At 45.5% G+C, this 72,089-nt stretch overlaps 1 protein-coding gene across 1 annotated transcript; it reads right to left on the bottom strand.

The window, feature by feature from the left end:
* Positions 1–11,674: 11,674 nt before the first annotated feature.
* Positions 11,675–39,289, bottom strand: LOC310800834 (CUB and sushi domain-containing protein 2-like; the record flags this gene model as incomplete). Its single annotated transcript, XM_083664739.1, has 15 exons — positions 11,675–12,004; positions 12,643–12,748; positions 13,266–13,434; positions 13,698–13,880; positions 15,403–15,516; positions 21,608–21,852; positions 23,404–23,410; positions 26,076–26,264; positions 28,951–29,160; positions 29,490–29,606; positions 33,631–33,700; positions 35,287–35,405; positions 38,085–38,208; positions 38,700–38,864; positions 39,218–39,289. 15 exons carry the CDS (start codon positions 39,287–39,289, stop codon positions 11,897–11,899), a joined length of 1,998 nt encoding a protein of 665 aa, XP_083520865.1. The 3' UTR covers positions 11,675–11,896.
* Positions 39,290–72,089: the final 32,800 nt, after the last annotated feature.

The following is a 72,089-nucleotide window of genomic DNA, read 5'->3' on the forward strand; positions in this document are numbered from 1 at the left end:
TGAGAGAGAGAGAGAGAGAGAGAGAGAGAGAGAGAGAGAGAGAGAGAGAGCAGCCATTATGAACCTGTGTGAGCAGGATTGAAGTGATTTGCATCATGTACATGACAGACAGAGACAAACTGCTGTTCCCACATGTTGATCCATTACAACCCACACGCCCCCTTCACCTCCACATAGAGCTGCCTCTCTCTCTCTCTGACCACAATGACATATACGGCTCAGGACTCACGAGGAGATATGGTCAAGCAATCTTCTTTCACACACTGGTTTTGAAATTTGAAGACAAGAACAGTCCTTCTGTTTTCATGGAGAAATGTAGCCTAAGTACATGTAGAAAAAGATGGTCACTGAATGTCATCAGTGTGTGTGTCTGTCTCTTGTGTGTGTTTGTGTGTGCCTGTCTGTCTCTTGTGCGTGTGTGTGTGTATGTGTGCATCACTGATGATGTCACAATGCCTCTGACATCACTGATGATGTCACAATTTATGACATCACTGATATATATGTGTGTGACACACACATTTCCCTGTTAAGACTATAAACCTATGATCTGAGGATTAGACCCATGAATTCTCATCTCAGAATGGACTACCACCGTTTGTTTCCTGTTTGTTTCCCATTATGGTATTCAAGCGCCATCTTGTGTCCTTTAAAGGATATGACGTTATCACAATCTTTCATTTCACAGGAGAGCATCTACCCCAAAAAAAGAAAGAAAAAGTATAATAATAAAAAAAGCTCTGTAAAGTTTGTATGTATATGGAAATATGGACATTTCTGTATTATATATACCGTATATATATATATATATATATGTGTGTATATATGTATGTGTGTATATATATATATAAAAAATTGACGAAACATCTAGAAGGGAGGGTGCCCATCTGATGACCTGCTGTAGCCACTCAACTCTTGTCCAGTGGAGGTAGGCGGCCAAGTCCAGACTTGGCTCAGGGATGAGGATGCCCCTGCCTAGCACAGTCCCGCTGGTGCCTGAAAGGAGGAGGAAGGAGAGGAAAGAGCGATGCCACTGGCTCACAGATGGTGCAGGGCAGAGTACCTGTAAAGGTGGGCCAGTTGCGATGACCCTATCGTATTTTGCATATATATATATGTATATATATATATATATATATATATGTATATATATATATGTATATAAACTACCGTAAAACTACCATGAAACTACCGTATGTACAACAAAGTGCACAGAGTCTTAGCTTAGTGCCTCTCTCGTCTCTTGTCCATGTGTGCCATCATTCCAAAGTCATGTAGCCATTAACTGGCAAAAGGCAGAACCATGAAGCAGAACAGTTCTGGCATTAAACTGTTTAACAGAAGGATACAACTACGCCAGGGGTTTGTCCCAGGGTCCACCATCTCATAAAATGTTTGCTTTAAGATGTTTTATTACAGAAAGTGTATGAAACCCATGACCAAAATAGTCATACATTCTGTCATTGTGTTATGAATGGAATTAAAGTGAAAATGTATTATTTCCCTTTTTGCTGGGGACGTAGAGAGAGAGAGAGAGAGAGAAAATAGCTTATATTTGTACCGTTGCCAATGAACACATCTTAACCCATTGATACCTGATGCAGCATTTGTGTGTGTATCCCTTTAAGACCGCGAACCGCGTTAGTCTTAAAGGGATATACACGCAAATGCTGCATCAGGTATCAATGGGTTAATGGGATACTTCAGCATTTTGAATCCTACTTGGCTTTTGGCCTCGGCTACACCTTGATGACCTGAAGGAACCACTTCTTTATGTCAAACATGAAATAAATATCTAGCAGAAGACAATAAGGCCTTTGTTTGTAAAGACGCAGGTCTTCTCCTAATCAGCCCTTACATTTCAAGAGACATTGAAGTCTATCAAAGATCAAATTAGAGACAAATATTTTAAGTAACCCAAACATTTTATGTTAAAAAAGATATATACATACAGTGTATACAGAACAAAATATATACAGAAATAATATGAATATAATATATACACAATGTATACAGAACAAAATATAACCTGGCAATTATTTTTCTACAAAAAGAAATAATATATACAGAACAAAATATATTCAGAAATAATGGGAATATAATCTAATAATATAAGAAATTATATATACGGTATACAGGTTACAGAACAAAATAACCTGGCCATTTTCTCTACAAAACGGCTGATGACCCTGCAGCTGACCCTATGGCGCTGTAGGAGGCACGTCAGGCACAAATGTCTAGCAGGCAATAATTGCAAACACCAATTACATTTTCTCACTTGGACATATATACATGATATATATATATATATACAGTACATACACTCAAATTAAATACTGTAAGTACAGTCTGCAATCTGTAAAATGTTTAAGCATTGGAATGTGTGTCATCTGTATTCCTGCAAGAGTGACTCAACAAAAGCTGAAGTTAGGAGGGAAATAAAGAAAAAGACAAAAGAATATAATCCTATAAGTACAGCAGAGGTCACTGTATGCAGAGCATCTTAATAACTCTTCAAATCCTTCTATCTGTAATGTTTTTTCCATTGCCCAACAATTTTTTTAGTAACATTTAGAGCTTATAGAGACAAGTTTAGAGATTCAAGCTAAATCACCAACACCAGAAAACTCCACAACACCCTGCTCTTCTGGTTATGTTAGCAGTACAGCTTGTATCAACTTGGCTCATTCACCCGTCATTCATCCAGGTCCAAATGGAAAGTGAAACAGTTATTTGTTGGTAGGTTGACAGATTGATAGAGCATTCTTTCGCAATATTTGATTTGATTCAAGATAAGCTATATAAACCATTTTTGGGGGGAAGGGGGGGGGGGATTGAGAAACGTCACAATTCAATGAGTTGAGATCGACCCTGTCATTTTACAGTAGTTTTGCACCATGCTGAAATAATCTAGTAACAATATTGTACAAACATCTTGTAGCCAAACTGTAATAATCCCTTGGTCAAAGTAGTCACCATGCAAACTCTCAAACATTTGGCTGCATATACTCAGTAATAACTCTGTATGATTTGTTGCTACAACAAACCAGGAAACTGAATGCAACATTTTGTTGTACACTGTAACACCTCTGTGTGTCTGTGTGTGTGTGTGTAAAATTATACAGTATTATGAGTAGAGTATCCGAAAGCAGCAGTAGTGCATTTTTCAATCTTAACAAAAAGGTAGCTTCAGACAGTCCAGCAGTCAGACTGGTCAATGTGCATTCCAATTGATAACTCCTATAGAGTAGGAACAGGAGTATATAATGGGAGTATGAGTCCTACAGAGGAGGAGCTAGTTAGTAACCCTCCCTTACTTTATATTTTCCATCCTTAAAGTATGAGGTTCCAGACCGTACACATGCATTGATAACTGTTGTATAAAACCAATCCTACCCTGGAGGGTAGACTTGATTGAGACTGGTACTCTGTTTATGGCTCATTATCACAGTCAAGAAGGCCCTTTCCGGTAGCACTGCTATAACTCAAACATGCACAGGCATATCAGTATTACACTATTCTCAACCGCTAAAATACAATAATATCAATGATTCAACAGGTGGTTCCAGCAGTGGTCCTGGAGGAAGACAACTATATTGGCTCATGAGGGGGGGGGTCATAACCTGACGCTGCCAGATGGGGCGGTATTGAGTTCGCAACACCACTGTGAGCACAATAGACCCTTTTCACAGGGGCCAAGGCAGGGTAAACACAGGTGCAACCAAAACACTAATGAGGGTTTCCTACTTCCATGATTGGAATTAGGAAATCCTCATTAGTGTGTTGCTTGCAGTTGCACCTGTGTTATACATCCATGGTGTTTACCCTGCCTTTTTGGCACAAAATGGCCCCCGTGAAAAGGGTCCATACTGCCCCCGTCTGGCAGAGTCAGGCTGGGAAAGTCGTAGACGTGCTCATTGCTCAGCTCTCAACAGCAGTAGGTGTACAGCGCAGTGAGTCGCGGTGTACGGCACCAGTGTAAACACTCCCCCTTTCTGCTTCCTTAGTTAAATAAAAGCTTATATAGATTTTGTGTGAGTGTGTGTTACTTCATCATAGACTGGAAAAGAAGAATGTGGAGGTATAAGTTGCACCTACACACTACGGGTTAAAAACAGTTACAAATCCAGCGACAGTCTGCTGCGACTGGCATGTAGGGTGGCACAGTGGTCCACAGGGTGGGTTTGGTTGGGTTGAAGAGGCGGGGTAGCGGGCACACACAGGCGTTCGTACGCTGTGTCTGAAAGCTCCTTTTGCAAACTACCTACCAAAAAGTGCACAACAATCAGCCTCAACCCCATAATGCAGCGTACACCTCATTCATTCAAGCCGGTGTAGAAAATCAAATCAAATCTTGAATTGAAGGTAGAGTAGCATGAGCCTTCACACACAGCCACACACTCACACCTACAGCAGGCAGCAGGCTTGGAACATGGTAATTCCCGATGGGGAGGTGATGTGCAGGGAGACGCTCTCATTGGCCGAGACGAAGAGGACGCTGCCCCGCCTCAGGGTGATGTCAGAGAGGGCGGCGGCCTTCGATGGCCGTCGATGACCAGGAGGATATGCCGGCGCAGTCGACCGGAGACAAGGTGTACTGCTTGACTGAGGGCGGCACCTGGGATGGAGGCAGGAGAGACACATTCGCTTTTTTAACAGTTGCAATGTGCAACGTTTTGGGCATTAAAGGGATACGCCAACTTTTTGGGGAGTTTCGCCCATTTGCCATATCGCCCATACATAACTAAGATACACAATGCCTTTACCGTCACTCTCCGTGCAGTATACAGTGAGCTACAGTCATCCAGTTAGTTAGTATCGCCAATGAATTTGAGGAAATGGTACAACCGTTCAAAGTCACCAAAAACACACATTTCTAACAGCGCCAAAAAGCTCTATGTACATGTTGTGACTCGGGTACTCTATATTGATGTCTGAGGAAGGGCCTTGCCCGAAACGTCACTTTTTTGTGGTCGAATAAATATTTGGGAGCAGCTGCCAGTGTGCGGACTCTATTTTTATTACTTATCTGCACTTCGGTCCTGCACCTGGTTTTAACCCCTCACTGGATGTGCGTGCCTTTTTGTACTTTTTGTGACTCGGGTACTCACCACGAGATGACGAGATCACATTATGCCTAAGATCGGAATATTTCACGTCTTAAATCGACTATTTTACTTAACTCCGACTGTGACCTCATTCCAGGTAAGGTAATAATAGAAAATGCTGTTTACATGGCAGTGTCTTAATCAGAGTATTGACTTAATCGGGTTAAGATCGAATCATCAGCGTGAATGTAAACATATTCAATGATGTTCTCATCTCTAACCTTAACTCATTCAGGGCCAATGACGTCTTTGACGTGTTATCAGGAATAGCCCAGAGGGCCAATGACGTGTTTGACGTGTTTTTGTTTTTATTACTGCAGGGCGTAGTTCAAACACTTCCTCAGCCTGTGACATAGTATCAGGTCCCTAGCATCTAAGACAACACGTGAACAAACACATACCGCAGCTGTTGTTTTGAAATTGAGCAGGAGGAAAAGCAGAAAACGGATAAGGAGCTTGCCTTGTGCAGACAGGAGAAACGCCATTGAAACGCCCCTCGCGCGCTGCAGGAGCTGGTCGCTTTCCTGTGTGCCAGCCGGAGAAAACGGTAATCCAGAGATGCGTTTGATCATCGGAGGAATGAGGAAATGATCGATCAGAGGGGCGGTGAGGACGTGTTGAATAGCCAAGGGGAAAACGGGAACGATCAGGCAGGGAGGATACTAGGACAGGGAGACATGGACGACGACGGGTGGACCAGAACAAAACAAAATAAACACACAAGGCAGAAGCGGCAGTCACAGCAGCCCGCTGTCTGTTCTCAAGAGCTATTCAGTTGGTTCATGAAATCGCTGGGCTGCGTGCCCTCCAGTGTTGCTCCTGGCCAATCCCGGCGCCACAGGGCGTGGTTATTGCTTATCCTATGTGGGGTTAGAAATCACGCAACGAAGGGGGATCGTGTGTGTGTGTGTGTGTGTGTGTGTGTGTGTGTGTGTGTGTGTGTGTCTGTCGGTGTGTCTGTCTGTCTGTCTGTCTGTCTGTCTGTCTGTCTGTGTGTCTGTCTGTCTGCACACTCACTCACACTGCTGTATTGTTGAATGTAAAAAAAAAAGCACTTCATGTGTATATATATATATATATATATATATTTTTTTTCATTTGTGTCATAACGAATAGTATTTACCGTAAATTCCGGACTATAAGCCGCGGCTTTTTTCCCGTTTTTTGGCCCCTGCGGCTTATATAACGGTGCGTCTTATCTATGGATTTTTTCAGAAAAAAAAAAAAAAAAAAAAAAAAATCTCTCTTTTTTAGCACTCTTTCTAACTATAAATCCACTTCTGTTTTAATTTCCTCTCTTGCCCTCTTTTCACCACACCGCGGACACTGTGTGCACTGTAAAAATAAACAACGGTGGTGTTGTGTTATGTTGTTTTGTTGAAATGTTACGGTAATACGGTAAATGGGAGCTTCCTCAAACAGCCATCTCTTTCCCGACAATCCCCTCTGTGCGTGACCACTTACATATGGTAATTACGGTAAGCAAACGGCCACAAGCCCATCAACTCCCTCCCCCGACTACCAGGAGAAAATCACAAACTTCGGCGAATTCACACAAAGGAAGATCAAGGAATATTCCATCGAACCGGAGCAGATCATAAATATGGATGAAGTGCCTTTGACGTTCGACCTGCCACTCACTCGGACTGTTAACAAGAAGCGCCCTGGAGGATTCTTTCACCAAAAAAAAGCTTTGCTCGTTCTCGACAGCATGAGAACGAGCAGTAGATGATCATGAGGTGGTTTTTCAGACGTGTCGATATAGCAGTTTATCGCAAAAGTGTAATGGAAACACATTTTTCGCATTTGCACGTCATGTGACCCATATTATCCCTTGGAAAAGGAGCGGAAAATAAGTTTGGTAAGTAAGGTTCGATAGCCGTGTCAAAACCTCCGCAGCAAGTGGAAAACTTTGAAGCAACGCTACCTAGCAGAAAGACGAGTGTTGTGCAAAAGCGTAGCCGGGCAAATTAGATAATGTTTAATGGCAGAAATCGGTCCATGGTGACAGCAGGCTGCCTGTGTGCGCGCATTTGGCACAGCGGCGAGATGAGAGGATGAAAAGCACACACTGGTGCGGTGGTGCTGTCTGAAGTGAATACAGTGACTGTGAGTAGGCTAATACATTGCACACGTTTCAGGTGCAATTATAGAACCAAATCAGCCTTTTCCCCCCTCCATCTCTAAATCGGACCAGTTGTAGGCTATTAGGCTACCTTTTTTCCTCTGCCTGTCGCGCTGACTGCATTCACGCAGCCAGCAACATTTTGCGACTCATTTTCTTTTGAATTGATAATCAGGCTCGTTTATATGCATTGTAACTTCATGTTGGGATTTCCATTGACCATTGGTTGGATTTGAGCATGCAGGGGACGGGATATGGGGCAGATCCCCGTGCGTAATCACTGTGGCAGCTGCTGCAACGGGGAATCACTCAAACGCAACTTCAATGGAAACGCCTACAAGTCGCAATTGTACATTGTCGAAGTTGTAGAAATATCGCAATTCTTTTGCGAAAAACTGTAATGGAAACACAGCTATAGATGAAGAGGAGTTCGTTGGTTTTGAGTGACAATGAAGGAGAGAGGAGAGTGGTTGACGAAGCCACCCTGAACCTGTTCGTTTCCGACACTGAAGATGAGGACTTTGGTGGTTTCAGTACGCAGGAAGAAGAGGAAGACGAGCATTAGTGACTTGACTTCTCTGGTTACAGGTTTGCTGCACATATAGCCTATTGTTGTGTGATTTTGTCTGGGGATTAGTGACCTGACTTTTGTTTTGTTTTGTTGAAATGTTAATAAATGGGAGCTTCCCCAAACAGCCATCGCTTTCCCGACATTCCTCTCTGTGCACGAACCCTTTCATATGGTAATTAAACATCAAAACACCCGCGGCTTATAGACCGGTGCGGCTTATAGAAGAAAAAAATAGTCAATTTTGGTCCCGCGGCTTATACACCGGTGCGTCTTATAGTCCGGAATTTACGGTACATGTCTGATGTCAATACAGTTCAAAATAAAAGAATTGAGAGCGAGTTCTGCTTGAGAATGTGTATTTTACAGAAATTGCATTTTCTCCTGTTTGTCATCTCAGAGAGACCTATTGGGTGAAAACAGGGTGTATATAAATGGATATAAGTAGAGTACAGAACATGCTAAAAGCTCACTTTTTTTTTCCTGGTGAACCCAGAGACGTACATCTTCATTTTGAGGTATTGCAAATCACTCTGGTGCTAATAGATAATTTACTGTGGGTCTTGAAAGATGACCAACAATTATGAAAATCTTTGGCCTGTGCTAAATATTGGCAGTCCTAAACTGGCCATGAATGAGTTAAAGTTGTTTCATGAGCTCAAATCTCAAAACTTGGTGGTGCTGGTATTTCCCTTATTTTGTAAGAGTAAATGTTTATTTGAGTCAGAATAAGGATGAGACAAAGTCTCAATCTTCAGTTCTGAAAAATGAGGCCAATGTGGAAGTACAGTACAAACAACTGCAGTTCCTCGAATGGCCACTTGAGGCAGGCTAATTGTTACCGGCGTATGCCGAATCTGGCCCTGGCAGGCGGAGTCAGCAGTTGGCAAAAGAGTTGACAACACTGCAAGCCAGCTATATACTAACTAGGTTTTACCTAGTCTTGTTTTGGAATGACACTCGTACAGTGTCAAACTGCTGTTGTAATTGAGTGAGCTGACATGTATTACCTGTATCCTCATGACAGTGAAGTCTGGCACGGGGGGGTCGTATAGGGAGACACAGGGGTCCGAGGCGTCCTGGACGGACGGGAAGATCTTGGAGGCAGCGGGGGCGGGGCTGTAGTTCAGCATCTCACACAGCGTGTTCACATCCAGGTACTTGGGTGTCAGGCCGGCCCTCACCGTGTTGTCCGAGCACGCCATGCACTCGATACAGTCTAGGATGAGAGAGGGATGGATGGAGGGAAAAGGACGAGTGGCCACCCTCAAATGCTCAATGTGATGTTGAGTGAATTCCACTCGTTATTTCTGATGAAATGTTTTATCTACCTACTTTCCGTCAAGCTGCCCCATCTACTTCTACTTCAGTTAGTGATTTCCTACACTTCCCAACATGTCTTCTCACAACCTCCAGAGAACATTGAGAGAGCAGAAGACAACATGTTTGTTGAAAATCAGTGCTCTAGAAAGAAGTAGGGCTGTCAAAATTGGCCCAAAATCATATTTGAATATTCCCTCTAAACCAAACATATTTGTTCGAATAGATTTGAATACAAAAAATAAAAAATAAAAATAAATGTGTTCATGGCAAGGCAAACCAATACAACCAGAGAGCTATGGAAGGAAAGGAGGGCTTCGGCGTTCCTTAAAGTGAAAAAATGCTTACAGAAGGTGCTCTTTGGATGTTGGGTGTCACGGAAAAATAGAACTCTCCACTGAACTGAATAAAAGAAATGTCCAAAGACGAGAAAATATCTTTGTTGGTTTTTATTTATCACACAGAGTATAAAAGGTTGTCGCTGTTATGGTCGGGCCTGGCCTAAACCCAATATAATTTGCCTACTCTGCTTTCCTCCTTCTGAGATAATAACTAGGGCACTGCTAACCATTACCCTGATTGAGCTTGCATACTGCTAACCATTACCCTGATTGAGCTTGCATATTGTTTAATAGATAGCCCCACTACATTGGGGAAGGCATAGAGTTCATCAAAAAGGTTCCAAGGCACTCTTCTTCATTAAAAAGTTTTAATATAAGGCTAGTTCTTCATAGAACAGAATAAAACAGCCAACATGTTTCGGCCAAAAGGCCTTCTTCAGGGCTAGTTGCAAACAGGAAACAAGTCAGTAAAGGAAGCCTTAATAAGTTCAGCAAGCCTTAATGGCAATACTTAACAGCTGTTAGCTGGAAAAAAGTACATAATATTAACCACAAGAGGTCAACATGTCACATAAATACACTTACTGACCTTTGTTCTATATACAAAGAGACTCCTAGGCTAGAAAAGTACATACACCACAAAACAACAAACATCTATAATCATAATACGTTGTGAGACCAATAGAATAAGAAAATACATATATAATAATCATGATGCATAACCCTTGTAAACAAAAGGGGGGGGGGCTAGGGGGAAATAAAGCAGAGGAGAGGGCTACCAAATTCCTGAGGGGAGGATGTCTATAGGAAAGAAACCATATCTATAGCATCGTTCAGCCCTGGGGAACGTAAAGCCTGTAGTCTATGGATCCAGCGGCTTTCTAGCTGATTAAGGGCTTTCTCTCGATTTCCTCTTCTAGATGTGGACGGGACGTGATCTATAGCGACATGGACACAACATGGACTATGCTTTGGTTAAACATTTCAAAGCTAGCCATGCTGACTACTCTGTTTCCTTCACAGCCATCGCTATAGATCACGTCCCGGAGCTTGAATTTTTAATTTTTTGCCATGTTCTAACTGATTTTACTCTGATACAGTACATTTGTAATTGATTCTGACAGTTCTACAGCAATCTCACAGGTGTTGGCTAGCTTTTGAAAAAAATAATTTTCAGAAAATACCCTGTAGTTGTGGAGATATACTCAATTCAGTTCAGGCATGTCATTTTCGGCAGGTGAGCTGAAAAATAGGCTTAGGGGTTAACAGGTTAACTTTCTATCTCTACTGCCGTTTTGCCCCTGTTGAAGCTTGTTGCAATCTTCTCGGGAAGACGGATGGCAAAGGGGCTGCTTCTGACAGCTTAAAAGTACCCATCAGCTGCCTGCGAGACATCGCCCTGCACATCCAGCCAAACAAACAGCCTCCACTTCAAATGCATAGCAGGACTATTAGGTCATGGTGTCCTTTGTTCACTCTCCCTGAGCTTTGGTGACTAACCTAGCCAGGTGGTTTTCTGGGGGGGACTCATGGCACTGTGGACCAGTCTGTCTTTCAGTGAACGAGATTTTCTAAAAGAGATGAGGGGGGAGTTCCACACATATTTGTCTTAAAGCAGGGTCGCTTTGAAGGACATGCCAGTGTTTATTAACAATGTTTTTGATTTCCCCTCCAATAGAAGAGAACTCAGTGGAGAGGCAGAGGCGTGGGGCGGAGCAGCGCTTCGATTTAATGAGGAGGCTGGCTCTGTCGGTGCGCACAGCTCTCTGATACGCTGTGGTGATGTCTCTCTCCGTATAGCCTCTGTCACGGAAGCGTGTGGTCATGTCGCCTGCCTTCAGTTCGAATTGCTCCTTGGTACTGCAATTCCTTCTCAGTCGCAGAAACTGTCCTGTGGGAATGTTACTGATCAATTGTTTTGGGTGATGACTGTCCGCTCTGAGGAGAGTGTTTCTGCTGAGTGGTAGGCTGATTGAATGATCACCTCCCACTCTCCTCTATCCAATGAGAAATTAACATCTCATACTGGAGGCTTTTTAACTGCTGAATGTTTCTGCCTGTACTGTTTGACTCTGAAGAAGACGCTGTGTGCGTCAAAACGTCAGTGCTTTGTACCTATTAAATAATTTCTAGTGATTTCGTGTGCTCCAGTCCTCTCTTTGGGTTCAGTCTTTACTGAAGTGGCCCATTGAACCTTTTCCAGTGTTTTGTCCTCTTCTGAGAGCACCGACCTCCCTATGTGGAGGGGTTGAAGCGCAAGAGAGTCCCTCTACTCAAGTAAATAATCATCTTTATTTATTGAGCACATCAAAATAGTCTTACAAAGTGCTCCTTGAGGAAGTCAGGGTTGGGGATGTCGGGTACGGAGCAGTCGGGTCCAGAGTAGCCGGGGTCACACACACAGTGGGTGCCGCCCACACAGGCCCCGTGGCCGTTACACATGTCTTGACACTGAGGGCCGATGTAGATGTTGTCCAGGGCCCAGGTGGGAGGAGCAGAACCGGTAGCGTAGAAACTCTGGTACCAACGGAACCTCACTGACCTGGATGGAGAGAGAGAGAAACAAAGGAAGAAAGAAAGAAAGAAGATGAATAGAGAGACAGATAGAATAGAAAGGATGTAAGACAATAGAGTACCACAGGGATGATGTATTTTTGTAGTGGGAAGGCAGACGTCCAGGACATGTTGGATCCTCAGGGGAAAAGTGAATGGGGTTTTAGAATGGGGATTTCACTTAAATGCATAAAATAAGGTCTGTGGTTAACAAAGATGTATGGGAGTGGTAATTTGTGTTCAGCAGGATCATTTTCACAACGTGGATCACTTGTATGACTTTTGAAGTTTTCTGAAAATCGTTTCATAAAAGTGATTCATGTTTGTGAAGATTATCATGCTGAACACAAATTACCAATCCCATAAACCTTTGTTAACCACAGACCTTATTTTATGCACTGAAGTGAAATCCCCGTTCTAAAACCACACCTGAAGATCCAACATGCTACTTCCAGACTCATTCCTGCAGTGCTCTATACATTTGACTGTAACACAACATGTGTTTTTAACATCATCATATTCTTTTCTTTTTATCATAATAATTGATCTTTTACATAAGTAGGAAATCATGCATGTTCCTTGTGACTTCTATAAAAAGAAAAGTCACTGGAGGCTGTGTTTGTCTACCTCAAATTGGATGATGGTGTTCTCATTGACGTCAATGTCCCTGGTGGTAATGGAGTGTTCTCCAAGCTCGCTGGAGACAAACACCATGGCTGACTCATCCTCCTCCCTGCACACATACACACAAACGCACGCACACATACACACAAACGCATGTACACATACACACAAACACACGCACGTACACATACACACAAACGCACGCACACATACACACAAACGCATGTACACATACACACAAACGCACGCACGTACACATACACGCACGCACGTACACATACACGCATGCACGCACACATACACACAAACGCACGCACACATACACACAAACGCACGCACGTACACATACACGCACGCACGTACACATACACACAAACGCACGCACACATACACACGCACACATAGACACGCACACATAGACACAAACGCACGCATGTACACATACACACAAACGCACGCACACATAGACACAAACGCACGCACACACACACACACACACACACACACACACCCAAAAGGGACTGTCAAGGGAAAGCTCATCTAGTTGCATTTTTCAGCACCATCATGCATCAATGAAGACAGAAGAAGACATTCAAAATGAACCGAGCCTTTGTTGTTTTACTCACAGGCCAGTCTTCTGGTAGGGGCAGTAGAGGCCAGTGTTGCCCCCCGGGTAGAAGAGCCAGTTGGACTCGTTGGGGCCTTCTTCAAAGCCATCTGTTACCACTGGTGGGTTGTGCAAGGAGCTGCCATCAATGATGAGATCATCTATTACCCAAACCTCCTCCTTCTTACCTAGAGGGCACAAGGAAAGAGAGAGAGAGAGAGAGAGAGAGACTCACACATCTACACTGGGAACATGGCCTGAGGATGGCGACTATACGCTGTGACCTCGTGGAGTGGAGATGTGTGATGTGATCAGATGAGTGTTACGTGAGAGAGAGAGAGGGAGAGAGAGACAGGGGTAGGGTGGGGCAGACAAGAGGGAGTGGAAAAGGACAGATGATCTGAGCTTCTGTGTTGTTGTGCGTGTGCTTCCACGGCATGTGTCCACTCACCTCCGTTGTATGGCTGCCAGAGTCTGAAGCGGGTGGCGTTGGTCTGGGCGCTGGCGGGCAGCGGCAGGTGGAGGAACAGAGTGTCGGTGGAGGTGGGGAAGTAAAACTCATCCAACAGCAGCCAGCTGATCCCTCCATTCACAGAGTACTGCAGCAGCACTGAGTGGGAGCGCTCTGGAACACCTAGAAAAATCCATACAATCAACTGTTACAACACAATTGAGACGTACACAATTTTGATTTATGCCATACAAACACCTACTGTATACCAAAACTAATCTATATTCTTAAAGTCGAGGTGAACCCGTTCGTCACGTGCATCTGAGTCCGTTTCAGACTGAAAACAAATTGAGAGGTGGACTGATAGAGAAAAGTTACATCACATTAGCCTTTATTTGGACAATCACTAGTTATTAATATATTCATATACATTTCCATTTTAGTTACATATAGTTATGACACAGACATACTTCAAATTTAGATGACCTGTGTACATACACAGATAGACATCATATTTGGATAACCTGTGTACATACACAGACAGACGTATTTAGATAACTTGTACCTTACATTTGCAGCTCCTCTCTATCGCACACTGTGCCCTGTCACCGTGCCACGGTGCTCTCTACAGGGCCAGAATAACAGATAGGTTGAGTCTACAGAGTAGCCTTCAAGTGTGCGTCAAGACATGTAATCTGATGTGTGTCCTATAATTATCTTTGAGTTTCTGTTCAATGTATGTAAGCCTGTGTATCCATCCGTGAATATACAAGAGTGCATCTCTTGGCCAAGATCTATGTTCAATACATCATATCAGACGACTTCTTCTGACTCCTGGTTCCATCATTTCATTTCAACTAGTTTCCTTCAAGTGGTTCACTGTTTACCTTTTGGCTGTGAAATTTCATTCTCTATCACGGACCATATACGGTGTCGATGATTTGATTTGACAATTCTGTCGACTGGCTTTGGCATCGGCCAATCCTGCCATGTTCCACCCCCAAATCTGGTGGGATTCAGCGTGTTGTCGTGCTACGTGAGTGGGATCCGCGGAGTACCAGGCAGCCACCGGCTTCGTGCGGAGCGAGTGGACAATCCGATGCACCGGTGCTGCCCGCCCGCCTGGAATCTCCGAGAGACGACCCCTGACAGCCAGGGAGGCTGTCAGGCTCGGAGGCGCGCGCCATTATCGTTATAAATGTAAATAATATTCCTGGAATGCGTGTTTTAACTGTATGCCTAGAGTAGAATACAGTAAGTGACATATTATTTCTGAGCTAGATTTTCAGCCATGGAGATGATACAGATACACAGGCGTGTTGGCAGGGCTGTCGTCAAAACCACCGTAGTCCAAGTCTATTCCAAGACACAATCCAGTCGAGTTGGATTTAGTTCCAATGGAGGTCGAAGTCAAATCAAGACAGAGGCCAGATCGAGTGCTATTCAAGAGTAAAATAAGCAATAAACTGTCTTTCCAAATGTAAAAAAAAATAAAAAAAATGCTAGATTTTTTTTTCATAGGACGGAAAAAGTCGACACAATGTCCAATAGTGTCCGACAAGTCAGAGTCAAATTAGGCACAAGACAAAATCCAAGATGTCAGGAAAGTGGCCTTGAGATTGGATTCAAGTACCACAGTCCTGATATAGCATTGGTTGTGTATGCTGTAGAGGCACTTCCTGTAGTCTGTTTGGAGCCCACTCACCATCACATGAGGGCGGAGGCCCCACAAACTCCAGGTAGGTGGCCAGCCGGCAGGTGAGGATGTTGTTCCCACTCAACTGGTAGCCGGGAATACATCGGTAGCGCACAATGTCACCTGAAGAGAGAGAGAGAGATGGAGGAGAGAGAGAGAGAGAGAGAGAATCAGAGTTACAGACAAAACAATGGCAGTGACCCAGATGATTGATGCAAGCGTGTGACAATCAGATCTGTCAAGGCAATTATGAGCTGTGATTGGTCAGATTAACTGTCTTAAACAGTCCCATTGTTTTCGTATGCACGTTTTTCAATCCGTCATCTGAAAACACAGACGGCTCCCAGCTCGCAAAAATCTATTGACTGATGCGAAAAACGCCGAAAATCGAACCTCGTCCGAAAACTTAAATGACGGACGTAATTGTCGGACTCGGTGTGTCACTAGTCGTGTTTCCATTACCCTCACAAATGCGCAAAATCTAAATATCGCAATAGAAATTGGGTAATGGAAACACGTAAATTTCGAAAAACCTCCCAAATATCGAAAAACGTTTTTGCGCTCTCATGAGGTGGTTTTTCAGACGTGTCGATATAGCAGTTTATCGCAAAAGTGTAATGGAAACAGTTTTTTCGCATTAGCACGTCATGTGACCCATCTTCTCCTTTGGAAAATGAAAGGAAATTAGGGAGAAAGGGTTTGATAAGTCGTGGCAAAACCTTCGCAGCAAGTGGAAAACTTTGAAGCAACGCTACCTAGCAGAAAGACGACTGTTGTGCAAAAGCGGAGCCGGAAAATAGATCATGTTTAATGGGAGAAATCGATCCATGCCTGTGTGCGCGCATTTGGCACAGCGGCGAGATGATCGGCGGGATGAAAAGCACACCGGTGCGGTGCTGTTGACTGAAGTGATTAATACATTACACACGTTTCAGGTGCAATGTTATAATTATAATACACGATATTCTGCCTATTGCACCATATCAGCCTTCCCCCCCTCCTCCATCTCTAAAATGGGACAAGTTGTAGGCTATCTTTTTTCCTCTGCCTGTCGCGCTCACTGCATTCACCGCAGCCCGCAACATGTTCTTTTGAATTGATAATCAGGCTCGTTTATATGCGTTGTAACTTCATGTGGTGATTTGCATTGACCATTGGTTGGATTTGAGCATGCAGGGGACGGGATATGGGGCAGATCCGCGTGCGTAATCACTGTGGCAGCTGCTGGTAACGGGAATTGCGAAACTCAACTTCAATGGAAACGCCTACAAGTCGCAATTGTACATTGTCGAAGTTGTAGAAATATCGCAATTATTTTGCGAAAAACTGTAATGGAAACACAGCTAATGATAATTGACACAAATGAGGTTGTATTCTTTTTTCCGCCGTGCGTCAATTTCGGACGAAAACACGGACTTGGTGTGCAAAAGCTATTATGGTGATATTCTTTCCATTTGATTGCACCAGTAAGAGTCCAACAGATGTCAAATGAAAGATGAGAATCCACAAATTCCAATGGTATCAGTCTGATCACGCTACGCCCAAAACTCACTGAACTAGCAGCCGAAGAATAACACTTACTGGCGTGACAGGTGGCGGCAATATGGTACTTTGAAACAGGTAACACCTGCAGTTTAACTGTCAGTCATAGCCACCATTTTGACTGAAATACTGCAACAAAACAGTGCCCACCGCTTTCATAGAATTGAACACACCCCAGCTGATCCCTGTAACGTTAGTAAGCCACTCGCAACAATAAACACACTCCGATACCGAGAAAAACAACAACGAAGGTGCAAAGCCACATATAGTTCTAAGCCAAATAACCTAGCTTACTACTTTGATTACCAAATACATTTAGAAAAAGCAAATATGTAGAAATTAGTGAATCAGACACGAGATGGGAATAGCAGCTCAAGTCTCAAACGATGTCATCCGGTGATAGTTACGTCAACGCGTCGACATGTCGACTACTTCATGCGACCCCCTAGTACTGAAGCCAAAGAACTTTGAGAACCACTGGCCGAGACTAAAGCGAAGCCAAAGTGGTTTGATAAGATAAGAGAAACACATTAAAGCCCACCCTGTAACACAAGCCATAACGTGTTGATACACACCCCTCAGCAGGCCTTGGCCTGTACACTGGAACTGACACAGGGCCACACTGGCCTGACACAGGGGAAACCCACGTGTGTGTCGGTGAGAGACAAAGTTAGAGTTAACAGCGGGGGAACAGAGCCATACTGAATCCACATTGGGGCCCCCTGGAGATGAAACGCTATACGTCAGTGTCTCTGCCTTGGTGTTGCTGAATAATCACAAGCCAAGGAGGTATGCAAATAAACAGATAGGTAGAATTAATCTCCACTGTCTTGCAGGGAGAATGAGAGCACCTGCTCACAATCCCTCTGGCTCTCTGATAACTTTGTCATCATCATTCATTTATATTGTTGCCCTGGAGCTCCCTGGGTAATGTAGTTTGGCTGTGAGTCAGCATTCTATACCGTTGTCTTTTGGGATGTGTAGTCAGTGTAACAGGGGCAATGTGTCCCCTGAGAGGGAAGGGTGTGTGTGTGTGTGTGTGTGTGTGTGTGTGTGTGTGTGTGTGTGTGTGTGTGTGTGTGCGTGTGTGTGTGTGTGTGTGTGTGTGGTTATTTATGTGTGTTTGTGTTTGTGTGTGTGTGTGTGTGTGTGTGTGTGTGCGCGGATGTGTTTATGTGTTTATGTGTGTGTGTGTGTGTGTGTGTGTGTGTGTGTGTGTGTGTGTGTGTGTGTGGTTGTGTGTGTGTGCATGTGTTTGTTTGTGTGTGTGTGTGTGTGTGTGTGTGCGTGTGTGTGTGTGTGTGTACTATGCGTAGAGCTTCCTGGACTATTCTGAGACGTGTTATTAACGAGAGCTGCCTGAGTCTGAAACTGAACTGGCAGTAGGATGCACTGCTTAAAATATTATGCGTCCTCCAGACAGACTTGGACCACCATCTAACACAAAACAGTCACCATTATCTTTGTTTTTGTGTGTGTAGCCTATTTGTAAATTATTGCATTTCTACTTACCAATTTTAAATTCCTTGCTGGCCATCAGGATCTCTGCGTTAGGAATGATTGGAGGAGGCAGGCAAAACTGCAATCTGTAGGCTTTATTGAAAAGAATCCAAAATGTGAACAGAGTCAAATTATATGTAGAGCATGACATTTGGAAGTAAGATCAAGTAATCTACTTTACATACCTTGGTAGTTGATATGAAACAGTCCGCCCTTTTCTGTGTTACTACGGAAACGTATCAGCACCTGATTGGATGTACTGCTGGGCGGGTCATTGGGCTCTCCGTCGGCGAAGACGCCCAGTTTCCTGGCCGTCTCCTGTGGGCCGTCCCTAAACGGAGAAAAAGGGTAACGCATCAACTAGATGCAACTTTGATTGGACAGTGACGATAATTCACCCTGGGGATTTTCTGTCCGCAGCCACTAGCCTACAGTAGTACTCACCCTAAATCCACCATGGAAGCACCTAGAGGCTCTGCGACGTGTATCTGTCAGAAGCCCAAACCATGCCACATGCCAGATTATATTCAAGCATCTTGCAACAGCAGAATAGCACCAAGCTGCTCTCACTTCATCATACCCAAAACAATTACCCCGGGCTGCTCTGGGTGATTATGTGGAAATCAGGTAGAGATGACAGATACACGTGGAAAGACGATGCTGGATGGTGCTCTTTCCGCTAAGTGGCGGCCAACGGGAGTGTATCTGGAAGCTGTGGCCCAGCCTTGGCACTCCCCCGGCGCGGGCACGCCAGCCAGATTCCTGCCACCACCATTCAGCTTAAAAACCATGTGTCTTTGGCTGTCAGACTGGGCCTGGGAGATTACAAGCAGCTCTGGAAACGGCTGGCTAGGGACCGCCGCCTCACAGCACACTCTGGCCAAGCCGCCATTACGGGGCCCATTTCCTTGGCTCAGTAGTTCAATGGATAGACACACAGCGGTGGTAACTGGAAACTGGGGAACACAATACCCTCCATGTTGGCTCTGGATGAGCTTATTGGGAAGGATCAACACAGTTGGGGCTGTTTGGAGGGAAAGAGGGACAGACGTGTACAAAAGAGCCACAATAGGACAGAAAGTGGACATGTTGGACGACTTGGTGACGTAAACTCTGGGATGAGAATCATTGCAACACTATCTTACAAGCAGCTCCATCAGCATGTGGTTGTGCATTTTATTATACCATCTGCAAAAGATAGATGGCGCCCCACACCATGTGGACCTGTGGTGTGGACCGTGTCAGGTTGCCAGGTTGCCCCACATCATGTGGACCTGTGGTGTGGACCGTGTCAGGTTGCCAGGTTGCCCCACACCATGTGGACCTGTGGTGTGGACCGTGTCAGGTTGCCAGGTTGCCCCACACCATGTGGACCTGTGGTGTGGACCGTGTCAGGTTGCCAGGTTGCCCCACATCATGTGGACCTGTGGTGTGGACCGTGTCAGGTTGCCAGGTTGCCCCACACCATGTGGACCTGTGGTGTGGACCGTGTCAGGTTGCCAGGTTGCCCCACACCATGTGGACCTGTGGTGTGGACCGTGGCAGGTTGCCAGGTTGGCTGACAGTCAGCTCACTGAGAGCGGGGACCTTTGGAGGGTGTCTCGGGGAGAGGGGATCAACTGGGACTGGCAGCCATCATGCATATGGCCGTGCATTACGGAGGTGATGAAAGGAAGCTTTGGCTCTCGACAGTCGGTCAGGCACGAAGAAATACACCTACCAAGCAAACCCCCTGATAGCAACAGAAACACATCAACACACAGCACAAACACACACACACACACACAGGTCCACTGACCCACACACACAGCAGGAGAAGGAAACCTATCCCACTGTACTCCTAAGCACTGATTGGCCCTTAGACCATGACTAAAATACAACGTTATGGTAAAGTACAGGTGCCTAATTTTGCTGCTTATTATGACCTTAAGCATTTCTTCATGACTGTACATGTTACTGTTACTGTATGTATGCAATGTCATTACATGTTAGCGTTCTCTGCACTGATGTGTCCTAGTTGCAAATTCTCATGCAAACTTAAGGCAATATCGCTTAACTCATTTCCTTGAAGTTACACATGTATGCACATTTTCTGATTCTGTCTGATCATTATGCATCCAATTATGGAGGGTAGTGAATGTGAGGCGTAGAAAAATAATATGAGAAAGCAGACATAAATTGGACAAAGGGGATGGTGGTGAGCACATGGCATATGTGATTGAATGCACGTATGTCACTCTGTGGCATTCGTGCAGTCAAAAGCTAAAAGCAGCGTGTACCCACATGTGCAGCATCTATTGAAAGGAACACGAGATGCAAAGCCACATACAGAATCCTGGGAATGGAGAGAAAGGAGGGAGCAGGGAAACTATGATGAGAGGCACATAGCGGATTAGCTAAATGGACCTTGACTCTCGCGCTTTCAAGTGATAGAGAACTGGCCCCAGAGACGGGTCAAAAAGAAAGATGGAGGCTTGAAGAGAAGGAGTGGGAAGCGATTGGAAAGGACACAATGTGGAGGTGATGATAAAGAGAAGAATGGAAATCCAGAGGAGTAGCAAACATTTCTATGGCACTGAAAAACAGCATTGAGAGGAGCCAGTTCAGCATCTCGCTAAGCTGGCCTTGACATTTTGGCTTGGCTATTGCTGGCAAACAGATTGAGATATCAGTTCAGTTTGCCCACAAATGAAATGGAACATTTTCTCTCTTATTTCCCCCCTTCTACACAAGGGCAGACAGAAATGGATTAAATAAAGGCCTGTTATAGTGCGCATGTTTATGTGCATGATTGTGTCTATGGGAGAATAAATAAATAAACAAACAAACAATGCTAACAACAATAAAACATACATTGAAGAATGAATAATAAATAGGTAATAATAAAGGAAAATGAAAAGTAAATAACTAAATAACTAAACTAACTAAATAAATAAATAAATGGTTTGTATGTGATATTTAGACGTGTCAGCTATTGTAGTATGGAGAGTCCGAGCAGTGCATCAGGGCTGCCTATTCCACAGTTCAAGTATGTAGATCAAGTTTTCCTCCCAGAGGCAGAGTGGTCAAATTTGAGATTTAGACCAGTTTATGGAATAATGTGTGTGTGTGTGCGTGTGCGTGTGTGTGTGTGTGCGTGCGTGCGTGCGTGTGTGACAAGAAAGGTGACTACCGTGAGAGAGAGAGATGTGGTTTTCTTTTTTAAATGATCTGAGGTCCACCAAACAGCCAGCTCTTGCCAGAGGGTGATGAAGTCGTGTGGCCCATGGACCTGGAGCAGGGTGAAGTTGATTTTTACCCCCAGGCCAGGAGCCACAGTGATCAGCCAGGAGCAGTCGGCTGAGCTGGGGTACTGCTCGGGATACCCAGGGGAGAAGATAGTCCCATTGTCTGACGTGATGTTCCCACCACAAGGAACTGAGAGGGAGAGAGAGACAGAGAGAGAGAGAGAGAGACGGACATAGAGAGAAATCAGAGAGAAGGAGGAGGGAGAGAGAGAGAGAGAAATCATATGCATATCAGTGGGTCAGGAATACAGCAGGACACGTATGCATATTTCCAGTAGAGTGTCTTTTTCTGCTTCCCCTCTCCATCTCTCTCTCTCTCTCTGCTCTCCTTCTCTCTTCCTCTAGTGGCCCAGTGCTTGTCTGAGCTAAAGATTAGCCAATAAAGCCTGTTAGTAAGCGGGGAGTTGGACGGAGTGTTTTGCCAAGATAAGACCTCAAGCCCCTCCCACTGGGGCGAAGAGAAGGAGTGCGGAGACGGTGGATGAGGCGGCGAGAGGTTAGCGTGAAGTCGTGGACTTTTGAGGAGTGTGTGTGTGTGTGTGTGTGTGTGTGACAAGAAAGGTGACGAGAGCATGTCTAAATCTACCAAGACTGGAACAAACTCTAAACTCTCCCCCCACACATACCTGATGCCCTGAGATGCAAAACACGCGCACGCACGCACACGGTACACACACATGCACATGCGCACACACACACACACACACTCTCTCTCCATCCACTGCACCTACAGCCCCAAGTCTGCATGAAGAGAAATTGCAACTATTTCATATATTCCTGGGGAACTCAGGAGGCTCAGACCAACTTAATGACATGAAGCCTCTCCTGACATTCCCGCTGGTGCCAGAGGAGAAAGCCCATATTCCCCGTGGTGGGCCAGTGGGAGGAGCCAGGGAGCGGAGGAAATCTCATGAAACCCAGATGGGACATTCAGCTTAACGGCACACCCCGAGATGCCTATGGGTATAGGATCATTCCCATAGCATAGATTGCATTTTTTAGCCCTTGCGTTCTGTGTGTGTGTGTGTGTGTGTGTGCGTTTTATACAGCAACCTGCCCTGAGGTAGACTGGCCTCTCTGCTGCTGCCTCACCTGTTAAATGAGCTATCGATCAGACCCATTGATTAAGCCCTGGACGCTCTGTGGAGGTGCACCTCTTGCTGACGTCACTGACTGGCAAGCACAGGCATATGTGTGTGTGTATGAAATAATGTATGTGTGTGCAGCATTGGTAGTAACAGAATTGTACAGTAACGGCGTTAGATATTCTAAATACAAAAAATATCACATGCATTCATGTGTGCTAGTTTCATCCGCTCCACAAACAACAACAAAAACATTTCTATTGGTTCTTGTTCGCTTTGCGCTTGCCTCCCTTTCATTCCCTTATGTGATTGGCTGAGTGGCTTGACTGTCTAAAGGGAGACACTGCAAGTGAGAGAAGCTGTACAGGCAGACTGTACAGTGTTGTTACATTGCGGGAAATGTGATTGAAAAAAAGGTTTTATAGCTCAGATATAGCAACATAATCTAACAATAACTAAAAGCAATCAGAATACATTGCTGAGTTTGGTCATCGCAGAGTGACTGATTATCCATTGCACTAAGCAATATTATTTTATGCATTCTATAACGATCATCACATTGTGGACAAGAGGTTAGCATTTAGCTAGTTACGTACCATAAAACTGAAAATACCACACACACCAAACTGCCAAATCACCAGAAACAGTATATCTGAATGTAAAGCAATATTAAGATTCATGTAGGCTTGATGCTATTCTATTTCCCATTCACAAAACGGAATGCGTGGTAATGCCTGCCATCGGGAATTGGATCTAGACGAATCTTGCTTGCTGCCATTGGACACAGCGCAGCCAGGGTCAATTGGCTTTAAAAGGAGCATTCACTTCATGGCTGAAGACTGATGGCGATACCGGTGTAGTTTGGCCCTATGTGTGACGTGAGAGAGAGGGAACGCCATGGAGGAAATGCATCAGGGTGAAGATAAAGTGAGGAGAGCAGTGGAAACAAACATCAGCCTGCAGAGAAGGAGGAGGAGGAGTACAGAGCAGACTGCTTTACTAGCTGTGTTTCCATTACAGTTTTTCGCAAAATAATTGCGATATTTCTACAACTTCGACAATGTACAATTGCGACTTGTAGGCGTTTCCATTGAAGTTGAGTTTCGCAATTCCCGTTACCAGCAGCTGCCACAGTGGATCTGCCCCATATCCCGTCCCCTGCATGCTCAAATCCAACCAATGGTCAATGCAAATCACAACATGAAGTTACAACGCATATAAACGAGCCTGATTATCAATTCAAAAGAACATGTTGCGGGCTGCGGTGAATGCAGTGAGCGCGACAGGCAGAGGAAAAAAGGTAGCCTACAACTTGTCCCATTTTAGAGATGGAGGAGGGGGGGGAAGGCTGATATGGTGCAATAGTCAGAATATATCGTGTATTATAATTATAACATTGCACCTGAAACGTGTGTAATGTATTAATCACTTCAGTCAACAGCACCGCACCGGTGTGCTTTTCATCCCGCCGATCATCTCGCCGCTGTGCCAAATGCGCGCACACAGGCATGGATCGATTTCTCCCATTAAACATGATCTATTTTCCGGCTCCGCTTTTGCACAACACGTCTTTCTGCTAGGTAGCGTTGCTTCAAAGTTTTCCACTTGCTGCGAAGGTTTTGCCACGGTTTATCAAACCCTTTCTCCCTCATTTCCTTTCATTTTCCAAAGGAGAAGATGGGTCACATGACGTGCAAATGCGGAAAATCTGTTTCCATTACACTTTTGCGATATACTGCTATATCGACACGTCTGAAAAACCACCTCATGAGAGCGCAAAAACGTTTTGCGATATTTGGGAGCTTTTTCGAAATTTACGTGTTTCCATTACCCAATTTCTATTGCGATATTTAGATTTTGCGCATTTCTGACGGTAATGGAAACACGACACCACATGGCAGAGGTGATCGAGTGGGGGGACGCCTTGGTAATGTGGAGGCAGGTAGGTGAGTGCCAACGAGGGAACGAGAATCAATCGACTAGTCTCTCATGCACCCCGAGGGGAAATCTATGCAAAAACTAGACAGAGAGAGAGAGGTGGGGAGAGAGAGAGAGAGGAAGAGAGAGAGAGGTGGGGAGAGAGAGAGAGAGGAAGAGAGAGAGGTGGGGAGAGAGAGAAAAGGGGGGCAGGGGATATAGTAAAAGTGTTCAAATGTAATTTGCTTCCTTGGCATATTAGAGTAGTAGATGAGAATATAGAAACAACATTAATAATCATATTAATCATATTAATAATAATAATAATAACAGTGAAGGTTATACTTCCCAAAATGCAGGCAATAGCAGGTTTTTGTTTGTATGTGTGCATTACGTACTGTAATCAACGTTCACTCTTCTGTACTATAAACCCAGATGATGACTGTCCTTGTGAAAGGAAGATGGAGTGAGAACTCCATACAAGTAGGAATGTAGGAAGCATTAGGAAACACGTGAAGAAGAAAATGATCATGTGACACTTTTTTCCCCTTGCAAAAGACAGTAATGTAAAAGAGGAAGAAGAAAGTGAGTGTGGCAGCAGTGAGTTAGGCAGTCAGGTGTGCAGTCATTCAGGTGTGTTTATCCCATTAAGAGTGAGCTGTATCCTCTCTTCATCGCCTGCTGTATCATTTCCTCACACCAGGCCACTGCATTAAAGCCAATTCAATTACACTCACAGTCAGAAGCATCAGGCTGCCTTCGCCTCCTCATTTTGGACAGCGAATAGACTCACATGTATGCACGCACACACACACACACACACACACACACACACACACACACACCGCACGCACACACAGCAGGACACATTACATGGAGGCATCCACACTCAGGCACATACACACATAAAACCCACGCACACAAACATGTTGTGACTCCCTACTATGATCCTGGCAATGCTCTTTTAGCCTCCAGCTTCACACAAATATTAAAACAGCTACTCCCTAACAAACTTAAATAGCTGTGAGATAGTAATCCCCTCTAGCTCCTGTTATCTCTCTGTTATCTCTCTCTCTATTTCTCACTCTCTCTCTCCTCTCATCGATCTCCCTGCTCACCCATTCAGTGTCCACAGTGTCACGGCCGTCACCCCCGTGCTGGAAATGTACCTAAATTCTAACCAGGAAGTGATTTTTACGTGACATGGTTTTGTCTTTGGGTGCACGAGGCAGTGAGGGAGAGAATACGTCTTTATCTTTGGAATGAAATGTGTTATGTGTGCATATTAATTGGACAAGATATGAGCAAAAAAATAAACGAAATAAAAAAATCAACAACTCCTATCTCGTACCTTCGCAGCGAGGGAAAGGGTGGTCCCAGTTGCGGGTGGTGCCATGCTCACAGGTGAGGATGGAATGTCCCATTAGCCGATACCCCGGGAGACACTCGAAGGAGATGGACTGGCCCACGTTGAAGCCGGCCCCCACCACCACGCCGTAACGGAAAGGCTCCGGGTCCGGGCACTCCTGCAGCTCATAGGCTGAGGGGGAGAGAGGAAAACAGTTCAGTGAGTTGCCTCAGCCAAACACATTGCAGAACACAGCCTTAAAAGGGCTCCCTCCGTGCACAAACACATGCATGAACTGGCCATCACACCAAGAGGCCTTTGTTTGACGAGAACAAAGATGACATCAAACTAGAGCAGAGAAGCGATTGCCTCCGAATGCATTCAGGTTCAATGAACAGAGCTGCGGGTACGGATGAACAGAGCTGCGGGTACGGATGAACAGAGCTGCGGGTACGTATGAACAGAGCTGCGGGTACGGATGAACAGAGCTGCGGGTACGGATGAACAGAGCTGCGGGTACGGATGAACAGAGCTGCGGGTACGGATGAACAGAGCTGCGGGTACGGATGAACAGAGCTGCGGGTACGTATGAACAGAGCTGCGGGTACGGATGAACAGAGCTGCGGGTACGGATGAACAGAGCTGCGGGTACGGATGAACAGAGCTGCGGGTACGGATGAACAGAGCTGCGGGTACGGATGAACAGAGCTGCGGGTACGGATGAACAGAGCTGCGGGTACGGATGAACAGAGCTGCGGGTACGGATGAACAGAGCTGCGGGTACGGATGAACAGAGCTGCGGGTACGGATGAACAGAGCTGCGGGTACGGATGAACAGAGCTGCGGGTACGGATGAACAGAGCTGCGGGTACGGATGAACAGAGCTGCGGGTACGTACGGTACGGACGAGCCACCTGCTGCTCTCATCGCTGTTGGAGACAGCCGACTGCACGGCACGGCTCCCGCTCATTTGTGTGGATGTGTGAATCCTCCACTGCAGCGTGAAACTGCGGCATCCCTCCCGCTCTATTTTCGTCTGTGATATTCTCTTTCTTTTTGATTTCCCTCTGTACGTCCTTTTCCCCCACACCCCCCCCCTCCTCCTCCATCCTTCTCGGGCTCTCCTCCTACTCATCCTCCCCCTCACTCCTCGTTCTCTCTCCCTCCCTTTCAGCTTCTGAGATGGTCTCGGAGAGAAGTTTTCTCTCAGCAAAAAAAAAGAAAGAAAATAAATAAATAAAAAAAGAAAAACTTGCCAAGGGCGGGTTTGCTGTTGCTGGAGGACTTTGATGCAGTCATCAGAAGTGTGGGTACATTACCCCAAACCAACCCCCCCACCCCCTTTTTTTCCCACTGGATACAAAAGCTGAGCATGCAGTGAGCCTTGAAGAGCCGGGATATAAATATGACTAAAGAAATTGATTTCTATGGATTATAGCGTCGCTTTGTAAGAGATAAGTCATGCAAACACTGCAAAAGGGGGGCATTTCCGAAGAGAATGCTTGATTTATATGCTAATGTACACATAATTATGTAAATGCACAACGCCACCGCTGGATTTGTCGGTGCGTTTGTTGAATCACAAAACACAAACTTTCGGTGCCTGTTGCTTTAACAGACAGGGGACGGAGTGTATCCCCTGCAGCCGTGCCTTTATACAGTGAAGCCTTTCATTGGCCCATGGCGGAGAAACCTCTGAAGTGATTGACTCGTGTTATATACAGAGATTTATAGATCTTTGGGATTTACTGGCTCTGCAGGTTGATTAGTTTGATACATGGAGTTCTATGGCTAATTCAGTACTGTTAGGGGTTTACATGCATACGGGGGCCAACCCACAGTGAAGTGACACCAATAGTTCCTAAATGAACTGGCAGACAATAAAAGAAACGGTCCCAGGGATGATGAATTATCATTCTGCTTTGGTGAGTCATGATTCATCCCTATAACCTTCATTCTTAGTTTGATTGTCTCAATTCAGGCAAATGGCTTTGCTCATTATAATTAGATTCAATGGCCCTCTGCTGAACCAAATGTAATCACTTTGTTTACTGGAAAGCCACATTTCAACGACTGCACACAACAAATATTGCTTGAAGTGGCCAGGAAGCTCCAGTCATACACCACTGAGTGCTACACGGTTGGATCAAGTTGCAGAAGAAAAAAAACAACCACAGAACTGATTATATATACAGAAGTAGGCATCGAGCGTACATAGGCTCGGCTGCTGCGTGGCCTCACCTGCCCTATTGGCACGTGCGGGCATGTGTGTGTGTGTGTGTGTTGCTCACTAAATGTTATTGCATCAGTGATGTCACAATGTCTCCTTTTGTGTGTGTGTCGTGATATCACTAATGACATCATCAGTGTGTGTGTGTGTGTGTGTGTGTGTGTGTGTGTGCCCCCCTATGACATCACTGATCAGTCTTGTCACAATGCCTCCTTGTGTGTGTGACCTCACTGATCAATATTGTCACAATGTGTGTGTGTGTGTGTGTGTGTGTGTGTGTGTGTGTGTGTGTGTGTGTGTGTGTGTGTGTGCCCTAATGACATCACTGATGACATCATCACTGATGACATCACATCATTAGCTAATTAGCCTAATTAAAAAATCTGGCATAGCTGTGGTCGAACACAGAACTTGAAACAAACAGCCCACATACTCAATTTTATAAATAGATAGATAGTAGATGCATATGCATGCATGCATGCATGTACTGTATGTATGTATGTATGTATGTATGTATGTATGTACTGTATGTCTAGAGCAGGCGCAGGTTGGCTGGTCTGAGCCCAAGTTTACTCCCATGCTTCCAGAATGTCTTTAATATGATCTACTGATACCATCTTGGTGCACCCTGCCTGCTTGGTCTCTTACCCTGGTACTCAAACCTGAAGCCCGGCTTGTTCTGCGAATGGTCACTATGGAAATAAACTGTGGTCTCATGGGAGGTGGTGAGCAGGGAGGAGGGGACATCTTGGCCACTGAATCGGCCAATCACAGTGCTGGTATCCAGGGGGCCGTTGCGAATCTCCAGGAAGTCATGGTTGGCCTCGGTGGAGAAGTTGAGGAACTGAAGGTGGGCTCCTGGAAAGGGAAGAAATAACATCACGTCTTTTAGATATTTGATCCTGAAGTCTATTATTTGATGGCCTTTACAAGAAAATGGCATTATGAAAGTGAATGAGAAATGCCCTTCTTCTGCAACAGCTAATGCCGAGGTGCAATTGAGCAATGGACACAACATCTGGAGCTACTCAGTAGCCATGAATAGACATAACGTCTGGAGCTACTCAGTAGCCATCAAGAGGTGAAATAGTTGCACTGGGCAGCTCTCAGGTGACAATGAGTGTAACCATAATGAGTGTGAAGCAGAATAAGAGCAGCATGTTGGAAGAGGCTCTCCTGATGCTCACCATAACCAACTGGCAGGTAGATTCTCCAGGTGCAGTCACTGTTGCTAGGGTAGTTGCCGGGGAAACCAGGGCTGAGGATCATGCCCTCCATCTCCTCCCGGATTCCACCACATTGAGCTAGCAGAGGGGCAGACGGAGTGTACCATGAGCATACGGAAACAGAGGGGTGCTTCATCAAAATAAAGTTAATATTGCACCAGGAGGCAGCTTTAGTTAAATACAGCAGCTATTCGTTTAGTTGGAGAGGGGAAGGGAGGAGAAACAAAAATCATGAAAAATAGTGTGTTATAACATAGTTATAACAATATAGACTACAGTCATATGGGGTTTTATTAAAGACCATTAACTCATTGAGTGCCAGCCACTTTTGGAGAACGGACGCTCCCAGTGCCAGAGTTTCAGAGCGTTTTCAGTGATTTCTCGAGGCCCACAGAATATTGTGTGATATTACTATGTAAACACTGAACACGCACAAAGAACGATGAGACTCTATTCTATCATCTGCAAAAAAAAGTTTATTGATCCCATTTTCCGTTCTTTAGTTATGAGCCGGAGAAGATAGCTTGATTCATCCAAAAATAGCAATTTTTTTCTAGAAGCTGAGATAATTGGCCTTTTGTGAAATTAATCATTTCAAGCACATCACTGACTCTGAAGCTAATCTTTTCTAATGTAGTCACACCTCAAAAATAATTTCCTTCAATAAAACAGTTTAGGCCAGGGAATTTTGTTTGGCAGAATAATATTTTTAGCTACAACCAGCAGCGCTGGCCCCTGCGTGCGCTGCTGGTTGCAGCTTCTTGCTGGTTTTGATTTGCTGCTGGTGGGTATCGGATATTCTGGCTTGCGTTTGTCAATCCTGTCCTGCTGCCTGGGTCTGTCTGGGTGTTGCGCGCTGCTCTGCGTGCCCCCCCCCCCCCCCGCCCCGCCCCGCCCCGCCCCGCCTCGCCTCAACTGCACACTCCTCCTCCTGTCTGTGGTGGCTCTCTGCTGAGTTTGCTGTGCGCACAGTGAAGGGTGCGGAACAGCCAGGCTTTTTTACAGCGTTCCGCGTGTGTTTGTCACCGGCAACGATGCTTCCAGTTGAGAATAATAACAACTCCACGGTGTGGATGTGCAGATGTGCTGTCGCAACCGACACGGAGCGGCTCAATTGTGGGAGCAGATTGGCTGCTGCAGGCACAGCTGCAGTAACGTGCTTCAGCATATCGATGCATACGGATGCGATGCGATTTCCGTTTCCATAACGACTTCTTCTTTGTTTTTTCCTTGCCTTTCTGTTATGTGGAGAGCACTGTCGCCACCTAAGGGTTCTGTAAAATAGGTTATAGACCTCCAATAGCTACAATAGTTGTACCAGAGATGTATCAGGGATTGATCCACGTCCCACCGTCAAAAAACGCAATTGACGACAACCGTCGTCATTGGCACTCTACGTCAGTATTTGAATTGACGACAGCTGTCGTCATTGGCATTCAATGAGTTAACGACACCAATATTTTCCGAATGAAGCTGCAGATAGTCTAGAATCTAGACTGATGGTCTACAGGTCTACTTGACAGGATTAAAAGCCTCTGAAACAGAATAAAGACTGCCATATGACACTAAAAAACTCCTAAAGAAATAAAAATCGGTGGGTTAGCAGCGCTTTGAGGTAGGGTGAGACCAGTTTTATTGCACACACACTGCGATCCCTGAAGCTACTGACCAAAACACATCAACCACACCAGTCTGGTTTCTCTTTCCATTTGAAATACAAGATAACAAAAAATCACTAGCTGTGGTCAGGGAGAAACCATACTGGAGGGGAGGCGGACAGCAATGATTGGCCGATATCTTATGGCCAATATTGGCTAAACCTTATCACCCACTATTGAAGTAAATTGTAACTGAAGAATTGCATAGTCTGGGTTTAAATTGACACACCATGGAGCCAGAAAAAAACTAGAACGACCGCAACGCGGACTTATGCCTCCGCCATTAGTTCATTCTGGAGTCCAAATCGCCATTTGAGGCAAATTGGAAGAGATTCCGTCAAGGCGCTCCTGTGATGTTGCGTTACAGAGCTTGGAAATTGGGTGTGTGAGAGGTCACAGTGACCTTGAACTTTGACCACCAAAATGTAATCAGTTCATCCTTGAGTCCAAGTCGATGTTTGAGACAAGTTTGATTAAATTCCGTCAAGGCATTCCTGAGATATCGCGTTAACAAGCTTGAAAATGGCGTTGGAGAGCTCACCTTGACCTTTGACCTTTGACCACCAAAATCTAATCAGTTCATCCTTGACTCCAAGTCGATGTTTGAGACAAGTTTGATTAAATTCCGTCAAGGCATTCCTGAGATATCGCGTTAACAAGCTTGAAAATGGCGTTCGAGAGGTCACAGTGACCTTGACCTTTGACCTTTGACCACCAAAATCTAATCAGATCATCCTTGAGTCTAAGTCGATGTTTGAGGCAAATTTGATGAAATTCCGTCCAGGCGTTCCTCAGATATCGCGTTAACAAGCTTGAAAATGGCGTTCGAGAGGTCAAAGTGACCTTGACCTTTGACCTCCAAAATCTAATCAGATCATCCTTGAGTCTAAGTCGTTTTTTGAGGCAAATTTGATGAAATTCCGTCCAGGCGTTCCTCAGATATCGCGTTAACAAGCTTGAAAATGGCGTTCGAGAGGTCACAGTGACCTTGACCTTTGACCTTTGACCACCAAAATCTAATCAGATCATCCTTGAGTCTAAGTCGATGTTTGAGGCAAATTTGATGAAATTCCGTCCAGGCGTTCCTCAGATATCGCGTTAACAAACATCGTACGGACGGACGGACAGCCGTACGGATGGACGTACGTACGTACGGACGGACGGACAACCCGGATCCATAATGCCTCCGGCCTGGCTATCGCCGGCGGAGGCATAAAAAGACAATTTACCTTGCAACTATTGCAGAGCGTGGAGCACTTGGCTCTCCACTAGCTATATCAAGGTGGCGAGGCAGAGGCCTCAGTCTGCCAACTTCTCCTCTTTCTCCCTCTCCATTCATCTTTAACCACTGATGGATTCACTGTGTCCCTGACTGAAATTAATACTGATTAAAAGAGAGGAAGGGATCGAGAAAGATGACAAGAGAGAGAGAGAGATCCAGATGTCGAAATAAAAAAGATGAAAGGACGCTTAAACTAAGAGTAAAAGGAATTAGCTGACTCAAGAGAAAAAACTAAATAAGAGGTGCTGAGAAAAAGGGAAAAAGTCTAACACAGGGAAGGAGATTAAGAAATACAAGAGACAAACACCCTACATAAGTCAAAGGAGGGGGAAAGTACAAAGAGAAAATCAGTGTGCTGTACCATTGTGTTTCTATAAGGAGCAAGGGGTTAAATGTTATACTGTGCCAGCAGAAAAAGCCCGGGGTAATCAAGAAACTGCTCATGCCTGTAAACGCAATGAATCTCCCCTCGACTTCAACCAATCATGGTCTGAGATGGAACTAATTAGGCAATAGTAGGTCGTTCCAATAAGTGCAACCCGTTTGTCAAGGCGCTCGCTCTCACAGAGTCTTGGGCAGAGAGACTCGAGGCGGCGCGATGGAGAAGGCGCCTAATGCGCTTTCATGCACCGCGTGGCCTCGAAAGCGGAGCGCGGAGACACACCGAATCCATATTCAAACGGGCAATAGCTCAAGGATGCGGTCAAACGCACACAAATCCAGGCAAAAACACAAACGAAACGCGCACCGGCGCCTTCTCTCCACCGGAGTCTAACCTTTACCGCTTTGTTTATACGTCTCCGGGTTTCCTCGTTCTCGCGCGGATTCGAGGGGCTCGGCTACGCCTTGCATAGTAAGCCGGTGCGTCTTTCAGAGCGGTGAGAGGGTAGCGTTGTCACCTATGTGGTTATATGCTAATCACATGCTGCTGGAATTCAAAGGCTGGAGGATGAGATGGGCGGCGAGCAGCGTAAGCCCTTTCCACATGGGACCTTGGCCCGAGACTCTTTGCATAATGCGTGGCATAATGAGCTGTCAGCGCGCCGGGCCTGTTACCTTGGGCAGTGGGTGGAAAGGCGAAGGATCCCCGAAGAAAAGCAGAGGTAGAGCGGGGAAGGGAGAGGAAGAGGAGGAGAGGTAGGATGGTCTTTTTTTTTGTTACCTATGCAGAGAGGAGGCGGGTAGTTCCATCGTCTGACGGTTCCTGGCATACAGGAGATGTGCGAGTTGCCCTACAGGGGGTGGGCGCACGCACACACACACACACACACACACACACACACACACAGACAGACACACAAACACACGCACACAAACAAAGAGAGAGAAAAGAAAAGAACAGGCAATCAATTCATTTGCACTCCCCCATTGTCACTCATGCGTCACTCCAACTCTTTGAACCTGCAATCTATCTCTCCACGTGAGTCCTCTGTCTGCTGGGTTTCTAATGCTGAATGCATCTGAAGTGACAGAACAAGAGAGTGACGCATCACAGGCTTATCCAAGGATCATACAGAGAGCAAAGCAGAGAGGCCAGATTACAAGGAGCCGCAGACTGATCATGTGCTGCTAAAACAAGAAGCAGGAGAAAAGCCTTTTTTGTTGCTTTCAAAAGCTCTCCAGCTCTCACAGGCTAATTGTGCACACGGATTAAAAAAGACATATTTGTGATGTCAGAACATAGGATTGGACCGACTCAGTTGACCTTTCTGGAGATGCATGGAGATCCACAGTTGGAGGAATATGTTAGCTGCCACTGTACTGAGCCGTAGGAGGTTGGATCTCAAAGCCAACAGCAGGACATCTTGTCTGAGAGTGAAGTCATCTCGACTGTAAAAATGTGCTCCTTGCTCACATGTCCCAGTGGTCAAGTATTGCTACTGCAGCGGGTAATGATGACATCACGCGCTTGTGAGCTGGTGGGATGACTCTGCGTTTTTCATTTCCTATTTTCCCTATCTAATTATCCCCATCTATAAAAATAGATTTGTACATAGTTGACAGCTTCGTGGATACTTCCATGCCCGTCCTGTGCAAAGCACTCAAAGGTCAGGTGCATTAAAACATGAACTGATACTACTCGATAACTGATAGAGGACACATTAAATGCCACAAAGGGCAACCTTCATAAACGCCCTACCTCGTTAATGTGATTTTAATGGATTTTGGACTGTGGTCAGTAAATGATCATGGACACTTGAGATTAATTACAATGCTAGCCTGACCCCGAATGTAAGGTTTCTTCCAGGTCACACAAGGCAAGGGTTAACAAAGTAATGAAATGAAATGAGGTTGTATGAGACTGGATTAGCTGAACTAATGCGCACTATAGGTTTTCTGAATGTTCAAAATTATATTATCAATTGCTCAACAGCCTCAAATTTAGCTACTCATGGAGTCCATCCATCCAGTTGTCAGTCAATTTGCAAGGTCACGATCAGGATATAAACAGGAAAGCAATTGTGTCATCTCTCAATCTGCCTTTGGAAACATCAAAATTAACTAAGAACTGTATCTGAAATGTCTGTAAACATGCTAGTTCATCCAGTCTAACCTGGTTTGTCAACCGCTGTGAAACAAGATCATCGCTCGAGGAGACAACTGAAGAAAATCAAAGCTGACAGGGACACAGAGTGGCGGAGATGGATTGACAAAGGAAGACGATAAAGGTTTTGGAGAAAAGGTAAGCAAGCCTATACAGTTTAACCTGGCCTGCAATGCTACCCCGTGACCTGAGGGGCGAGCCGGGAGCCGGGGGTAGATGTTGGAGGGCTTGTGTGCAGGGACTGAAGCATAGTGAAGCCAGGGGCCCTGTTACCTGCAGAGTATATCCAGGTTGACACTGGAAAGACACCACGTTGTTCATCTGAAGACGCTCCCCAACCTTGATGCCGTTCATGGGCACCACAGGCTCTGGGCAGTTGGTTAGAGACACCGCTGAGAGAATGAAGGGGGAGGGGGAGGCGGAGGGCGGAGCACAGCAATGTAAACATGATCAAGAAAAATCAGCAACAAGGTTTAAAAGATGACAAGTCTATGCAGAATTTGACTGAAGAAGTGGTTCTCAAAGTGGGGTCTGGGGACCCCCAGGGGTCCTTAACTCATTCTCTGCCAAAGACGTACCCGGACGTACTTTTAACAATGGCGTTCTGTGCCAAAGACGTACTCGGACGTACTTTCATGTTTTGGCTGTTTACATTACATCAGACACTTTCCCAGCCTGTGACATTGTTTCAGGTCAAATTGATAAAGGAACCCGCTAGTTTAGTATTTATGGGTGGAGCCTGTGGTCGAAACAGAGTCCGATCCAGAGTTCTCGGCTGGCGACGATGGCGAGGAAGACGCCAGCGTTTTTGTTATTGCTCCACGACGGAGCGCCATGGCGACGAAGGCTCCCCTTCACAGCGTTCTGTGACACAGATGAATCGGAGGAGGAGAAATGGGTGCCACTTGGAGAGAGCAATGACGATGGTAAAAAGTAGCCTATTTTTTGTATCGCGTTTGAGATGAAATGATCACACACACACAACATTCGAGTATAATTGTCACGCATTGTTTATAACTTATGCCGCCGGCATGACTCGCTTCACGTTTCCTCTTGCCAGCTCTCAAGGGAGAGCTCCCTTCACACTCAAGGGAGGGGGAATCACATGGATACGTCAAACGCGTCAAACCGCGTCACACACCCGTCCCCAGCAACCAAGGCAAAACATGTGTCACATAAACATTTCAAAGTTTACAGCACTAACGTAGCTATTGTGTGATCTTCTGTGCTAACGTTAGTTATGAGAGGTAACGTGACAGCAGGTAATGTTACAGCACTCGTTATTCCTGTGTGTGTGTGTGTGTGTGTGTGTGTGTGTGTGTGTGTGAGAGTGTGAGAGAGAGAGTGTGTGAGTGTGACCACATAAGGGTTCGTTCCATTTGTTTATGCTTTTATCAAGCTAAGACCGACACAGCTCCCTCAAATACATTCTCTTATTTTTTATTTATTTATTTGGGAAAACAAATACTGTATATGTCTGATGTGTCACTGAGGCAAAAAATAAAAGGCTCAAAAGAGAGTTCTGCTTGAAACGGTGCCCTTCACTAAAAACCTCTTTTTCTCCCATTTATGTCCCAAGGAGGGCATTTTTCGTGAAAACAAGCTAACTTCCACTGCTTGTAACTAAACAAGGAAACATGGTCGAGTTTCAGTTTTTTACAAGGGGTAAGAAGAGAGTCTCTGCTTTATTGTGAGATATGTTGTGTAATTTTATTCCTAGCACAGAATATTCTGTGGGTCCTGGAAGATCAGGAAATATGCTCAAAATCCTGGCACTGGGAGCACACAGACCGAAATGACCCTGGCAGAGAATGAGTTAATAATAATCTGTTTGAGACAAGTCCTATATAAATCATTAATTATAGAAGCCTTATCTGAAATCAGAGCTTATAAAGTGTTTCACATTAAAACAAAGAAAGTTATAGTCCAATGGAAATTTGATTACAACAATTACATTAAAACTAGTCTACAAAAATGCTAAGGTTTAAAATACTGTATGCCACTGAATTAACTGCCCCCCCCCCCCTGTATATGGTACATAACTAACTGAAGTGAAATTGTGACTTAAAACAAACTACTATTTATTGTAATGATTTAGAGATGTGAAACCATTTTCAATTGCATAGTAGTGCAGGGTGAAAACACACACCCGAAAGACAAACTGTTAACTCAGAATCTTACAGCCTCAGAGTTGTTCTTCAGCATGACGTAGTTCCCATCCAGGTGGACCTCGGCTACGCTCACAGCATCGTGCTCTGTTGAGTGTGAGGACATCTTGCAGGCAGGCGAGCTGAGAGGGGCTGGGCCACAGGTGCAATCTGGAAAACAACATGAGCAGAGATGGATTATTACAAGCACTTATAGGCCCGGACTGTCTGCCACACTGACCTGCTTTCAGCTTGCATGAACCTGCATCCAAACAGACAAAGAAGAAGAAGAAGATCCACCCAAAGCACCTCCGGGCTGGACGTGGTCAGAAACACACTTGGGAGGGGGTATGGTGGTGCAGTGGTAAGCACTGTCGCCTCACAGCTCGAAGGTCCTGGGTTCGATTCCCACCTGGGACGCTGTGAACGCTGAAGGAATGCGTGCCCGTCCGCATGTCCTCGAGTGCCCACCGCCCGGGTGGGGTCGTCAAAAGGGCCTTTCTGTGGGGAGTTTGCATGTTCTCCCCGTGCCTCCCGGGAGTTTCCTTCATATAGGAACTCCCTTCACCAAAACATGCAATATCCTGGTTGCTGATGTGGTGCCTCCTCTGGTCGTTAGGGGCGCCTGTTCGGAGGGAGGGGAACTCGTTGGAATAGCGTGATCCTCCCACGTGCTATGTCCTACCGGTGAAGCTTCCCCTGTCAGATGAAAAGAAGCGGCTGGCTAACTGCCCATGTCTCGGAGGAAGCATGGAGCCAGTTTCGGCTCTCCCCAGATCGGCAGAGGGTGGAGCAGCAACCAGGATAAATAAATTAAATTAGCACTAATGGGGGATAAAAATGGGATAGAAAATCGGGGGGGTGGGGGGCATTTCGCATTTATTTAGGACAGTAGTCTTCAGTCTGCCTCCCCCTCTCTGGTACTGCTGGAGCTGGGAGCTGAGGCTGAAGCACTAAGCTCCGTCTGGAGCTTAGTGCTTCCCAGTTTGTCTCTGGTGGCCGATGCAGCGTCACTCTTGTCCAACGCAGCCTGCTGGGCATTCTCGAGCTGGAGTACGGAGAGCATGCAATGCAAACAGACACCTTTAGGACATTTAAAAGCATTCTAGTCTGCTATTTCCGGACAAACATTGATTGGGGGTTAGGGGTGTCAAACATAATCGATTATAAGATGCATCGCGATGCGGACGTGCATGATTCTGCATCGATTCACAAATGTCAAAAATCGATTTAATTATTATTATTATTATTTATTTATTTTAATAATCAAATAAAATATAATGGAAGTACATGCAGTTGTTTATTTTAATTATGGATCATAATACAATGCAATTCCAAATGCAATTTTATTTTAAAAGTAGCCACAAAAAAGAAAGTGAGAAAAAATCATGTATTGGGGAACTAAAGTGATGCATCGATTTAAGATGCCTCAAGATGCATCGATAATCGAATCGAATCGTAGCCCTCTGAATCGTAATCAAATCGAATCGTGAGGCCAGTGAAGATTCACAGCCCTATTGGGGGTGTACCTTGACTGACAGTGTAGGTCCTCTCTAGCTCGTCTTTGTACTGTAGGATCTGTCTCTCGTGCTCGTGGTGGAGTTGTGGCATTGCCTCAGACAGTTTGCTCTCAAACTCTCGTCGTCTTCCCAAGTCCACCTCCACGAGACGGCTGTCGTGACGGCTCCGGAGCTCCAGGATCTCCTACAAGAGCACACACACACACGATACTGGTTGGTCATATCTAACCGTCAAGCCTGTGGCGTCCGGGTAGTGTAGCGGTAGATTCCCTGCCTACCAACACGAGGGTCGCAGGTACGCAGCCCCGTGTTACCTCGGCTTGGTCGGTTGGTTTTTTTATGACAATTTTTCCCCCCGTATATTTCAATAACATAACATCACAGACATTACAAAGACAATACATAAAGTAAAACAAGCATTTACTGATGCACAGTACTAAAAATAGAAAAAAATTAGAAATTAAAAAACACATGACAAGAAAAGCAAAAACAAAAAATAAACAAAAAATTGAAATAAAAAGATTGTGTACAGTGTACATGTGACGTTTCGAGCGACTGCTCTTCCTCAGACATGATGTCCTCCTCAGACATGATGTCCTCCTCAGACATGTTTGTCCACAATGTCACAATGACGTCTGTTGGATGGCTTAATAAAAGGTAAATGGGAGCTTCAGTGTGTGGACCTGTACTGCTTTTTGGTTCCTGCTTCAATTACATGTTTGAATCAAGCATGAACATAATAAAATATAAGCTTCTCCATCCAACACGAGAAAATATCAGAACGCCCGAATCCTGTCAACCTGATGAGTAAAAAAGCGCCACTAGATGGCAGTCCTGTCATAGCAAAAGCTCATTTGACAACACAGAGTAGTAGACTGTAGAGCAGGGATACTCAACTTGCTTTGCCCGGGGGCCACTTTCGTGAAATGATAGAAGGCTAGGGGCCAGTTAATAAACAAACAATAGACATTTTTCTGTAGCGGATTGTAGGTTTTTGGGGTGTCAGCCGGAGTTTAGTCTGACAATGTTGTGCACACCGGATAGTTAGTTAGGTTAAGTCAGTGCCTGGGTAGCAAGCAGACGGCGGTATTTGACTAATTTTAGCAGCTAAATCATAGATTATTGAAAGATATTCCATATTCCAGACTGAAATGCTATAACAGAAGTGGAGTATTGGCCAGAATGACAGACATTTGGACACTTATTCAGCGGGTATCTTGCATGTTGCGTTCAGGTGCACTGTAAAAAAAAAAAAAGCAAAAATAAATAATAATAAAAATAAATAAAGTTCAGGTGCACTGTAAAAAAAAAAAAAGCAAAAATAAATAATAATAAAAATAAATAAAATGTGCAATTCCATCACAGGCCGCATGTGGCCCGCGGGCTGCAAGTTGAGTATCACTGCTGTAGACTAAAATGTAAGACAATTTATGCGATTTCTAGTGCAGGTGTATTTTAAGATGCTTTGATGTTAGACTGTTTGTGTGTGTTGGGTGGAGCTTAGGGGTGCACCGATCGATCGGCACGCAATCTGTATCGGCCGATTTTGACCTCAAATATGTGATCTGCTGATTGCAGATATTACTTTATTGTCGCCGATTGCATAGCCGATCATGCTGCACGTGAGAAACATGAGGCAGCCCATTTTCATGTCTTCAATGTCTATCGTTTAACTTTCGTATTGTGCTCTAACGTTCATATCATTGTGTTGCAAAGCACACGCTTTGCTTTCGTCAGTGTACTCACCTCCACACACCACACCAGACTGTCAACACACCCCTTGCGTCTTTGAATCACACACATCAGCTGGTGATTAGAGCAGACTCAGCAGAGAGAAGTTACCTCCAGTCCTCCCGCCTACCGAGGCATTTGCATGCTGTTAAGTCCGTGTTTGATCCATATTTGCGTGTATCCTCCTAACGTTAATAGCTCCGGTTAGCTTTAGCCGTTTTAGCTTAATCGATAAAATAGTTTCCTTGGGTCAAAGTTATTTTTCTTGTGTAACAGGGAAATCCCGGAAAATTGAGTATTTTTGTTGAGTGAACTGAACTGCATTGAACTGGTAACATGGAAATCCCGAAGCGGAACGATTTTTGTTCTTTTATAAACTGAACTGAGGGAACTGGACTGAACTACTAGCCATTTAGTTCAACACAGTCTTGTGCTCCAATTATCTCACACACAAACAATCATGTTGGCGGTTTCCTTTAGCCTACACAGTATAAAATATTGATGTAGAAAAAAAAGAAAATGTGCTGCACTTTCAATTTGATGCATGAAATGTAGGCCTATATGTAAAATGGAAACTGTTCTATAATACACTGCTATAGCTGCTTACAAAATAAAGAAATAAATATATATATATATATATATATATATATCGGTGATCGGTAATCGGTAATCGGTGATCGGTCGATGATCGGTTGGGCAGATATTTCTCATAGGGGATCGGCAATCGGTGATCGGTGCACCCCTAGTGGAGCTTGTTACCCTCTTGGGCAGGTGCTCCCATCTGCAGTAGGAGTTGCGGATCATTTCGTCAGCGCAGCACTGGAGCTCTCCGTCGTAGAAGAGCTCGTTTGGAATCTTTAGAATGGCAGGATGAGACCTGAGAGGACAAGGGGGAAAATGAAAAGCACATTTAGTTTAGACGATGAGTCCATTTCTGTCAAGGAGTGACAATAATAAACCGTAGCCGTAAGTACGACACACAAAGCGGTTGTTGAACGTCTCCTCATCCTTCAGGTACAGAGTGAAATCCTCCATCAGACGCTGCAACAGGGACACACCTGCAGACAGCAAAGCCTTTTAAGATCACCAGTATGCAACTGTTTGACCAGATCCTGGTTCAACACAAGTAGTAGGACTATATTATATATATTTTAAAGCAGCTACGAGCAACTTTTTCGATTGTTATTAAACAGTATAAATTTTATATCAATGCATCACATCTTACCTCTAATAGTCGACGAGACCAACGCAGAGTAGTCTCGCTTGAGCCCCGAGTGAATCGGCCAGTGTAGTCTGTCTGTGGCCAGGGAAGATCAGGAAGTGAAATGAAACGGTTTGCAGCAGCCACTTCGGCCATAACCACAAAATAACTTCCAAAAAACCTGTTAGAATATAACGAGAGATGTTCGCGAGAGTATGCGTGGCGTTCACATTGTTTATATTATGTTGCTAGGCAGCGCAAACGGCGAGGCAGGCAGCTGCGTTTCACTTCCGGGTTTCACTTCCGCGTTTCACTTCCGGGTAGCCGGGCCGGCGGTAAGGAGAGAGAGAGAGAGAGCCCCCTGTTGACGCGAGTTTAGACAGACACAGACTTAATAATCATCCAAGGGAGCAATCTCCAATTGACACGGCTTTGGTCTCAGCTACTATAATAGGTAAGATGTGATGCATCAATATTGTAATTATACTGTTTTACTTCGTTTCGAACTCAAGCTCTCACTAGTGCCTTAAACGCTGCAACGCAGCCCTATGGAAGACTATTATTTTGCTCCAAAATTACTTTTCATTAAAACCTGACCACCCACCCGTAGGTGGCGTGGTACCCCCTGGGACTGACACGGATCCACGTGACTACGTCACGTCCTGCCAGCCCAGGGAAATCACTTCCGCTTTCTTCCAACCCGCTGTGAATACGTGTTTTTGAAAGCTCCGACGGTTAACAAGGAGTTATATTATATAGCTTTAGATATTAGGCTCGTCCCGGCTAACTTGCCCACCTCAAGAGGGTCGTGTGGACGGGATAAAGCAGGCTTCGGAGACCGACCCTGTACCCTTCACCCTGCGGCGTCGGAACAAGTCATCTAAAGCTAAGAGTATCTTCCTTAGTTAACTGTTTATTGCTATCGCCGTGTAGCTCTACTGCTATCGCCGTATAGTGGTTATTGCTGCGCTGTGTAACTTTGCTTCGCTCCCCTGGCTGGGGCAGCGTTTTCGTTTGAGGGCCGATTTAGGTCCGCGCTCAAACTGTTAAGCTTTGCATACGTGCAAATAGCTTGTACCACGTAGCACAGGAACAAAGAGGCTAAGTAGCCCAGTTGTTGCAGATAGCTACCTTGGCACCCGTGCGGGTAGTTTTCGTGTGCTAGGTACTTTAGGCGCCGGCTTTAAAGCGCGCGCGTTAGATAGTTAGCTAGTTTGCTCAGTGCAGCTAGCCTGGACTACCTTGTAAACAGCTAGGTGCTGTATTAGCTGTGAGGGCTGTGACCTACATAAATGTAGTGTAGCTTTACTGGCGTCTGGGATTTTAGCTGGGCGATTCGCTAGCTAGGTGAGCCCGCCCCGCACCTTGTGTGGGCCGCTTCTCTCAGTACTTACGTCCGTAACTAAGAGCGTCCGTTTCAAACGGTGTAATCGTCACTGTCCACATGCTTCCATGCGTCTTTCACGTTGGTATCATGTTAAGTAATACATCCACCACAGTAGAGAGTCAAATGCATGAGTGTGTGTGTGATTTCCTCCGTTTCATGCGTATCTGTAAGCTTTCAGATGACGGACAGAAAACGGACGAAATGAACGCAGAGTACGGACACTGTCCGTCTCCGTCTTTAACGTTGAGTATAATTGGGCCTTTAGCCAGCTTGCTTGTCTGCTAAGTGTTGCTTGCCTCGTGCAATTAGCATCTACTAGATGGCAACTCCCTTTGAGGAGTTTCTTCTGATTGACTAGCTTCACGGGCCGCTGGCCTTTGCTTGCGGTCACGCTCGCTTCCCCGTGTTACTCAGGGTAGAGACGAGCTACACCGGCCTGTACGCAGGCTTGTGTTAGCGCACGCTTGTTTCAGTGCTTATGCTAGCTTAGCTAGTGGCTTGCACGTCTGTTCTCTCGGGTTAACAGGTTGTGGGTATTGGTGCCCCCCCTTCGGGATGGGCTATTGCCGCTTACGTTACCATTGCACGCGCACGTTCGCTAGCCTCCGGGTTGCTTACTGTCTAGCCTGTGCTTCTCGCTAGCTTGCTTAAGCAGTACTCCCGCTAATAGGGTGCGCCCTGCGGGAGCTTGCTATTAGTGGTTAGCTTCCTGCTTCCTCTTGCTACTGAGCAGGGAAGGTCAGGGAGGGGATGGGCCGTGTGTAAAACTACTTGGCCGAGTATGAATCGGCACGTTAAGTGCGTGTTCGGCCACGAGCACGCTGCACAGGCGCCTTGAACCTTCGGTTTTGTCCGCAGCTAAGCTCTTTAGAGCTGACCAAGGTCCGCTCTCAAAGAAGTGTTAAAGCTAGCGTGCCTTGCATAGGTGCAGATAGCAATATTAGTACTGTTTAGCACAGAACGATAGCATTTTGCAGATAACTGGCGTGCACCCGTGCAGTTAGTACCTGTGTGCTAAGTACATTGGGCGCGAGATACCTCCGCTACAATAGACATACTGCTCCTTGCTGGCGCTACGCGTCCAGCAGGGCGTACAGCTCGCCAAGGTCTGGGCTCAGTGCCAGCCTTTGGCTTGTAGCTCTAAGGACAAGCCCACCGCCCTTGGTGCCCAAGGCCCGGGGTGGTTGGGAGCTCTCCATGGGTCGCACTCCCTTGTTGGGGCGCCCCCTGCAAGTGCAGGGAGCCTGGCTGGGGGCACAGCGCACCTTGGTCCATGGCCACGGCCTGGCCTCGGTTGGCAGCAGGCAAGCCCACCGGTTGGCTCACCAAGGCTGGGCTTGGGTCCAGCCTGCGGCTTGTAGCTTTGGACCCACCGTCCTCGGTGCCCATGGCCCGAGTTCGGTCGGGAGCTCGCCCAGGGTCTCATACCCAGCATCAAGGCTCGCCTTGGTCCATGGCTACGGCCTGGCCTCGGCTAGAGGCTCCTAGGACAGCCCACCATCAATGGCGCCAACAGCTCATTGCTGGTCGGGAGCTCGCCTGGGGGCCGCACTGTCGGACAAGTCCACGTGCGTCTCGAGAGAGAACGTTACCTCCGCAGTCCCCCCAGCCTGCGAAAGGCGCACGGCAGGGGGGGGGGGGGGGTTACTTCGGTACAACAGCGCGTCAGTAGGCGGAGCTTGCGTAAGAAGTTCTCCCCCAGCATGCACAGCTTCTACGGAACTGTCCATGCGGCGGGGGGGCGTAGCATCTCACGTCCCGCCCCCCCATCAGGGCACCGGATCGAAAGGTCCCGGGGCCCAGCAATATGCTCATGACTATTTCAGGGATCATTTCTATAGTTCTAACTTGAGAAATGTGTTTCTAAAAATGTTCAGTCTCGCTATCCACGATGATGAGACGGTGATACTTTTTTCTGAGCGCGAAGCGGGCAGAGAGACTTGATTCAGTTCATATGCTCTCTGCTTTTGATGACCGTTCACTGTCTCCTATGGGGACATTGAGGGAGAGAGTATGATCCGAGTGGTGGAACGGGTTCCGCTCCGTTGGCCACAAGAGACCATCTTGTCCAACAGGCTCGATGCCTGGGAGCATCTATGTTCCCCCGTCCCCATTACGGCGCACCCTCCAGAGGGGATACGCGCTACAGTTTGCCCACCCACGTTCGACGGGACCCCCGATCTGGCCGTGGAGGAGGAGGCCATGGACGGCTCCATGCGTCCAAAATTGGACCTTCGGCGTCTCAAAAACAAGACGCTGAGGAAGTCCCGTCCCGAATGCTCTCTTCCCCGCCTGTTCAAGTTGAGACAGGGGGATGTCTTACTTCCAGGGATCTGGAAGGTGCGGTCTTCCATGTCCACATGGTCAGGAGACACAGGAAATACCTGAGGTTCTCCTTCCTGGGGAAGGCTTACGAGTTCTGTGGCTTGCCATTCGGCATGTCTTTGAGCCCGCGAACCCTCACGGTGTGCGTGGGGGATCCGCGTCTTCCTATATCTCAACGTCGTTCTCTTAGCGGCCGACTCGAGGGTCGGTGCCGCGAAACATACCAAGGTGGTGACCGATCACCGGCAAACCTTAGGGTTTTTTGGTGAACCGGCAGAAGAGTTGCCTCGCCAGAGCGACAGGCTCGCACGGTTCGGACAGCAAGCCAAGGACGTTAGGTCTGTGCCCTCGGTGTCAGTGCATCAGTGCACAGTGATGTTGGGCCTGATGGCCTCAGCACTGCATGTGCTCCCGCTAGGGAGGCTACACATGCCCTCGTGGTCCAAATATGGTTCTCAGGCTTCGCCTGGACTCGGCCGGGGACCGTCATCGCAGGGTTCCTCTGACAGGTCAGGCCTGGCGGGCGGTGGCTATATGGGCGGACCCCCGTTACCTCTCGAGAGGTACTTGGTGGGGCCCTGTCCCGCTCAGGATGGTGATTCGCACAGACGCCTCCCTCTGGGGAGGGGGTGCGATTTGCGGGCATTTTTCGGCGAACGGCCGGTGGGAGGCTCAGGAGCTTCGCCACATAAACGTGCTAGAGCTGAAGGCGATTCGCCGGGCTCTGCCTCAGGACAAGCCCACCATCAATGGCGCCATGGGCCCATCGTTGGTTGGGAGCTCTCTTGGGGACCGCACTGCCGGACAAGTCCGCGTGCGGCCAGACTCGAAAGAGAACGTTGCCTCCGCAGTCCCCCCGGCATGCGGAGGTAACACTTCCAGCGGCTCACACATGGGCACCATGTGCTGATTCGCTCGGACAATAGGGCAGCGATCGCCCACCTGAACAAACAGGGCGGTGTGCGGTCGGGGGCGCTGAACCATAGCGGGGATTCACCTGTGGGTGTATCCCCGTCTCCTTTCAGTGTCAGCGGTCTATCTGCCGGGACGGCGGAGTTACGACCGGCCTGCTGTCTCGAGGCAATCCCCGTTATACGGAGTGGTGCCTCCACCCTCGGGTGATGGAACAGGTTTGGGCCAGGGTTGGTCGCGCCTGCGTCGATCTCTCGCATCGCGGCGCGCGACACACTGCCCACTGTGGTTCTCGATCCAGGAGGACAGCCCCCGTTAGGTCATGACGCGCTAAAAGCGCACGCGTGGCCGAGGGAGGGGCTCTATGCGTTTCCCCCGACCCCCCCTGATCCGTCATGTGTTGGACAGGGTGAGGGAACAGCGCCTCCGGCTCGTTTTAGTCTGTTTGGCACAGGCAGACATGGTTTGCGGACCTGGTCTCCCTGGCGCAAGATCCGCCCCGGGGCATTGCCGGTACGGGCCGATCTCCTATCCCAGGCGGAGGGGGAGGTGTTCCACCCCTCCCCAGGCAGGTGGAAGCTAGCGGTCTGGCTCCTGAACCGGACCAGTTGCTAGCCCAGGGTTTGCCTGATAATGTGGGATGCACTATGCAGCAAGTAAGGGCGTGGATCCAGTGAACTGCAGTGTGCGACCAGTTCTCCGTCTCCTTCAGAGCCTGCTTGACGCGGGTCAGTCCCCGCAGTCGTTTAAGGTGTACGTAGCCGCGATTCTGCTTGCCATAGGGGAATTGAAGGGAGCCCCGTGGGTGCGTACCCTTTGGTCTTGCACCTCATGAAGGGGGCGCGTAAACTGCGCCTGCCGTCGCGGTGCGTTTTTCCCCCCAAATCGGACCTGGTTACGGTGCTGGACGGGCTAACGGGTCATCCGTTTGAGCCCTTGGACTCCGCCGATTTAAGGGTTCTGTCTTTAGAGACCGCGCTGCTGCTGGCCTTGTCGTCAGGAAAGAGAGTTGGTGACCTGATTGCCCTCTCGGGGCAGCAGGCCTGTGTGGTAATGATGGGCGCAGGGTTACGTTGCGACCTAACCTGGCTTACCAACCTAAGATTATTGATGTCAGCTTTAGGTCTATGGTCATAGACTTATCAGCATTCTGTCCCCCGCCGTTCAGTTAGAGACGGGCGAGGAGAGACGTTTGCTCATGCTGTGCCCCGTAAGGGCGCTCTCGGCCTATGTGGCCAGGACGCGTTCTTTACGCATTACAGATCAGCTTTTGGTTTGCTTTGGGCAAAGGGCCCAGGGCGGGCCCCTTTCCAAGGATCGCTTATCACACTGGATAGTGGAGGCGATCGCGTTGGCATACTCTGCCGTGGGCAAGGTTCCCCAGGAGGGTATCAAGGCGCTTTCTACGCAAGGTGTTGCGACATCCTCTGCGTTGTTGCGCGGTGTGTCGGTGGAGGACATGTGTGCCGCGGCCTCATGGTCCTCTCATCACACTTTTGTCAGGTACTACAGTCTCGACGTGTCCGGTGCGCAGTTCGCGCACGCGGTGCTGTCGGTGGCAAGAAAGTAGTATCGTTGCCACTCTAATATGTCAGACGGTTAGGCATAAATGTTGCCATATGGCCGTGGTTCACCGGTGCCGTTCGGGTCGCCCTGTGGGGTGCTCCCGGCAGCAAGGTCGGTTGAATGGAGGCACTAGTGAGAGCTTGAGTTCGAAACGAAGTAAAACGTTAGGGTTGTGCTACAACCCAGGTTTTACGAGTGAGAACGAGAGCTCTCACTACCCAGCCTTGCTGTGTCGATGCGTCACGGGGTGCGTCGGATCTCAGCGGGCTGGAAGAAATTAGAGTGATTTCCCTGGGCTGGCAGGACGTGACGTAGTCACGTGGATCCGTGTCAGTCCCAGGGGGTACCACGCCACCTACGGGTGGGTGGTCAGGTTTTAATGAAAAGTAATTTTGGAGCAAAATAACAGTCTTCCATAGGGCTGCGTTGCAGCGTTTAAGGCACTAGTGAGAGCTCTCGTTCTCACTCGTAAAACCTGGGTTGTAGCACAACCCTAACGTTTAATAACAATCGAAAAAGTTGCTCGTAGCTGCTTTAAGTTATGATTAATTCATGTGTGTTAACTAAAACAAATAACTGTATGTAATAAAAAAATAATAATGATTGCATAATTATGTTAGTGTATCTGAACTGCAACGGAGATGTGCAGAAGGAACAGTGTGTGTGTGTGTGTGTGTGTGTGTGTGTGTGTGTGTGTGTGCGTGTGTGCGCGCGTGCATGTGTGTGTGTGTGTGTGTGTTTCACAAAACAAAAGGCAAAGCATTTATTTTTATGGTTTTGGTGGAATGACACATAACAGATTAAAGTACTCGTAACTTTTGAGAGAACTATCTTAGTCATTCAAAAAGTTATATACATGTATACAGTAGGTGAGAGTGTCTAGTTCATGGAAATATTAAAAACAAAATGTAAATGTTTTTTGCAGGCCAACACACAAATGCACTGTAAGCGTAATTTGCTACCTTCCAGCGGTCACCAGGGTGGTGACCATGATCTTATACTTCATCAGCTCCTCTTTAGCAGGAAACACGTACGTGTCCCCGACCAGGTTAGAGCATGCCTGTGAAAATACATGCAGCAGATTTGAATAAAGGAGTTATAAAGCAAATAGTTCCGGTCCTTGATTATGATTGGCTGAGCTGCATTTGAAAGCCGTGGTAAGATACTCTCTTGACACACACCTGTGACCGCATCACAGTATTACTGCGTCTATGGCATGGGGCCTTTGTATTGATGCATCTGTTTGTTGCTTGGCAACCATTCCGCTAAATGCCGCGGCTGAAGGACTACATTGCTTGGCGCAATAATGATTATTTGTCATGATCAATATTGCATTTTTTCTGTAGTTGTGCATTTATTTTATGAAACCTTGCCTGTAGGCAATATGTAAGCAATATGTAGGCAATATGTAGGCAATATGTTCCGTCCTGAGGAGGAGCATGGACAGTCTGGACCAGACGTCCTGACGAGGAGCAGGGACAGTCTGGACCAGACGTCCTGAAGAGGAGCAGGGACAGTCTGGACCAGACGTCCTGAGGAGGAGCAGGGACAGTCTGGACCAGATGTAATGTCAAATGCTAATTTACGATTTAAAACGTGGGCCGGCCTTAAACAGTGCTATAAAATGGATGAAATGACAGCTGATAAATGACAGAAAATGGAGGTATTCTTTTAAAAGATGAGACGTGTAAGAACCCTGGCAAGGACCAAGAGGAAGTAGTACGCTCTTAGTGAAGCCTTTACTTGCAACGCATCGACTTCAAACTACTCCTCCTCACCTTCACAGCCCTCCACAGCCTAGCCCCCCCTTACCTGACTGACCTCCTCATCCCCCATCCCCCCTCACGTACACTCCGATCCTCTTCTACTGCCACCCTCATCATCCCCCCATCCAGACTCAAAACCTTTGGTGACCGTGCTTTCTCCCGCGCCGCACCCCGACTTTGGAACTCCCTCCCCCAGACCGTCCGAGACTCTCCCTCACTCCCCACTTTCAAAACCCGACTTAAAACCTATCTGTTCTCCCAAGCTTACAACCTCCCCTACCCCTGACCACCTCCTCCAAACCATCACCCTCCGCCCCCCCACCTGCCCCTCCCTCCTGTTCTCTTCCTCTCCTCTGCTTCTCCATACAACCTTGCCCTGAACCGTCACTGTTATCTGTACCTGTCCCCTGTACCTGTCCCCTGTATCTGTTGCCTGTATCTGTTGCCTGTGTCTGCTGCTTGTTTCTTGTTTTACTGTTAAGCGTCTTTGAGTCTTGAAAAGCGCTATATAAAATAAATGCATTATTATTATTATTACTTGTTCAGGGGGCCACATTGTCAGAAAGCTAAGGGCCCGGGAGCCGGACATTTCCCAGAGCTATTATTATCATTATGTAGGCTTTTTACTATTATTATTATTTTATTTACTATTTACTACATTACAAAAGTCGCTGTTGGATTCATAGCATCATGGTCCATGTAGCCCCCCAGTTCCCCCCCCAATTCTATTTTCTATTCAGAAAGAGACAAAAATGCCACTGCCTGATTTACATACACAGCCACACCCACATGCAGTACCTGTGCCAGGTGGGTCAAACACCAGGTAAGGTGCCGGTTTGGAGGAGCCAGCGACAATGTTTTGAACGGCCTCATACTGCTCGGAGTTCTCCTCCAGGTGTCGATCAAACAGCCTAGAAAGACCAGAGGCTGAATGAGACTGTGGCTTCATCTCCACATTGATATGCAGTTACTGTAAGATACAGATACCTGGCTTACTCATGCACTCACACACATTGATATGCAGTTACCCAGCAAACATTTTCACGTATAACGACCGTCTGCTGCACATCAAACCACTACATCTAGTCAGGGTCTAATTATATATTCTGAATGGAAATCTTAGCGACGTAAAGATCGCACCTCATGCGGGATTCGATCCTGCGGCGCCCGCTTCGCAGTCATGTGTCTTATCCATTAGGCCACCAAATTAGTTACAAATACTACGGAGTTGGTCATATATAGAGATACTTAACATTGAGCACTTAGCATTTTGACGGTCCCGACTGGAAGTTGCGTTGATAGGCTAGCTGCCTCGCTAATTCTGTTTCATGATTTCAACCAGCGATGAGACAGGTATATTTATATCATTTACGATAATATAACCAACGTGACTTTAGCAGACAGCATAGCACATCCAAAACCCACAACACTGCGTTTAGTTACGGCAAGAGAAATGGGACAATACCACAGGATTCAGGAAGTTTGTGATAAATACAAGCCCATAGCAAGAGACACTTGCACTTATATGACATAAACGTGTTTTCATATTAAAAAAAGAAAAGGGCGTTCAATAAAAGTCGTCATTGCAGGTGGAGTGCATGTCACACTGTGAGTATCTGATCACACAACAGGTAAATTGTCAATCAAATGTCATTTTATTCAACAAAAACACAAAAGACACCTACATGTGGTGTTTTCAAAGCAATATGAGGTCAATATTTTTTGTTTTGAAGTGACAGTCTAAACGTTACTTTGGAGGAATGTGGAGAGAACGTCAGACTTAGATGGTAGATGCCAAACCACAATTCTATCGTCTGGTGATGTCGCGGTCAAGACGATGTTTGCTGGGTACTGTAAGATACAGATACCTGGCTTACGCATGCACTCACACACATTGATATGCAGTTACTGTAAGATACAGATACCTGGCTTACTCATGCACTCACACACATTGATATACAGTTACTGTAAGATACAGATACCTGGCTTACTCATGCACTCACACAGCATTAGGGTTACACTTTGATGTCAATAAACAAAACAAGGTCGCGAGAAATCTTGTTGTTACTACTGGGGTCATCATTTCTTTCTCTCTTTTCCCCATGTATTATAAATAACCTACTGCTCAGTCAAAGAGGGTAGCTGGTGGCTAACACTTTTCCATATTTCTATTTTGTTTTAACTGTCCACTACAGGTAAACAGCGATATGCAATCATGTGCCAACTTTAACTAGAGGGCGTGCAGCTCCTTTATCATCTTATAATGACGTTATATGACTTCATCCGTAGAGAGAAGAACTCTACAGGGATCTCTGCTGTGAAATAAATAGTCCACACAGTCCAGAGTACAACCCATGGGAAAGGGGCCTCCCTACAGTAGTAGATCCACCTGTTGTTGCTATTCATAGCTTTCAAGGGGCGTTACGTGCTGCCGGGAACGCCCACCTGACGGTCCAAAAAAAAATTGTTCATTCCGCAGCAAACAGCATTTTTTATGTTGCCAGTAGGTGGCGCTATGCCGAATTGCACGGAAACAGGGCACCGCACTGCACAATTGGGCACACTTCCAAAGTTTGAAGTCGATCCGACCAATGGTTCTCGATGGCATGCAGCAGATGATGCTCATCCATAAGCAGGTTTTACTCTGGGAACCCTACTTACACAGGATGGGGGTTCCTGGAAGTGGTGATGCCCTGGAGCAGAGGTTCTCAAATGTCCCCCCTCCCCCTCCCCCTCCCCGCCTTCTATTCAATCTCAAGGACTCAATGTTGATTTAGTTAACGACAGGGTCGTTCCTCTGTTTACTTTTTCAGTAGGTGTCAAACAGCCCTAATTAAAGCTGCGGCTTGGGCTGAAGGAGCAGAACTGAAGACAAATATTCAAATATCGAACGTGTTTCGCGTCCGAATCGCACAAAAACAGGGCACCGCCCTCCGTCGGGTCGCCATCAGCGCACCCCCCGAGTTTCAAGTCGAGCATGGATCTGCATGGAGCCTGCAGGCTCGTGGCCACAGACTCACAAGGCAAAATATTTTTTGGGTCCTGCCAGCAGAGGGTGCTGGCACACCTGCAGCACCCATACTTCCCGCGGTTATGGCTACAGCAATTTGATGGGGTACATCACCCAAATATGTGATATTAATCAGATTAGTAATGTTGCATGTGCAATGTGCATCCTGGATATAGTTTGTTACAATAGCATTAGCTCAAATGCTAACGTTAAACAGTATGTGGATGGGCAATGCTAACACCATTAGCGCCATGTTCTGGGATGTACAGTAAAATAAAAACACAGATTTTGGTTTTCTAACCTAACCAAAAACGTCTGCATTGAAAAAAAAAAGGCTAGGTGGAAACCTAGCATAGGGCCAGTGCAGAAAAGCGTTGACAAGCCTGTTTGCTGTAGCTGTTAGTGGAAAAAGTATGAAGGATACTTGTCAAACATATTTCATTGCAGGATGATGTTGTGTGTTGGTGTAGGCTACACCTTAAAATCAAATAGCCTATGTGTTTGATTTTAAGATATTTTTTACCCCCCCCCCCCAAAATAGGCTATTTACCCCTGTTTAGCCCAATATTTTTGCGTCTTTCAATCAATCACCTAAATATCATATTATATTATCAATCATATAGGCTATTCTCTTAATTGTATTATATGATCTAATTTGATATATTATAATAATATATCATCTATATATAGATAGATTTATAGATAGCCTATATACAATTGGATCTGATCAGTGTTGTAGCTCCATTACTGATGTAAAATGTTATTTTAGGGGTAAAAAAAATCAAAGAAAATATTGAATACTAGAAAATGTGGCTCTCACAAACACAACAAAAGAAAACATCATCATGCAATCAAATGTGTTTGAAAAGTGTGTAGGTGATTGATGTCATTATGTAGGCTATTAGAAAACATTCACTTTCACAATCACAAGGCTAAGAGGATTCTCTCTGACCGCAGCCACCCAAGCCACACAGACTGTTCACGCTCCTGCCGTCTGGCAGGTGCTACAGGAGCATACAGACCTGAACCAGTAGGTTCAGAGACAGCCTGTATCCCCAAGCCATAAGGATGCTCAACTCGGCCTCTAAATGGTGTCTGGCCGTGAGATTCCAGGCCGACGTGCTGCACTCTCCGCTGGGCAACACGAAGGCAGCTGGCTTCGCTGAGCTCCACTCCTCCCGTCAAAAGGCTCTTCCCGAGGGGAGCGCCACAACACACTGAATCCCACTCGATTTGGAGGCGGAACACGCCAGGATTGGCCAAAGCCCAATCCAGTCCCCAGAATTGTCAAATAAAATCATCGACATGATACTATGACCCGCCTCTCAACCTGTCATCTTATGCCTGGTTCAGACTACACGAATTCAGCCCGATATTAGACTGATTTGGTCGTGGGCGACAGATTTTCAGCGTCGGGCCCGAATATGACCGTCGGGGACGACGATCGGCCGTCTTCACCTCTTGTAGTGTGACATAATCAAAGACCAGCGTCGGGACCAGTCGGGACGTCTAGGACGCCTCACGACGCCCTGACGAAAAGACTGGCATGTCAGTCTTTTGGACATGGTTTCGCCTAGTGTGACACCCCGGAAGACAGGTATCAGGTCCTGGGGAGACCGCTCCCCGCTCGATACAGATTTCACCCGCTCGCACTCACCGCTCGGCTCCGCTCAAAAGAATAAAAGAGATAAAAAGGCCAGGGTGTTTTAATTTGCGTTTAAACGCCTGGGCAGTGGGCATTGCTCACTACAAATAACATGAGCTCAGCAGAGTCGGCTGCATGTTCGTTTCTCTTCCTTCTCGTCTCGCAGCAGCTGGCAAGAAAATAGTGGGCGTGCACATGAAGTAAGTTGGAGGTTGGAGCGGACATCACAGTGCATCACAGTAGAGCCTGTCACTCATCCAAATAACGTTAATTCTGCAAGGGATATATATAGCACCTGGATTACATACATGTTTCACATAGGGTTGTGTTTGGACTTCAATGTTTTATTTTGCCCAATATTGAAATGTTTTACAATTGCATGTTGTGCTAACATAAACATTATTTATATCTACCACTTTAGCCTATTTAGGCTGATTTGGTTGCTATTTCTGGTCAATGTAGTGGCCTCAATGCATGCTGGGAGATTTCGTTCACAGGTCCGCCTCCCCGACGACCTGTGAACTCGCTGACGACAGCAGACGACGTGATGACGGTGGCATACGATGCTCTGTCGGTGTTAAGCGAGAATACACTTGTAGTGTGGCCAGTCTCCCGACCAAGACATGTCACGAATTTATGGCAGTATGATGGCCTCGTCTGACATGGTGACATCGTGAACGACAAAAAATATCGTGTAGTCTGATCCTGGCATTAGTGTGGACCAGTGATGTCACTGGTCCACACTTTAACACTCAATAACTGTCAAACTAAATGACAGACTTCAAAACCGTTTAGTTTTCTGATATACTACTGATGTTCTAATGATACAAAGCTGGTTGAAAATGGGCGGAGTGTTCCTTTAAGGCAACAGTCACGATGAAAACTTTTGGAGACACCAGGATTGATCTATAGCTGGACGAACAGAGACGGAATGAAACGATAACGCACAACGAAAAAGTAAAACAAAATCATGACATTTTGAAACACCTGATACACACTGTGGTTTTCCTTGGGAAGCAGGAGTTAGCCTTCCATGACGAGAGTAGTAAATCAGCAAATCGTGGTCATTACCTGGAGCTCCTATCATTTTTAGCGGAATATGACCCAGATTTACACTATCATTTGTCCACTTCTAAAGTCTTTATTGGAACCTCAAGTCAAATACAGAACGACTTGATAAGTGCTGTCGCCGCTCTGATGGGTGACACTATCAAGCAAGAAATAAAGGACGCGCATTTTGTATCTGTGATGCTGGATGAGACATCAGATGTCAGCAATGCGGCACAGCTGTCACTTGTTCTACGTTTTGTAACAGACAAGGGCGTAAAAGAGAGGTTCATCAAATATGAGGACGTGACAGGTGGTAAACGAGCTGAGGACATAGCAGCCCTTGCCCTTGCGTTGTTGGAGGAATATGGATGCACCGACAAACTTGTAGCGCAGTGCTATGACGGTGCTGCGGTTATGGCCTCGGGGCTGAACGGAGTCCAAGCCAAGGTTAAAGAGAAGATCCCGCAGGCACTTTTCATACACTGTTACGCACATGCCCTCAACTTGGTTTTTATCGCAAGGTGTATCGAAAATTAAAGAATGCAACATTTTCTTCTCAACCCTTTCTGTCCTGGCTGCGTTCTTTTCTAGATCGCCAAAACGTACAAAGCTGCTTGATGAAATGTGTCAAAGGCGACTTCCCCGTGTGGCACCAACCAGGTGGAATTATGCATCAAGATTGGTGTGCACTGTATTTGAGCAGAAGGATGCTCTTAAGGATCTGTGTGAACACATAATTGAGCACCATGGGGAATTTGAAGATGTTGCCATACACAGTGCTGATGGATACATAACAAACCTGGGCAGCTTTGAATTTTCCTTTTTGCTTTCAACTTTTAACAGAGTGTTTGCGCGTGCAGATGTGCTCTTTGACATCTTACAGAACCAGTCATTTGACATGCAGTTTTGTATGAACAGGGTGGAGGAGTTTTGCATCTTCATGGAGGAGCAGAGGGGATATTTTGATGAAATATATGATGAGACTATGCAAGACACCGGCGTGCCAACTGCCAATATTTTAAACCAAGTGCGAAATCGGTTTCAAGATCACAACAAGCTTTTATTCCTCTCCCTTCTGGACCCCGAACAGTTCACTGGCTTTAAGAGTACATTTCCAGAAACGGCCTTCGCAAACCTGACAGCCAGCTACGGGCCACACTTTGATTTTCCACGGCTGAAAACCGAGCTGTCTGTGATGTATAGTATGGCAGACTTTATGGGAAAGAGCCCATCTGACCTCCTCCTTTTTCTGCAACACAAACGACTCTGTGACAGCATGCATCAGCTATACAAACTGACATGACTCTGTGACAGCATGCATCAGCTATACAAAGTGACATGTTTAGTTTCAACTATTCCTGTCACCACTGCATCTGTGGAAAGGACATTCTCCGCCCTCAAATGGATAAAAACATAATTATGCCAGGAACACTACAGATATTTTTGATAGGTAAATAAATACATTATTTCGATGTTTGAAGTGACGAGAAATTAATTGGAGCCACCAAAAGCCGACACAATAGCTTGGGGTTGCATCTCGTAATAATAATAATAATAATAATAATAACAATAATAATAATAATAATAATAAAATAATAATAATAATAATGATTATAAATAGAAATACGTTTATTATAATCAAGATTATTTAATAAAATAATGGTAATTATACCAATTACAATATTACATTAATTATATTATTGCCATTATGGTTATTATTATTTTAATAAAATGATAATAATTATATAACAATAACTGTGTAACGAATGCAGTGCCAGTGAGCCTGTGTGAATGCATCAATAGCCTGGTGCTGCGTTGTGCTGTTCTGTTCCAGTGTGCTTTGTTTTGGATCTAAACGGTCTGGAAATACAGTACTATCCTGGCAATGTTTAAAATCAAACAAAGCGACTGCCCTACTGTGTGTGTGTGTGTGTGTGTGTGTGTGTGTGTGTGTGTGTGTGTGTGTGTGTGTGTGTGTGTGTGTGTGTGTGTGTGTTTTGCACAACATGCCATACCACAATATGCGCATTTTTGCGTGCGTGCAAAAATATTCAATTAAGGCACCGCACCAAACACAGCCTAGCTCAATAACCTGTCTCCAACAGCAGTCAACACAGCACAGCTATTTCCCAAGTCAACATCATCCGATCTCTCCTATGCACCCACCCTCGTGCGTAAAGCAAGCGCGCGTGCGTACACACACACACACACACACACACACACACACACACACACACACACACACACACACACACACACAAGGTGCGCACGGCGACGCAAGTTAGTTAACGCTTCACAACACAGCTTCACAATAGCACATAACTTTCTCATGTGCGTAAAGCGCGCACCGTGTGTGTGCGCACACACACACACACACACACACACACGCAATGTGCGCATGGCAGCGCAAGCAGCAAGCATGATATTAAGTTATATAAACAGCAGATTTCTGTATTACAACTACAGAGAGCGAATAGCCTAATATTCTTACCTTTCAGAAGTGTACACGCCACGGCGTGCCGTGCCTTCATAGCAGGAAAGGTCCTAACTGCCTCCTTCCTCCATGTCGAGTTTCTTTGCCAAATCATGTTCAATGGAGATGGTGGCCAGTCCATTCAGTCTATCTTGTTTCATTGTGCTCCGAAGGTCATTCTTGGAAAAACTGCGTTCTCCCGACGAGGCAACTGAAGCGGGGAGTCTCTCTTGTCCCTTTGACAAGTTTGGCCACCGGCGTCGTCCTGTCTGTCCAAGAGTAGAGTAGCCTACCTGGCTGCAGACAAGTGGGCGCATAGATATAAACACGTTGATGCCTCGTTCCGTTCGTGACTGTGGCCGCCACATTGGGGAGGTCAGCCCCCAAGCCTGCCACCAGCCCCCTGCAGTGAAGGGCTTCGATTTGTTTTTACATTTTCACTTCCGGTTTAGTAATTTTACCTTCAAAATAAAAGCGGGATAAAGTTCGGTTTTTACAATAAAGATTAAAGTAGTAATCTAAATATGAAACCCAACATAATGAACATAAGGACACTAAGAGGAACCTATTATGTTTGAATTAAAGACGTGTTATTTCTTCAAATGCATTCAACAAGTGTAAACAAGTGTAAAAAAAAGGTGAATGGCTTAAATGGTAGATTCATAGGATAGTGCTTTATTGAATGGGAAACCTTTATTTCCTTAAGCGGAAACTGTTGTTTTATAAGGCATAAGACAAGAGATGTAGGATGTGTGCAGAAGACATTTGAGCCCTACACTAGCCTTGGAAGATGTCAACACAATATAGGTGATGCACATTATGCAAAATGGAAAGTTTTGGTCTTGTGAAAAGTATGTATTTCTGCAGATATGGGGCTTGTGAATGATGATGGGCTCTAGGAAGTAGGTGATTCCCAGTATGCAAAAGCTGATTTGTCCATACATGCAAATCTAATCAATAATCAGTGTTAAGCCTCCTCTATCATATCCCTTTTGTTTTTCCAGCCTTGATTATGGCCTCTTGGAACACATCAACAGAATGAAGTACAGGTGATACACATGATGCAAAGTGGAAGGTTTTGGTCACACACAAAATTAAGTGAATGAATGGTGGGGAGCTTTTTTCTCTCACAGTGCCCGAGGGCCAACTTCATCTCAGTCGTCACCTTTCCAGTTCAAAGTTGTATATAGATGATATACAATAAATACCTTTTTCTCTTATTGGTGGGTCTGTTGTTTAAATGTGGTGCTTTTATGAGGGCCGGGCCTTATGGGGCCCTAAGCGGAATTTGATTTGGGGGCTCCCCCCCCCCCCCACCGCCTCTATTCTCTCCTCAGACTAAATATTGTGTTTAATCGCTGCGTTCCGCTTGGCTCTGCAGATCTGCAGCATGCAGTAATGTAGTGCATCAGCATAAGATCTCTTATGGGTCTGTGTTGAGACTATTGTACCTCCAATACTATTGACTATTATCAATGTTTGATAATTGGTAAAGCTAATGTAAATCTATCATCCGGACACCCACCTGTAATGCAAACATACTGTACCTTTGCCACATGATCGCCAGTGCATGTGAGAACTGTTTAAATTGTTGGGTCTAAAATAAAGATATCTTTAGCTTTATCTTTCCGTTCTCTCCACATCTATAGTGTGTATATATACATATGTATACGTGTATGCATATATATTTTTTATTTACATTTATTTTATTTATTATTTTTTCTGACCAAAACCTTTACCACAGACTGAGCAATTAAATCGTTTCTCACCTGTGTGGACTCTCATGTCTTTTCAAGTGTCCATTTTTAACAAAACCTTTACCACATTGGGACCCAGTTTCAATGTTCAATGTACATTATAAAATGGCTCTCTCAAATCAAGCAATCTGATTGGTTCACAGCCATTGTATAATTCCAGTAACCGAGTTCAATAACCCATGGCCATGGGTTATTGGTTGCCATGGCAACTCTCTTACTAAGAGAGTAATAATAAGGCTTACCTCAAATGACAACGTAGAAAAAAAAAATGGCGGAGACAGCTGTCAGATCCTTGTGAATCGATCTTCGCTTATAACTTTACTAATACTTCGCAGAAAATGATGTTTTGTACAAGAATAGATGCGGGCTAATGTCTTCTTTGCAAAAGAAAGGCTGTTAACCCCGCATTTAACCCCGTAACGTTAGTTGGCGTTGGGGTTTGCAGAAAGCATTCAGCTTCTCAGCAAGCGCTGAAGAATGCAATGCTGCACTGGAGCTGCCTGTCGGGGTTTTCAGAAAGCTCTCAGCTACTCAGCAAGCGCCAGGATTGGCCAATGTCAACTTCAGTCTCCAGAACGATCCAATCAAATCACCCACATGTTCTTGCGGTCCCGCCTTACAGTAGTGTTTCAACTGACTCTATCAGAATGACATGCCAGTCGGAGTCGGACTTATAGTATTATTATTATATTATCATACTTGGAAACCGTTTTATAAAAGCAATATAGCACTCGAGCTGCGTGTGTTGTGGAATATATCCCCCTGCTCAGCAGTTATCCCACTCGGCCTGCGGCCTCATGGGATAACAGCTGATCAGGGGAATATATTCTTCACAACACACTGGCTCTCATGCTATATTGCTTAAATATACAACCAACCAATGACATACAAAAACAGTCTAAATCTGTTGGCAATAGTGTACAACGCTGCATCTTTCACAGAAAATCCCAACTATCTACTTTACTTTAAGAATATGACAGATGCATTCAAAACACTTCAAACATGAAAATGATCATTATTCCTGATTTACAAACTTTATTTAACACATTAAGTGCCATAGACGACCTAACTCGTCTTACATAATCCAGCGCTTGAGTGCCAAGGACGGACTAACTCGTCTTACATAAAGATTTTTTTTTTTTGACGGTGGGGCATCAATCAACCCCTTTTACATCTTCGAGATAATTATAGGAGCAAGAGCATGTGTGTAATCTATTTTACCGACCACTAAGTGGCGACAGATACAGAGAGAAGCCACAGCCACGGTACACCAAAAGCAGGCTTGGCGATTTTACAGTCAGGAGCCCAGAGACACACACACAGAACGGACAGAGATCCCCTCCCCCCCACACACACACGCACACACACGCGCGCGCACACACACACACACTCGAGTACCTTTGCGCATAAATAAGACCAGAATCGCAAAAGCTTCTTCAAAGCTCTCAGCCGACACCTCAAGAAACGAACGAGCCCGTTTTTACAGTAAGCCAGACTGCCCGAGAGCCGCCAGCAGCAGCAGCCCAGAGGAGCAGCAGCAGAGCGGAGTAGGCTGCCTCAAGATTGGAAGAAGGGGATCGCGAAGGAATTTCTCTCCCGTGTCTAACCCCCCCCCCCCTCGCCTCTCCTCTCCTCTCCTCTTCCCCGCTCCTGCGATTCCCTTCTCTTTTTTTAGGATCTGTGAGGCAACAGAAACTCGCCTGTGACAAAACACTGCAAAGCCACACCTACGGAGGGAGGAGTTTGGAGACACACACACACACACACACACACACACACACGCCCGCTGTTAGGAGGAAGGAGGAGAAGACACACGGAGGGAGGAGTTTGAATGAGAGGGGTGTTTCCTGTTGTTATGGAGGAAATTACTGTTCAAAACTATTGTTTAGAATGTCTGACGGTCTTACTGATGCCAAAAATGAATGGTTAAAGTGACTGTTTCACAAAAAGCCATTTATCTCTGAATAAATTTCCAGACGCTGAAACCATGCTGTACTCAACGGCTAATATCTACATAACTACTAACTCTGCAAACTAACTCTTTTAGACAGAGAAAGCACACATTCTATTAGTTATTTTTAGATGATTGGTGTTCATGAATTCTTAACAGAAAAGAATCCTCGGCTGTTCTAAAATGAGCCAGAATCGTCAAAAACACCCCTGGCACAACTTACCTACAGGAATGAAAACATGGCTGGCATTCAATGTGTTAACATAACATAACATAACAAATTAACATAACAACTATTTACAAATTGATTGAGATTGATTGCAGCCACACTTGCGCAACGTTTGACGCAGGCTGTCGCTGCTGCCCATTCACTTTGTATTGGATGGCGTAGCCAGGCTTTGCAAGATGAGTTCAATACAAAGTGAATGGGCAGCAGCGACAGCCTGCCTCAAACGTCGCGCAAGTGTGGCTGTTTCCCTTTAGAGTGCCGACAGCCATGGAAACGCCTTCCTCTGGGTGACCGGCTTAGGGAACAGGAAGGAAGGGAGGATGTTTCTACGTTGATAGCTGATATAGGCTGGACAGTTGCTTCTGGCTTTCACCTTCTGAGGTACTGGGCTGGACAAAGGGGAGATCAGCTCGACCTCCACCATGCCAGGAGGCCCCAACGCAGCTTTCGGCCTGGAAGAAGACAAATTCAATAGTTACTTCACTCTCACCATGGGACCAACCAAAGGTCATTAAAAAAAATGCTCTTGTGATGGAGGGAACCGACCGTTATAGGTATCTGACCCAGGTAGATCTTCAATCTGGTTCTTAAAAGTGGTTTTGAACCATGTAAAGAGCTGAGATGAGCACTGAAGTTTGGATTTGTCATATTGGATTTGTCATATATTCATGCGCTGAAGATCAAAATGTGTTGCAGAATTTTAGTTGAATCCATGTGCGTGATGCAGATATTATCCTTAGAGCTTATAGTTAAGCCACAACCAAAATTAGGAATTTCAGTGTAAATAAATGAGGCAAATATAAAACATGAATGAACAATGAAAATCATTAATTCGACCCCCCCCCCCCGCCCCGCCCCATAAATGTATCTTCTAAGGAAAGATCTCAATCTCCACACCATTACAAAAATAAATAAAACACAGGGAGATGATCTGCCTCTTTTGGGTCCAAAGTTAAAAAGATCAGTATTCAGAACTCCCACTATTGGTAAAAAGCAACAAATAAAATAAGAAAAGGAGTCTTACTTGGTCGTTTGTTTCCGCCTCTGCTTCAGCTCCTTGGGACATTTCAAAGCCACCTGAATCTTGGCCTTCTCCTCTGCCAGGCACTCGACCTGAAGCTGGGATCAAACAGGCACAACAGCAAAGATCGTTAGTCCAAAATCCCCCTGCTGCTTTGAGGTGGATTCTCATATGCAATTACTGAAGAATCAGAGTACCGTAAATTCCGGACTATAAGACGCACCGGTCTATAAGCCGCGGGACCAAAATTGACTATTTTTTTCTTCTATAAGCCGCACCGGTCTATAAGCCGCGGGTGTTTTGATGTTTAATTACCATATGAAAGGGTTCGTGCACAGAGAGGAATGTCGGGAAAGAGATCGCTGTTTGGGGAAGCTCCCATTTATTAACATTTCAACAAAACAAAACAAAAGTCAGGTCACTAATCCCCAGACAAAATCACACAACAATAGGCTATATGTGCAGCAAACCTGTAACCAGAGAAGTCAAGTCACTAATCCTCGTCTTCCTCTTCTTCCTGCGTACTGAAACCACCAAAGTCCTCATCTTCAGTGTCGGAAACGAACAGGTTCAGGGTGGCTTCGTCAACCACTCACCTCTCTCCTTCATTGTCACTCAAAACCAACGAACTCCTCTTCGTCACTGTCGGCATCGAACAGCCTCTGAAGCCTCTGACGGCCCTCAGCGCCAGCTGTGGCGTCGTCATCCTCTTCATCCCGCAGCAGTCCAGCGTTTTGGAACCCGTTGGTGATTGTGGATGTTTTCACACTCCTATAATATTCCGTGCTGAGACAGTTCCTCCTGCTGCACCGTCCAACGCCTCACCATTGACTCATCGATGCCCAGGTTACGCGCGGCTGCTGTTTCCCTCTTTTAATGCGAGATTGACTGCTTTCAACTTGAAAGCTGCGTCGTACCTTCCCCATGGTAAGTGAGAGTGTTGCTTCTACTGCTCGTTCTCATGCTGTCGAGAACGAGCAAAGCTTTTTTTTGGTGAAAGAATCCTCCAGGGCGCTTCTTGTTAACAGTCCGAGTGAGTGGCAGGTCGAACGTCAAAGGCACTTCATCCATATTTATGATCTGCTCCGGTTCGATGGAATATTCCTTGATCTTCCTTTGTGTGAATTCGCCGAAGTTTGTGATTTTCTCCTGGTAGTCGGGGGAGGGAGTTGATGGCCGAGTGGCCGTTTGCTTACCGTAATTACCATATGTAAGTGGTCAGGCACAGAGGGGATTGTCGGGAAAGAGAATGGCTGTTTGAGGAAGCTCCCATTTACCGTATTACCGTAACATTTCAACAAAACAACATAACACAACACCACCGTTGTTTATTTTTACAGTGCACACAGTGGTGAAAAGAGGGCAAGAGAGGAAATTAAAACAGAAGTGGATTTATAGTTAGAAAGAGTGCTAAAAAAGAGAGATTTTATTTGTATTTTTTTTTTTTTTTCTGAAAAAATCCATAGATAAGACGCACCGTTATATAAGCCGCAGGGGCCAAAAAACGGGAAAAAAGCCGCGGCTTATAGTCCGGAATTTACGGTAATCACATTGATTACACACCATGTCGTTTTTCTCATCAATCTGTTTAATGCCGTGATTTTTTTTTAATTCACAAACTTTCAAAGATTTCAAGGACCCGTGTGAACCCTAAGTAGCCTATGTGGAAACCGATGACATCGCAAAACAAAATACACCATAATCCTGGGATTAGTTTAGGCAAAAATCCACCCAGACAAAATTTTGTTTATTGCTATGTTCTTACAGAGTTCAGTCAGTGGAGATGCGTGGTTCTGGGAGACTAGAACTTACCATTGAGTCGACTGGTGGTGTTGAGGGTCTAATTCAACAAAACATATTTTCTGACGGGTGCTGGGTGATGGGAACCTATATTTTTGTTTTGTTTGTTTGGGGACGGTGTTATGACCTCGGGTCATTTGAATGCGTAACCTGTGTCATTCCTCCCCTGTGTGTGTGTTACTGAGTGGGTGATGAGCGGCAGGTGTGTGGTACCTGGGCTGTCAGGAGGACTGGCTGCTGATTGGCTGTTGCAGCTGATATACACCAACTGAGGCCTGCTGTCTGCCCCTCTATTCTCCCCACATCCCAGAGATGAAGGCTGGCCATCTAACTCTGCTCCACACTTGTTCTGATAGATATTTATGTATGGTGATCTGTACATTTTGTTGTCTCTTTAGATCGTAGAGATTATTGTTGATTCTCATGTAGCAGTCAAATAGGAGAGAGAAACCCTTTTTCTTTGATTTTACTTTACCACTCATTGTTTTTGTTATCAGGAGTTAGGTAAGAGTTATTGTCTTTTGTTTTCCTTTTTATTTTGTGTGTAAGAAAGTGTGAGTTTCCTTTTAGTTTGATTTAGTTTATTGTTTTGGTAGTGCTCTACTCTGAACTACAAAACAAACCTGCTGCATTGAGAACTTTGATCATGGTCTAGCTTCTCGTCTTTGGGAGTGGGAAGAGTGGGGGCACCAACATGTTATCCCTGGTTGTCCCTTATGCCAGGGCCGTAAGAACGGGGAAAGTGTCGCCATAGACACAAGTTCATAAATGTTCCAATACAGAGAGATGCAACAGCTTTCATCAATGGGTCATAGGCTCAATCACCATTGTGTTAACTCAGTTGGCGATATATGGTGACTTTACCGACATTTATTTACATGAAAATCTTCTGGATTATCCATTTAACTTTGGCCAAAAACTTAGCTAACATTCTTGTCTTGCTTGCACCTCATTTTGAAGCATGAACAACATTACTTTAGTAGTGCATCTCGTGTACAATGCTACACACTTTTACTTCTTTAGCACTCATGACTGCCACCCTGCTGGTTGGAGGAACGCATAACATTCAAAATATAACCGGGAAAATCTCAGCTGCTGTAGTCATAAATTACAAAACAATAGAGAGCTCCAGGAACGAGTCCGGAAATCATCGATGCTAACAGCCCTGGTTCTTCACAGTTTTCGCCTATGGGAGTTTTGAATGGGTTTTTGGCGCGATGCTTCTAATAATCTCTCTGGGCAACGCTGGCTTAATCAAACGCGAACCAGTGTTTAGTAACATCATCTTCACACATGAAGACCACTTTTATGAGTTTTGAAGCTTTTATGTGCCGTTAAAAGGGTGGCTAGCAGGCAAACGGCTAAATGAGACTACAATGTCGACGCGGATATTATACGTCATCACGAGTGAACGCGGAAATTCTTTCTCTCGCAATCAATGCGTGGACGCCTATGCGACACTGTGTGTAGTTCTGGATTAGCTTAGCACAAGCTTTTTACCTCTAGGGCTCGCAGTTACGCTTCAAAACTCATGAAAGTGGTCCTCATGTGTGAAGATTATCCCGCTGAACCTTGGTTCGCGTTTGATTAAACTTGCGTTGCCCACAGACCTTATTTGAAGCATCGCGCCAAAAACCCATTCAAAAATCCCATAGACAGAAACAGTGAAGAACCAGGAAGTTTGGGACTTCCGCATTCAGCCTACAAAAATACATCATCCCTGGAGCTCTCTATATGTATACAATGCAACACTTTGTTTGTGGCTCAAATGTGTTCTCTGTAAACAAGCAGTCCCCTTACTCACTGACTAAACTCACCATTTGGCTGGTAGGAAAATTAAAACACTCACATTGGAGGAGGTTCCAAAGACAGACAGGTTGAAAGCAGGCTTTTTCAGACTGGAGTGGGCAGACTGGGGCCCAGAACTGCTTCTGTCCATCTCTGGAGACGACAGCTGAGGCATCAATGCTGTTTTGGAGGTGGGTCCATCTGCAGAGAAACATGTACTTTAGTGAAAGCAACACACAACACAGAGGACAGTCTGAGCAGTTTCATCATCACAGATGAATGAATTAGACTCACAACACTTTCAACAGCACATGTGCTTTTACAACTCGCCCTGTTCAGAGACACATGCGAGGACTTGCAGGGTGAGCTGAGCGCTCAGAGCAGCCCATCTGTAGCATGGCATGGTAACATGTAGCATGTAACATGTAGCATGGCATGGTAACATGTAACATGTAGCATGGCATGGTAACATGTAGCATGGTAACATGTAACATGTAGCATGTAACATGTAGCATGGCATGGTAACATGTAGCATGGCATGGTAACATGTAGCATGGCATGGTAACATGTAGCATGTAACATGTAGCATGGCATGGTAACATGTAACATGTAGCATGGCAACATGTAACATGTAGCATGGCATGGTAACATGTAACATGTAGCATGGCAACATGTAACATGTAGCATGGCATGGTAACATGTAACATGTAGCATGGCATGGCAACATGTAACCAGGGCCGTAGCCAGGGTTCCGAAATAGGAGAGGTCCAGCAAGGGGAGGCGGATTCGGTGGCGCCCATCAGGGCGCCGCCGAAAAAAGATTTGAGGGTTTTTTTCCCCTTTTTTAGCCATATTTAGAGTAATATATCATTTTAAATCAACATTAGGATTATACTGTTGTGATGTCATTATTCAGTATATTCTCTTTCATGTCACCACCTGCTCAGCTCTCCTGTCAACATAATTGTAACTAACAAACACAAACTGTTTTAGCCAAATTCATATCAAAATGACACCTACAAACACAGGTACACAACCCAAGCCGTACACAACACACAAAGTCATCATCGATAATAAAAAAAACATACAGAGGGACATTTATTTATTCCTGATAGGAACGATTGAAAAATAAAATAAAATATATTATGTTGTTTTTAACTTTACACCACCTCTTTTTGTTACTTATTGGGTCATGAAACTGAAACCATGCATATAGCCACCTGCATACCTGACTTCGGGAGCTTGGCAATTGGCATCATGCATGATTAGCCAGTAGCATCCCAACGTGTCACACAGGTAACATTACTTAAGAGACAGACTAGACACTTACTTTCTTGGTTGTTGCTAAAAAATCTGTCAGTGTCACTCACTGTCTGTCGTTCACTCGCTCACTGTCTCGCAGCTCGCTCACCTTCAATTATCTCGCCAGGCAGACAGAGAGTCATCACTCACCACCATGCTGCTGCTCTCTCAGAATCAAGTTACCGCGGATGCGGCGTCAGATGACTTCCTGCCTGACCTGCCTTTCATTTCAAAATAAAAGAGATCCCGTGTTTTTCATGCTTTTCCATGCAGATTGTTTTATTTTTTTCTCTGAAATATTAGGGGATGTCCGGACCTCCCCGTCCTCATAGCTAGCTACGGCCATGCATGTAACATGTAGCATGGCATGGTAACATGTAACATGGCATGGTAACATGTAGCATGGCATGGTAACATGTAGCATGGCATGGTAACATGTAGCATGGCATGGTAACATGTAGCATGGCATGGTAACATGTAACATGTAGCATGGCATAGTAACATGTAGCATGGCATGGTAACATGTAATATGTAGCATGGCATGGTAACATGTAGCATGGCATGGTAACATGTAGCATGGCAACATGTAACATGTAGCATGGCATGGTAACATGGCATGGTAACATGTAGCATGGCATGGTAACATGTAGCATGGCATGGTAACATGTAGCATGGCATGGTAACATGTAGCATGGTAACATGTAGCATGGCATGGTAACATGTAGCATGGCATGGTAACATGTAGCATGTAACATGGCATGGTAACATGTAACATGGCATGGCAACATGTAGCATGGCATGGTAACATGTAACATGTAGCATGGCATGGTAACATGTAGCATGGCATGGTAACATGTAGCATGGCATGGTAACATGTAACATGTAGCATGGCATGGTAACATGTAGCATGGCATGGTAACATGTAGCATGTAACATGGCATGGTAACATGTAACATGTAGCATGGCAACATGTAGCATGGCATGGTAACATGTAACATGTAGCATGGCATGGTAACATGTAGCATGGCATGGTAACATGTAACATGTAGCATGGCATGGTAACATGTAACATGTAGCATGGCATGGTAACATGTAGCATGGCATGGTAACATGTAACATGTAGCATGGCATGGTAACATGTAACATGTAGCATGGCAACATGTAGCATGGCATGGTAACATGTAGCATGGCATGGTAACATGTAACATGTAGCATGGCATGGTAACATGTAGCATGGCATGGTAACATGTAGCATGGCAACATGTAGCATGTAGCATGGCATGGTAACATGTAGCATGTAGCATGGCATGGTAACATGTAACATGTAGCATGTAGCATGGCATGGTAACATGTAACATGTAGCATGTAGCATGGCATGGTAACATGTAACATGTAGCATGGTAAGCACCGCTGACAAGATCTCATTTTGACACGATGGTCGATGCATTTGAAGTCGATGGCCGCCCTATTTATTTGAGCTGGAATAACGTCATATGGATGACAAATGAGGAGCGAGGGGAACAGGAGCTGCTATCTCTAATGTGATTGACAGCCAACACAGCAGGCTGAGCACCAAGGTCAGAAGAAAATAAGCTATTTACAGGACGTAAATACTGTCTTTTTGGAAGGAAAAGAGGTCGGCGGCCATGTTTGGAAAGTAGTGCCAGCTACCTCTTTTCCTTCCAAAAATACAGATTATGTGCATTTTGGATTAATATTTCATTGTGTGGCGAGTACCCGAAGCACAACATGTATTTTCGCGCCGTGAGATTTGGCAGATTTTTAATGGTGTATGGTGTATCTTGGTTATGTGGGGGACAGTGCCGGTAAGGCATGGTGTATCTTGGTTATGTGGGGGACAGTGCCGGTAAGGCATGGTGTATCTTGGTTATGTGGGGGACAGTGCCGGTAAGGCATGGTGTATCTTGGTTATGTGCGGGGTGGGGCAAATGAGCTAAGCTAAGCTCCCGAAAAAGTGGAGTATCCCTTTAAAGCAGAAGTTCTCAAATGTTTTTAAACCAAGGACCAAGGAAGATAAACTAGAACGACCGAACCGCGGATTTATGCCTCCGCCATTAGTTCATTCTTGGAAATCGCCTTTGTGAGGTCACAGTGACCTTGAACTTTGACCACCAAAATGGAATCAGTTCATCCTTCAGCCAAGTTAATGTTTGAGGCAAATTTGCCTGAGGAAGACCTACGTGGTTGAAACGCGTTGCGTTTTGTCTGCCCGTATAACTTTGAAGATATATTCTGATTTGTAACTGCCTGTACACAGATATATTACTTCGCATTAAATATTGCTATATAAAAATACTCCTAGTAGCTCCACCGTTTTTTCTATTTGAGGCAAATTTGATGAAATTCCGTCAAGGCATTCCTGAGATATGGCGTTAACAAGCTTGAAAATGGCGTTGGAGAGGTCACAGTGACCTTGACCTTTGATCACCAAAATGTAATCCGTTCATCCTTGCGCCCAAGTCGACATTTGAGCCAAATTGGAAGAAATTCCATCAAGCCGTTCTTGAGATATCGCTTGCTAAAATATCGTATCGTTATCGTGAACCCAATATCGTGTATCGTATCGTGAACTGAGTGTATCGTGACACCCCTACTACACAGTGATGGATGGACTGGATGGTGTGCCATACTCTCTCAAGGATATAATACCTTCCATCCTAGAGGTGTGTCTCTGGTCCTGCCTGTGAAGGAGTGTGTCCACCAATGGCTCATCCTCACAGGGGCGAGGCACTGGACTGGTAGTTGTTGTCTGGGAAGAAAGCAGTGCAAAAAACTGATTGAAAGGAACACTGCCATTACAGTATAACCATATCTCCATCATTAATATATGATATAAGACAGCATCATGTCCTGTGTACTCGCTCTGTGTCTTTGAGACGGGCTGTGGGACGTCCCAAAATACAACAGTCTTTTTGAATTTGCATGTATTAGTGAGGACAAATTAATATAGATATGGTTAAAAAAACATGTGAAGTGTTCCTTTAATATTTCTTTGGCCAACTAAAAATCAGTAACCAAGAAAAGAAGCCCACACTTTACTCACTTTAAGACTGAGGAAATCTCCATCAACAGCAGTTTCCTTGGAGGACGATAACGCAGACACTGAGCTGGTACGTGATGTGTCCCATGTTTGCCTGAAACAAAATGAAAGCAGTTGAGATTCAACACGTGGCCTACATGACTACAGTCACAACTATAATTCCACTTTGTAACAACAATGCAATGCCATGAAAAATGCATTACAATACTTTCAATAATTACACAGTGGAGTGCAGGGATGCAAACTCATGGAGAGTGAAAAAGGTGACAAGATACCAGGGCAGACACAAAACCACTCAGAAATCCTATTTTGGGATGGAAAGGGTGACTAGTTTGCATCCCTGAGAGTGATATACTTGGGAATTACAATGTAAAGTATAGTAAGCCGTTTGAGACAGCATACAAGTGTCTGTGTGTCCTCCATCAGTGATGAGTATTTTCAGCCTAGGTTTCAGTATCCTGCTACCTCCCCACCTCCAGTACAGACACTTCTGTCATTATGTACAAAGACATACTGTAGCTAACGACAACAATCTTCTCAGATGCCATTCCTCAGGAGAAAATCAAATGCAACAGAATTCCATGGTGGAATGCCTAACTACCTGTGGGTCCTTGTCATGGGGGAAATCCCCGTCCTACATAATTACCTGAACAAGCTGCTGGGGATGGATAAACTTTTCGGCTGAATATTGAGGTCCAAATCTGTAACAAAAATGTGAGGTGTTAATCAGTTGATCCTGTACTGACAAATGTAGACGGATTCATTTAAATCTCAAAATGACAGGGCAATTGGAGAAGCGCTTACCTTTATTGACATGCTCTATGCATTTGTTGAGCTGTTGAAAAAACCTGGCAAATTGCTGCTCTCTGTCCATATGCTCCTCTTTAGATTTGGACTCAGCGGCCGGGCCAGAGTTTAGAACCCCCATCTCACTGTGGACGAGACGGTTGGTCAAAATAACATAACCGCAAACACCATCAATTAGATGGGGGTCACTTTTGCTTTATTTGATAGTTGACAATATATCAAAATTTAGTATCACAATACAAAAATTGGACAACACATATGGTGGGACAGAAAAATGAATTGGGATATTAGCTCAATGTTATTCTGCTGTAGTAATCACAAAACAGAAGTCCATAGTGGAATGCCTAACTACTGTGGGTCCTTGTCATGAAGGGGGGGGGGGGGGGGGGGGGATCCCCGTCCTACATAATTACCTGGACAAGCTGCTGGGGATGGATGCACTTTTCTTTGAAGGCATCTCGTCGCCATCGTCAACATCGGTTTCTGGGATGTCTGTCCTGAGGGCCGGAGAAGAGGGATGGATGTAAGATTTTATGTTTTAGAACAAAATTAATACCTGGTGAAAATTGAAAGCAGTCGACAACAATGAGCATTCAGAATCTTATTTATGCAAAACTTTTATAACCA

Source organism: Poromitra crassiceps (genome assembly GCF_964638095.1).
Source record: "Poromitra crassiceps genome assembly, contig: HAP1_SCAFFOLD_97, whole genome shotgun sequence".
Taxonomy (NCBI): domain Eukaryota; kingdom Metazoa; phylum Chordata; class Actinopteri; order Beryciformes; family Melamphaidae; genus Poromitra; species Poromitra crassiceps.